This window comes from Carassius gibelio, chromosome A15 (genome assembly GCF_023724105.1).
Source record: "Carassius gibelio isolate Cgi1373 ecotype wild population from Czech Republic chromosome A15, carGib1.2-hapl.c, whole genome shotgun sequence".
NCBI classification, from domain to species: Eukaryota; Metazoa; Chordata; class Actinopteri; order Cypriniformes; family Cyprinidae; genus Carassius; species Carassius gibelio.
Window position 1 is genome coordinate 7683643 of NC_068385.1, and position 72089 is coordinate 7755731.

Genomic DNA, 72089 nt, shown 5'->3' on the forward strand with positions numbered 1-72089 from the left:
AGAATTGAAACTATTCTTACCCAAATTGTCGAATGCAATTCAATGCACAATTTACGTAAGAATGGATGCATGAACAATTCGCACACAAATTCATTCTGCTTGTGTGTGATGAATGAGGCTCATTGTGGAGGCTGTTGGCTATGAGCTCTGAAATGGGAAATACAATAACAGACATTATTCAGCAGCATCATATTAAACCAGTCAGCCAATAATAACGGATTAAGCTGAAGCAGATTCACATTTGGTAACTTATGCTGATCCATATAAAGTGGAATATCTCTGACTTTGGTCCATAAGATAGAAGATGATGTGTAAATAAACAAAACGGCAATGCACTGTAGGTGATTTACTATTTTACACATTCTTTGATTATCTTATAATATCGGAACGTTTCCTTATTGAGGTTTATTTGCCTTAATGTGACCGTTAACCAACATTATAGTAGCTCAAACAGTAGAGTCAGGGTCATGGGTTTGATTCCCATGGGAATGCATATTAATATATATGACTTGAATACACTGTAAGTAGCTTTGTTGTTTTGGATAAAAAGCATTTGCCAAATGTATAAATGTATATAACTGTGCACCATACATTCTTTCCCAGCTGTTTACCTTCACAGACATAACCAACTCTGTTTTTATAACTTATGAATATTTGACAATTTAAGTGCAATAAGACATGAAAGAGAACTTAATTTAGTACTTAATTTAGTGTGACAACTGCTTTCTGTGTGCTCAGAAAACCATATACATATACTGTATCTGTAATTTATACCATATATAAGTTTAAACGGATATTGATTTAAAAATGCATGATTTCAGCGCAATATATGTGATAATCAAAACCTTAAAAAAATACAAATGTTTTGTTTTGGAAGTGTATTTGAGGAAGGAGCTGTAAAGGCTCCACCCTATTCTGGAAAAGGGGGCGGGGAGCAGCAGCTAATTTGCATTTAAAGAGACAGACATGTTTCTGCTTCAACTCAAAATGGCCATTTTCTAAATTATATAATGAATTATTGTGGAGTATTTTGAGCTGAAACTTCACAAACACTTTCTGGGGACACCTGAGACTTATATTACATCTTGTAAAAAAAGGGGCATAGTATGTCCCCCTTAAAAAAAATTATGTCAACATGTGTGTGTGTGTGTGTGAGTGATTGAGTTGCCTCAACAAAGTAATTCATTCTCAAAGATGGGTGGATTTATTCCATGTTTTTAATAATGACTGAAAAGATTTCATACCACACCACAACGGTTTCCATGTCAAGAAAATGGAAAATGTTTTTATACAGCCGTAAGCATTTTCTCACATTTTTATTTTCCCCACAAAACTGCAAGAAACTGGAATATCAACAAATGTTAACAAAAGTCATCTGCAGTACCACGTCAATGATGATCAACATCCTACAGAATCTCTACATCAGAGAATCAGCAAACACAAGTCCCAATATATATAGCTATAGATATAGATATAACAAAAATAGAACCGATCACTTGAGAGTAAAGAATTATACACAAAGAGATGTTAGCACTTGAGATGGAGTCACAGAGTTGGTTTCGTCCTTCGGCTACAAACTTGTGTGAGACATTCAGAACAGATATGTTCTGTAGCCCAAATGCTCAATGATTGCATTTCACCACTAATAAAAGATCCCATGTACTCCAGCAAGCATGATAATGTAGCAAAATGTAAACATCAATGTGAGTCTACTATAGGCAGCAACATTGACATTCCACCCAGAGCTCCTACAAATGCACCAAATGTATCTGTCATGTTCATAAACCCACTTAATGAAGAGCCCGCAAACAGAAATAGAGAAAAAGGAGAGATCGCCTTCCAGGGGCAGATTTATTAATATTTCACAGGATCTTTCAAGCATCATGTTTTTGATCTCGCGAATGAAATTTAAGCCTTTCCTGACAAACCGCAGCTGTTTCCTAATGTACTGCAATAAATCTGAATAATCTCTCCGGCTGTTCCTGTGTACCTGTAGCAAAAACACTAAAGCTTATTACCAAATGACATGCATGTTATAGATCATCTGGAAATCACACAGATAAATGATTCAATATATGACCCTGATATATATTAGAAAAGTAAACAAAGAGAAAGGATGAATTACATTGACCACAGTATTTTCTCTGAGGAAATAGCCATTTAGCAAAACTGTGTGATGAGATTTTAAAAGCATATTCCTTCGATCATCTTGATGTTTGATACATAGAAAACACAATTGCACTTTCTATTACATTAGCAGTCCATTAATTAAACATTGTTCTAACCAGGCACAACGTGACAAGTTTCCTACGACAAACAGTTGTGGGCTCACACTGATCTGCTGCACAATCGCAGAAGGTATTTTTTCCTAGAATACTGAGTTTAGATCTCGCAATTCTGACTTTATTGTCAGAATACTGAGTTTAGATCTCACAATTCTGACTTTACTGTTGGAATACTGAGTTTAGATCTCACAATTCTGACTTTACTGTTGGAATACTGAGTTTAGATCTCACAATTCTGTCTTTACTGTTGGAATACTGAGTTTAGATCTTGCAATTCTGACTTTATTGGTTTACTGAGTTTAGATATCACAATTCTGACTTTACTGTTGGAATACTGAGTTTAGATCTCGCAATTCTGACTTTATTGGTGTACTGAGTTTAGATCTTGCAATTCTGACTTTACTGTTGGAATACTGAGTTTAGATCTCACAATTCTGACTTTATTGGTTTACTGAGTTTAGATATCACAATTCTGACTTTACTGTCGGAATACTGAGTTTAGATCTCACAATTCTGACTTTATTGGTGTACTGAGTTTAGATCTCGCAATTCTGACTTATGGTTGGAATACTGAGTTTAGATCTCACAATTCTGACTTTATTGGTGTACTGAGTTTAGATCTTGCAATTCTGACTTTACTGTTGGAATACTGAGTTTAGATCTCACAATTCTGACTTTATTGGTTTACTGAGTTTAGATATCACAATTCTGACTTTACTGTCGGAATACTGAGTTTAGATCTCACAATTCTGACTTTATTGGTGTACTGAGTTTAGATCTCGCAATTCTGACTTTACTGTTGGAATACTGAGTTTAGATCTCGCAATTCTGACTTAATTGGTGTACTGAGTTTAGATCTCGCAATTCTGACTTTATTGGTTTACTGAGTTTAGATATCACAATTCTGACTTTACTGTCGGAATACTGAGTTTAGATCTCGCAATTCTGACTTCATTGGTTTACTGAGTTTAGATCTCGCAATTCTGACTTTACTGTTGGAATACTGAGTTTACATCTCGCAATTCTGACTTTATTGTCGGAATTCTGAGTTTACATCTCGCAATTCTGACTTTATTGTAGGAATACAGAGTTTAGATCTCGCAATTCTGACTTTGTTGAAATAACAGAGTTTAGATCTCGCAATTCTGACTTTGTTTACTGAGTTTAGATCACACAATTCTGACTTTACTGTCAGAATACCGAGTTTACATCTCGCAATTCTGACTTTATTGTTGGAATTCTGAGTTTAAATCTCGCAATTCTGACTTTATTGTAGGAATACTGAATTTAGATCTCACAATTCTGACTTTATTGTCGGAATTCTGAGTTTAAATCTCGCAATTATGACTATTGTAGGAATACTGAGTTTAGATCTCGCAATTCTGACTTTATTGTCGGAATTCTGGGTTTACATCTCACAATTATGATTTTGTTTCTCAGACTTCTGAGTTTACATCTTGTAATTATGATCTTCTTGTTGAAATTCTGAGTTTATATCTCAGATTTCTGAGTTTTCATCTCAGAATTTAGTTTTTAGATCTCTTGTTTCCACCATAGAATTCTGTAATTTTTTTCTTAGAATTGTGAGTTTGTCTTTATCTGACAGTTCTGAGATTATACCAAACAATGATGAAAGTCTGAATAGTGAGCTATCAACAAAGAACTGTGAGAAAAAATATTTTATTGTGTTGTGCCTGGTTAGGAGGCTGTCTACACTGGAAGTGACCGACATGATTTATCATCATATACTACTTCTTATAATGATAGTATTGCTACAACAATAGTCAACTGGATTTTATGTAATTGTAGGTACTTATGTAAACAACAAACAAAATTCATAAAACAGTGTTAATTTTAAATGCACAATATTTTGAAACAGAATTTTATGTCAGGTTAATGGGGGTTATAAAGTGTGCAGATTTCAGTGTAGACCGATTTGATTTTAATGCCAGCAATCTAGTTTTGATGCTTTTCTGATCTAGAAGCAGCCTAAATTCCCGAAATAGGATGCAAGAGTAGTTCTCATTCACAGAAAGAAGTTTCAGAATGATTAAAAAACTTGATGTGGCACAAATATCGCCTAAAGCCGATGTGCTTTGTATATGCGTATGGTTTGTATTGCTTTGAGTCCCAAAGTCTGGTATATTTATAATATATATTTATAATATATAAAAAGAATACTCATCACCATAAAAACTATTCATATCATTATGTTACGAAAAACACACATTTCGTCCCATCACCCTCCCCTCCCCCCTTTGGCACTAAAAGCTCTATTAAGATAAATATTACTTGTAAATCTCACTTTTTTGTTTTTCATATAATTGCTTAACACTTGAATAGCCTCACATTCATCTAAGCACGTTCTGTACACAAGGGAATGATACAAAAAAGACATCTTTAGACTCGTAAAATCTTCTGGTATTCCATCCTTGTGTAATCCATGTAAGATTACTGCTATTGTTCAGGTTTGAGGATAAATCACTGTTAAAACTTTACTAGACTTGTTGCTCTGCGCATGCCCTTGATATTTACACAATCAATAGGAACGATAAATCAAAATGAATAGAATAGCTTCATGGTGAACTCATAACTCATATTCTTTATGATTGAAAACCTAATAGAGAGAACAATAGAACAACGAGAGAATGATAGAACCATAGAACGAAAGAGATAGATAGATAGATAGATAGATAGATAGATAGATAGATAGATAGATAGATAGATAGATAGATAGATAGATAGATAGATAGAGGTTCAGGAAAATAAACTTTTTTTCACATCTTTAAGATTACATAAAAAGCCCTATAATTTAATTAAGGACAACATGAAACGCCATGTGCAGCCAATTATACTTCTGTAATGGCATTATTTGTAGATCATTTCAGAGGTGGAGCAAGTTATTTCTCTTTGGAATAACATATTAATTGTTTAAAATAACACCAGGAATGTGTATTAAGAAAGTAAACAGTGCATTTTCGTTCCATGTTGACTGGACCAAAATGTTGTTCACTGAGTGATTTGATTCGATTCAGTTTAATGATGAACCACAGTGAACTAGTTTGTTAGGGGTGATGGGACTTCTTCCACTATCATGTAATTACTATGGTTTTCTTAGAGTGTCATGGTATTACCATCATCTGGTACCATCATTGTATCATGGTACCACAATGATTTGGGAAGGAGATTGGTAACAATAAAAATAAATAAATAAATAAATAACATTCAGATGAATCTCATGAAGTCATGTTCAGGTTACATTTCAAAACCCACATTTGCAAATAAATCTATAAAATCGACTATTTATTATAAATCAATAAACCTTCAAATAAAATAAAATATAGCATATTTTAATATAATTGTAGTTTTCATGTATTTTTTTTAATATTGACCCAATATAAAAATTAAAATAATATAATAATAATAAAGATAAAAAATTAATACAATAAAAAATAACAAATTGTCCTAAAATAATTTTTGTTTTTGCTATATGCATATATGCATATATTCATTTATTTATTTATGAATGAATGAATGAATGAATGAATGATATATAACCTTGACAGCTTCCATGAGATTCACCAATATATTAGTTCCTGAAAAAGGCAGGTAGAAAAATGGGAAGAAACTGGAAGAACAAGGTGAAAAGAGAGAATAAGGAGAAAATCATGGACAATGACTGATGTGTCTGACTATCGGTCTGTTTGCTCTCTCACGCTGTCCTGTAGTACATCAAACAAAGCACTTTGTTCAAAGATTGCGTTTAAATCTCAGAAAGCATCGGAGACTTCACCTCGCACTCTTCAATTATTACAGCGCACTAGCAGTCGCGTACGAGTGTATAAGCTAAAGATTACTCAACATGTAATTATACAGACTTTTCCCTTTGCTGCCGTGCCTTTTCCCAGCCCTTAATAATCTCATTGTTTGATGATGAACGTAGCAAAATAGCTTGTAATGTCCGTGTATGGGAATGTCCCAGGTTGGGTGTTCGTCCACCTCCGTCCTGTTGGGGGCACAACAACATACTGTAGTCATCATAAAAACAGCACTAATTAGATGAAAGCCATGTTTGTTTAAGGCCACTACCAAAATGGACCAACGGAACGCCACTAGATGAAACGATTAGACACCGTTTTGATTCAACTGCAGGTCTGATGCTGGAGATATTCCTCCACAGGGCCCTGTTTTGCATTGGTCCGAAGGTGAGAACATGTAAACACACACACTCAAGCCATCTCCGCCGGAGTGAATTACGTCATTCTTCCATCTGTCGTCCTCATAACGAAGACGAACTCTGGCTGTAGTGTCGGAGCACCAGGCACTCGTATTTTGGGATGGGTGGAAGAGCGGACATTTCGGTATCAGAAGAGGGAGAACTCGGCGAGCCGCTGCCCGACCCGATGGAGTCCCTGAAGGGGGAGGGCGGAGTCAACGCTAGCAGTTCCTCAAGTTCCTGCTGATTGGGCGGCGACTCCAGAGCTGAGGACACGCCCCCTTTTAGCTCCTTCCCACTTGTCGTGGGCGAGGTTTTGAGTCGTGATGAACCAGAAAGTGGGCAGGGAGGGGTGGGGCGACCCACGTTAGACTCCACCGGAGGGAGCGGCTGGATCTCAGCGTAGGTCGTCATGGTTGTCGGCATGGAAATCTCTCGGGACAGGCGGTAGGGCGGAGCGGAGCAGGGCTCCACAGATTGAGCATGTGCGGACGCGCTGGTGGACAAACCCACAGGGCTCCCTGGAGGAGAGTTGGAGAGCATCATGCTATTGAGCTCGCTGATGTTAGCAGTGAAGCGGTTCACCACGCAGCTAATCTGCTCCATCAAAGAGCCCTGTGACGCACTTCCACCATTGCTGCCCCGGTGTGGAGGCTGACACATGTACGTAGAGACGCTCATGACCTGGGAGTTGGTGGCGCCAGCGCTCTGTGATAAAGCGATGCTTGCTCTCTGGGTCACAGTGCTGATCGGTGAGGGTGTGTGGGGCCGGTAGCTAATGGGGTAGCGCTCCTCCACTTCGGTGACCTCGTAGAGCATCTTGTTGTTACTGTTGTCGGTGTTGATATCGCTGCCTCCGCAGTAGCGTCCCTCAGACGTTTTGGAGAAAGGTTTGATCACGGCCGTCTGGTTGCTTTCACGCTTCTTAATGTGGAAGGAGAGACGCTGCCACAGGTGGCCACCTTTGGAACTGCACTCATTCTGGGCCCACGTCACCGACTTCCCATTAGAGCTGAAACAGCATTTAAAATAATACATTCAGTTAAAATGATTGCAAAATTACTCCAGTGCAAATAACATCACTATTTCTGTTCATATCTAAATCCAGGTTTGCTGTGCTTGTTTGTAAAGCTTCACAAATTGTCCAAACATGTACATAATAATAATAATAATAATTAACACAAATATTACACAAAAATTTTACATTCACTGTAAAATAAAAAAGTATCTATCTATCTATCTATCAGGGCACAACATTTTTGGGGAAAAAAATCATAATTGTGATTTTTTTTTTTTTTTTATAAAAATTGCGATCATGGTTTAAAACACAGTTTTAAAAAAGCTCCAAGCATGCTGTGCTTCATTCACAAATAATAATAATAATAATAATAATAATAATAATAATAAAAATGATGTTAAAAAAGCATAAATAACAATAATAATAGTAATAGTAATAACTATTATCATTATAAAAATATGAACCAAAACAGGAACTATTCAAATATTTCCCTGCAAATTAAAAGAAAAAGTATTTAAGAAAGATTTTACAGTAATTTTTTTTATTAAGCATACAAATGTAAAATGACTAAACTAATACTTATGGTTCTATTTATCTATGCATTATGTAGCATATGTTAACACAGATATTTTGTGGCAGTGTGAGCAGAAACACTGAATACATTCATTCCTATAATCACAGGTCGTCTAAGGTAAACACTCTCTTTTTATGGATGTCAATAACTTAACAGGTCCATCATTACCACACAAAAAGATGTGCATTCAATGTTATGACAACAACAGAGCGACAGAACCGAAGCATAAAACCTGAAATTTTAACACTATGTATTTCGTGCTATGAATGCATGGAAGTTTCCTTAAAGAAATGCAAATCTAGACTCTCAGAAAAAAGGTACAAAAGCTGTCACTAGAGGCAGTATCCTTTCAAAAGATACACCTTTGTACCTTATTTACCCCTAAAGGATGTTTATTAGTAAAAGGTATCTTTTGAAAACTATTGGTGCACAATTCAACACACCTGAGTGTCTCTCCCGACGATCCTCGTCTCTTCCATAGATTGACCAGACTGCTGGACCGGCTGGCCGCGGATGATGATTTTCCATCTCCCACATGCATGCGCACCACTGTTGACGTAGTAAACGCACTGCGGACGTTCCTCTCTGGTTTAGCCAGGATAATGTAAACCTTCGGAACGAACATGCAGCCGAGAGCCACAGTGGCGCTCAGGCTGACGGAGAAGCACATGGTGATGGTCTTGTAGTTCGAGCCGAAGTAAATGGGCACGAAGGCCAGCCAGATGATGCAGGTGGTGTACATGGTAAAAGCGATGTACTTCGCTTCATTAAAATTGGCGGGAACGTTGCGCGTCTTGAAGGCGTAGAAGGTGCAGCTCATGATGAGGAGGCCGTTGTAGCCCAGTGGCGCCACTACGCCTAAGTTGGTGGTGTTGCAGATGAGGTTGACCTCGCGGATGGAGGGATAGTCGTGGATGACGTCAGGAGGCTCCATCATGAAGAGAGCCACGATGATGCCCAGCTGCAAGAGGATCAGCAGGAAGGCGATTACCAGCTGGGCGCAGGCGCTCATGAAGCGAGGCTTCTTGGTGCAGATTTTCTTCTTGCTGCCGGCCAGGATCCGAGCGATGCGATTGGTCTTGGTGACGAGGGCCGAGTAGCTCATAGCGGGCGATAACCCGATGCCCAGCCGCTGCAGGTAGCAGTAGATGACATGAGGTTTGGCGATAAGACAGAAGGTGCACAGGTAGCCCAGACAGATGCCTGCCAGAATGATGTAGCACAGCTCGCGACTGGACGACTTCACCACCGGAGTGTCACGGTAAATAATGAAGACAGAGGTGACGAAGAACGTGGCCATCAGGCCCAAGCAGGAGAAGACCACGGCTGCGATGGGCTCAGGGTCACCCCACCTCAAATACTTCACTGGGATGGGGTCACATCCTGAAACAATGGAAGAAAAAGGATTTAATATTTTTAAATATATAAATATACAGGCTGTGCAAAAGTCTTAGGCCACTAGAATTTTCACCAACCAAAAATGGTTTTAAGTCAGTTATTTCTATATTTTGCTGTAGTGTGTCAGTAGGAAATATGTTTAAAAAAATGTTTTAAAGTTTTTGTTATAATCAGTAAAATAAATGTGAAATTACTTACATTTTCTAAAATGTTAAGGATTTAAAAAAAAAAAAAATTAATAGAGACAGCACTTAAAATGAGCAATTTCTATTGGACAAAATATAAATTTTAGAAAGCATATTTTAAAAATGTTATTGTAAAAAAACAGACTTTACAAATAAACAGAAAATTGATATGCAATATAAATATTTTCTAAAATCGTATATATTATATAATACTGTATTTTATATATAGATATATATGTAACATTTAATAAGCATATTTTATACCTTTAAGAAATTGTTTTATAGAGACTTTTTATAAAACTTATAAAATTATTTCTAGTAAATAAAATATTTTATAAAACAAAAATATTTGCTTATTTTTATAGTACATAAACACTAAAAACGTAAATAGAATATTTATCTTGTGACATCGTAACAATCTATATAAATATTTACTATAAAAATTTTATACTCTTAAAAATTATGCCCTGGAAATGGAAAAAGTATTTATTAACTATTATCAGTTGAGTGTGGCGAAAAAATAGCAATATAATGGAAGAGGGTGTTGCAGTGTACAGTACTTGATAATATTGGCTGTATGATTCTTTCTTTCTATCTGATTGTATAAATATGCGTTAATAAAATGTGTGGGCTGATCACAGAGACAGATTTGATCATTTCAGCTCAGACGGTTCTGATGCTGTTAACCTTTTAACTCAATGAGTGTGTGTATTCGCTTTTCCCTGAAATGATTTATTGAAATGCATTTGCTTTCTTCAGCACACATCTCTCTCTTTATTTCCTTCTCTTTCTATTATTGGCAATTTAAGAGAGATGCAATCATGCACTTTGCAAATAACTTGTTTTGGTCGTGATTGGAGATCTGACACTCCATGAAATGTTAGATTTGTATTTGAGTATCGGTGTGTGGCCGGAGCTCCAGCACTTTACAGAATTAGATTTACTAAACTGGACATGAATAGAGACGGATAAAACATGGCAGTGAACGCAGGAGAATCGGGGTCAGATGCATCTGTGTCATCTTTCTGATCTTTACGCTGCAGTCTTTATCCGTCAGTGGGTTGATGTGTTTGTGGACTCACCAGTGAGGTCATCGGTGGGCCATGATCCAAGCTCACACGCGCGACACGTGTACTCATCAAAAACAAACTCGTTCTCCTTACAGGGAGTGCATGTCCAACAGCAGCTGACCTCTCCTTTACGGATCACCTGCGGATGAGATAATCACATCAGGATAGAAAACAGATTCTCAGCTGCAGGGTTGTGACACAGAAAGGTGGCAGTGAGGAAAAACACTAAATGTTAGTAAATTTATGTTTTTATGTCAGTTTATGCTTTGGAGTCAATAAAAACACTTACTGTAAAAAAACAACAACTAAAAATCTTTATAATGTAAAAAAATATATATAACTTATAATATTCTACTTATAATATTTTAGAAAAATAGTGTTTATTAACTAAAATGTTTTTTTTTTTCTAAAATATTATAAATATTATATAAATTATATTATATTGCATAATTTTAATTGAAATATTAAATATTTAAATAAATATATTAAATAAATATAAAGCAAATATAAACATTAGATTTTATTTATATCATGTTCTAACTTAATTTTATAAACGTATTTTTATTCGTTGGTTTCGCCTATGATTCACTAGATGATAACAGTACACTAACTGTAAATGTTTGCACAAAAAACCTTTCCTTATAATATTTTAAATATCTAACTAATAATATTCTACTTATACTATTTTAGAAAACTTTTAACTTTTGCAGTGTTTATTTACTCAAATGTGTTCTTTTCTAAAATATTATATAAATTATACTATATTGCATAATTTTAATTAAAAGATTAAATAATTCAGAAGAAAATACATTAAATAAATATAAAGCAAACATAAAATTGTATTATCATGTTCTGCCTATGATTCACAATTGTGATGCTCCAGGTAATGGTAAAGTGGATAAATTGTGTATATAAATATTATATTATATAATACTATAAAAATCAGAGGAAATTGTTTCATTATAATATAAAAAATATATAACTTATAATATTTTAGAAAATCAAAATATAATTTTTTTGTAGTATATACATGTGTAGTAAATATAAATATTACATTTACTTTTAGAATGTTTATTTACTTTTAAATTAGCTTTTTAATATTGTAAGTATATTGTAAATAATACTGCATTGTATAATATTGTAAATTACATTATATTGGATAAAATTAATGAAAATATTAATAATATTAAAAAAAACTATTTTATGTTTTATATTATTTTTAAACTTCTTTTGTTGTTGACATGAAACAAAAGCAACAAAAAGTGGTTCTTAACTAGTTTTACTCTGGACATCAATGGGTGCACTGAATTACACCAGTGTCAACATTTATGGGTTGTACAAAAGGCCCTAAAAAACAATGAATAAAACTGCACATGATAAAGAAAAGATTCCAGATCCAGATTACATGAAATAAAGGTCCAAGTGCAACAAACATGACTGGAAAAACTGGAATGCATGATGCATTAAACCATCAAAATTCATTTAGACATCAAAGAGCCATGCTTTTAATTTTACAGTCACCACTTGATGCCACTGTAAAATGTGCCCTGAAGCCAAACCAGTTGAATCTGTTGGATTTTACTTGTTACTCCAGTATATTTATCAACAAAAACACAATTATTAACCATTAACATTAATCACTACACAACACTATTGGGGTAAATAAGCAGCTGGCTGTCTCCTGACCTTGATTTGACCTTTATCGCAGGGTTCACTGCACACTGATTTAATAATGTCGTCTTTGTTGGGCCAGATCTCGTCGTCATTGATCTGCAGTCCGCTGTTGTCCCAGCTCCCCACGTTCGTGTAGTCGAAGTAATCTTTCCCCATCTTCTTAAAGTTCATGATCACGTAACTATGAACACAGTTAGTAGCATCGATTGAGTGCACTGAAATGAAGATGAATGGAAATGAAGGATGGATTCATCAGTCTAATGATGCATTGATCCATTCATTGACTAAGTGACTGTTTGATTGATTGGCAGATTGATTATCTTATTTATTGGATTAGATTGGATTGGTCTGGTACCTCCCAGGTGAATCTCCGTTCTCGTCAAAATAAATGTGTTCCCCGGACACTCCAGAGAAGTTGGTCTTCATGAGGAACTCCAGGAGCTTTGCACCATCGATGGGCCACATGGCATCACACAATCCCACCATACCGGGACACAGAGCTTTCTGCATGTTGTGGAGGCCGTAGGCCATGCTATAGATGGCATTAATCACGAACCCCATCTTGGTGTCCTGCGCGTACTGCTGACGCAGAGAATCCCGCTCTGAGAGAGAAGGAGGAGGAGGAAATTGGGGTTAATGATTGGGATGGATGATATTCACAGCGTTAACCTACTTGACACAAGCTGATTTGTTCATGTTGCTTACGCAGCCAATGAGCAGCTTGCTGCTTTAAATTTAGACGGCTTCCTGAAACCCTCCACTTTCCCCAGCTCCACCTGTATAGATCTGCTAAGGGTTATAATATGCTACTTGTGCACCGAATCGGCGAATGTATTGGCAGTAGCTACTTGATTTACAGCAACAGCAAAAAACTAACAGGGCTCGAAACTTTTGGTCGCATAATTTGCGTGACCCCCAGTGTTGGGAATGTTACTTTAAAAAAGTAATTAGTTATAGTTACTCACTACTTGTTCCAAAAAGTAACTTGAGTTAGTAACTGAATTACTCTATAATAAAATTAACTCGTTACCAGGGAAAGTAACTATTTGTGTTACTGTAAAAAAAAAAAAAAAAAAAAAAGTTGCTACATATCAGAGATTTTGTACTTTTTTTTTTTGCAGTTTTCACAAGTCAGTTAAAATGAGTAGAACAGACAGGTACATAACTTTCAATATTTATTGCAAGTATTATCTTTGTAAGAAAAGTGTTTTTGGCCACTAGCTTTGTAGATGCGTGTCACACATTACATGTACACATTACATGCACGTTCTTGCATTTGACCACAATGAATTTGAAGTAGTATTTATATCTTCACCTTGAAAATGCCAACTTTCATCGGATTGCTCCTGACTCGCCATCTCTGCTGCGAATCTCTGTGTAGCTGTTGCGTGTGTGTGTGTGTGTGTGTGTGTGTGTGTGTGTGTGTTTGGCGCCACTGGCATAGCCGCGTGTGCAGGCATGTGTGTTAAAACACTGGCTCTGATTGGCTACCATGAAACACATGACTCTGCCTTAGCCAATCACAACTGCTTATCTCGTCATTAACCCACCTCCACACTCACTGTGTGAGCCAGGGGTCCGTTCGGATTGCATAGTTTATTAAATCAATGCATAGTAACGCACCGCATTTAACGTTCAGTAACGTTACCGGCATTAGTTAGATTACCGCGTTACTGAAAAAATAACGTTGTTACCTAACGCCGTTCTTTTAAACCTCGTTATTCCAAACACTGGTGACCCCAAAATACATTTGGGAGCATTTGTGCGAGTTTGGTATATTAATAAAAAATAATATCCCCAAATTACAAATGCCATATATATATATATTCATTCAAATTGTTTCGCAACGTTATTATTTTATAACTTGGATAAGTGATTCATTCCATCAAATAGATTCGACTGTTCTTGAAAAGGCTAAATGTTTGTGTATTAGACTGTGTTTGTGATTATGAACTGCGCAGCAAATTTTATTTCATGTAGAAATGTCTGATCCTCTCGGCACGCACTGATTGAAATGTTCAGTTTTGAACCGACATTAAAGCAACATCTCTGTCCAAACTGTTGCTCTCTGTTTGTCTGCTCATGCGGGTTTATGAGCAAACAGTTCTGATTCCTGTTTCAGAGGTTGTTCTTTGTTCAGTTTTTTTTTTTTTTATAATGGTATCATTTGAAAAAGTTTCTTTGAACTCAAGCAGAAGCTCAGATGAATGGAGCCAATGAAAGACAGCGAGACTAATGGAAGGTGTGATATCTGAAGAAGAAGTCTGGATGAAAGAACGCAATCATGTTTCTGTCTGCGAGAGAGAGAGAGAGGATTTGCTTTTCTTTGACTACTGTTCTTCTTCTCAAATGGCTAAACGTCATCGAGGGAGCACATGAGGACACAAATGGAGACTTCAGACAGGTTAATTTGAATTGTTTTAGCGCTGTGGTCACTTACTCCCGCAGGTGCGGTTGTATTTGTTGTTCTCCTGCGGGTGTCCCTTCAGCCGGCAGTGGAAGCGGTGCTGCCAGAACTCAGGGAACCAGGGGTTTCTCAGGTTGTTTTCGGGACGTAGTTTCAGGTAATAATCATCAAACCATTTCACGTCTGGGGACTGCAGCTTTATGGTGATCCCACCGGCGGCCTCGCGCACGTAGCCATCTGTGACGTCGTAGCGGTCCGCCCAGCCGTCACTGAGAAGGAGAGAACCAGTCAGTGTGCAAAGTCATGACATCACATGCATCCTTTTTAGAGAACCACAGCATGCATTGCAACAAGATCAGTGGGAAAAATTTATCCAAGATGACAAATAAAATAAAAAATGTTAATCATTATACATTATATGAATGTGTATAACGACAAACAAAAAGTAAAACAAATATCAAATATAATAACTCCAAAGCTAACATATATATTTTTTAAATATACAAAATTAATTGTTAACGTTAATTTTGAAAATAAATCTAATATATATTATTATAATATACATAAGTGTATGATCCAAAACTATAAAAAATAATAATAATAATAATAATAATATAAAATAAATAAACAGCATAAAATACATCAATATTAATAATAATAATTTCATTAATGATAAAGACATAGAAATATATAGAATTAATTATGTTATTATTAATTTCTAATAATGCAACAATTTCAGTGGGAAACATCCGTTCAACATGACAGATAAAGAGAAAAATGTTGATTATCAATGCACTTAAAAATTATTCATTCAAACGAAACTAAAAAAGACATTTTCTTGTATATTTTCATATATATATATATAATTTATATGCTTATTAACAACTTGATAACAGCATTTCAAGTTAGTCACTTGTGAGATTACATAAAATTAAGGGTGTTGCCTTAGAAGGTGGTTCCCTATGTAGGCAGCAGACAGCAAGGCTATGTTTTGGAACTGAGCCTCTCTCTCTCTCTCTCTCTCTCTCTCTCTCTCTGTGTGTGTGTGTGTGTGTGTGTGTGTGTGTGTGTGTGTGTGTGATTTTGGCAGCATCAGGCTGAAACATTCGGTTCAGCAGCGTGAAGCCTTCCCGTAACGTACACGGATACATTTGGACAAATTAAATAGTTTTGATACAAAGTAGATACAAATTGCCAATTAAATGAACACCCGCACACAAATGACTCATTATTTTTCTCTGCCTGCACTGCCAGTTTCCCCAGTAACCATGACAACTAGAGGCATATTTTTAAAAGACTGATAATTGTTCATGTGAAAATCTCACATGCATCTGTATGTAAGTGTATGTGTGTGTGTGTGTGTGTGTGTGTGTGTGAAAGACTGAATCATACAGATCATACACCACTGAATCATTTCTATGATAACTATTCACTAAATTACACATTAAGACTAGAAGTGATTTATGAGTTTATATGTTATATACAATGTCAAAGTTGCACACATTTAATAATTAAGAGATTGTGAATGTATGATTTTGTAGCCAAATCCTAATGAACTTAAAACAAATATAATATATTTCAAAGTTAATTAAAAATAAAATAAAATGTATTTTATTTTTTCATAAAAATAATAATAAAAAAGTAAATAAACATTATTAACATTTTATAACATTAATAATAAACAATTAATCAAGAAAACAAAAACTGACATACATTATTTTGTTTAGAGTATGTCAAATTAATTTATTATTGATATAAAATGATAAAAAATAAACATTAAAAACACCATTTATTTTTTAAAATACAGACATATTATTTTGTTTAAAATATGAATGCATTATTTATTTTATAATAAATTGTATATATAGAAAATCCAAAACGAATTACATTAAAATAATTAAAAATCAAATAAATAAATAAACTAAATTGAATATTACATTATATAATAATATATCATATTAATATTATAATTATATATAATACACCATCATACGGCATTGGATTATTTATTTCACTAAACCACACAAGAAGACTGACACACGAGTGTTGATTTATGAGTTCATATGTTATATACAGTATAACATCAAAGTTGCACATTTGCAAGTTTGTGCATGTATGATTTTAAAGCTTAATCCTAATGGGCTTCAGAACTGCAATGTTCCTCATAGGCAGCATCTCAAGCACCAAGCAAATAGAGTAAGGCAGCTCACTAGGGTTTGTTACAGAGCTTGTGTGTGAATGTGTGTGTGTGTTTGCTAACTCAATTACATCCTTGCCGACAGGTCAGCTGGAGAAATCAACCCAGGGTTAAACTTAATACAAAACACAGACATCAAATCACGTTGCTTCACAACACACACTTCAGTCGGGACAGAGAAGGACAGTCACCTCGGTAATGAAACTAGTGCAAATGAGCACACACACACACACACACACACACACACACTCAGGGTGCAGATGGCATCATTGTGGGCAAACTCATCTGACACCCTGTGTGCTTGTGTGGAGGGACTGATGACCTCACAGCTGGCTGCGACGTGATTGGCTGAGACTGTAGCCATGGCGGCAGCATCGGAGTGGGTGCTTATGGGGGATTCCAAGGAAAATGATACACTGTGTGTTTGTGTGTTAAAGGATCACTGTAATGTTTCAGTATCAGCTTAATCTCTGATGTTTCTCCTAAATTAAATTAGATAAAATAAAATAAAAGAAATGCAAAAAATTCAATTGATGGAATAGCTTTTTTTTAAAATACTTTGGTCTCTGAGGAGAATTGTTCATACTGAGATTTCAGACTTTTGATCACGGACTTAAGTATAAACCTTGAAACCTTTGCAGCTCACCTACGTATATTTAACATGCAAGAGCAATAGAGAGCAATGACACTAGACTGTACTGAGAAATATAATACTGTTAAATTAGCAGCCCTAAAACACTAAAATGAAAACAAAAACTAAGTAAATTAAAACTAGAAAACGGCATACAACTAAACTAAATCTAAGACAAACTGAAAACAAAATAAATACCAAACACAAACTGAATTAAAAACTAAAATAAAAAAGAAATTATGAAAAAGAGATTTTGTTTTTGTTTATTTACAAAATAAAATACTAAAAGTGTAAAACTAAAATAAAAAAATATATAGTAAGAAAACTGTATAAAAATAAAAAACACAAATTAAAAATTAATTAAAAATTAAACTAATAAAAAAAAATACTGGAGTATTTAAAAAAAAAATCTTAAAAGCATGGGATTTGAACAGAAGTCAATTCTTTAAAAAAAAAACTGATCAACTCCCAACATATTACATAGGAAATCCATAAAACAATTAGAAACTGTTTCAGTCAACCAGAGTTTAAAACAGAAGTAAAAGCATTAACAGCCACAGATGCATGCAGATAACAATCTTCTTCAACAATGTGTACAGTGTTCTCCGTTCAGGTCCAACACTATCAACCAGACTTGGCGAGCTCTCAGAGTGTCAATTTGATCATTTCATTTGTCTCTGTGCAGAACTTTAACAAATAAAACAATTTGTACAGACACAAATGAATTAGCCTTTTCTAAATATACAATGCATTGTACTATCCTTAAAATCTAGGAGGATCCTAAGCGAAGGTAAAAGATCATTTTCATTGAGTTGAACAGAACCGTTACAATACAGATGCAGCAAAGTATGCTCAGTGTCTCTCCACTTATTGAGTAACAATGTGATTGCACGAGTGGAGTGTACCTTTAAATGAGAGGCAAAGAGATGAGATTGTTATCCATGTTTGTATCTGTAAACTATTACATGTCTTAAAGTCACTTAATTGGACAACCTAAATTTCTTTCAGTCCATTAAGTTCTGCTCAGTCCCAGTCCACCCAACTGATTCGAAATAATGCATGTCTGCGGTCTCCACACCAGAAACCTCTGTATGAACTGGAATCGAAAAGTTACTCTATTACTCCGGTGGATCAAACCTTGTCCTCCTTCACCCCTCGGCAAATACATTACACTCTGAGGTGTCCCAAAATAAATCAACAAAAAGCACCTGAACCGGTGGAGGATCGACACATGTCAGGCGATAAAGTGGATGAAATCAAATTATGTCCTCTCTAAGACAATCTTGGTGAAATCCACTTCCATTTCGCTATAGACTTTTTACCTTCTCAAGGACATTATCCTAGTTTTTAGTACACTTACACACACAAGTCTTCATTTTATTGATAAAACCAGGAGTAAAACCAAAAGAAACCAGTCTTTGCTATAACTGATCTGAGACGGAGTGAGACGGAGGGCAGCTGACGCCGCTGTCACATCCCAAGGTGAAGGATTAAACAAGCGCTGACCAACAACACAGTTCATCATCCAAACACACGCTCGCCTGGAACAAGTGCTGCATAGCAAAGATAACTGGACCGTGACCGTACACAAACACTAACAGAATGTGTCCGGCCGTCATCAGAGGGGCACAAATGCCATTTCAGTGCCAACTTCCTCTCTTCGCCAAAGCTTTTCTGTCCCCAGAGCCATTACAGCTTCCCACAATGCTCTCTGACAAACCAGAACTGTTATTCGCAGCGGATTATTGACTCCTGAGATGTGTGAACTAATGAATCGCGCACAATAACACCACGGGTGTGTTTAGAAGAATGTAAACAGGGTCGATTCTGAGCTCATGCCGAATGCAGAACGCATTCACTTTGAGCTCGGATCGTTAATCACATCTCCGTCAGGTTTTCCCGAAGGGAGCGAGCTTTAATCTCTTCCTCGTGCTTCTCCATTCAGCTCTGAATCTGAACTTTCCAGCAGCCGAAAACTGAAAATCTCTCAGTCTCTCGGCATCTTCCTGCAGACATCACTGTCTCATCGTCTCCAAGCCCGTCCCCGTGGAGACGAGGAGACAGATCGCCATGGCGATAGAACTATCACTGTTTGATAAATCTGACAGCAACTTTTGGAAGAGACAAGGTCAGTTTTACAGAGAGAAACATTTGCTATTTTTCGACTTCATCTCTCTTTCTCTTATGGAGCGCCTCATACAGGTCACACCTGCACTTTTCTGCATCTGAGAGACTGATTGTTTGTGTGTTTAAAGCTGAGCACAATGTCAGTCTTTATTAATGCATTGGGTGTGTTTGAGCAGGTGTTTAAAAATGAGACGAGCCTCATCAATCAAACTCCCATCACTGCAGAAACATTAATACACACACACACAAACACATATACAAATATTATATATTATATAGTGTTCTCACATTGATATCACCTGAAAATTTAGTAAAATGTAATCGATTTATTAAAATTGAAAGCAATTTACACACACACATACACACACACACACACACACACACACAGTCTATTGCATTGAAAAACAACAAAATCACAGCCAAAAAAAATAAATATCTATATATCTATATCTATATCTATATATCTATATATATACCTATATCTATATATATCTATATATCTATCTATATATATATCTATCTATATATATATATCTATATATCTATATCTATATATATCTATCTATATCTATCTATCTATCTATCTATCTATCTATCTATATATATATATATATATATATATATATATATATATATATATATATATATATATATATATATATATATATATATATATATATATATATATATATATATATATATATATATATATATATATATGTATATGATTAATATTCATATTTTCCATATTATTATACACTTTTAGCCAATGAGATTTCAATGTGGGCGGAGCTACTCTGTATGCCACAACAGAACTAGAAAGAAAGTGATTATGAAACTTTCCCTAATTACTACAGTTATTGCATGTGAAATTACAATAAATTAACCTGGCATCACCTTCCAAAAGTGTACAAATTTTGTTTGTTGGATCAATCATGTTACCAAAGTTTTTTTTGCACTATTAACAATAATTAATAACTAGTATTTTGACCGAAGAAATGCTTACCATGGTATTGGCATTTACATTACATTTACAAGCATTCATCTAGAAGATTATTTTATGCAAAGTGACAAATGAGGAACCTATCAAGCAATTAGTCACAAAAGGTTAAATTAAATTCCTTTAGAGGGGTCAGTTCAAAATCAAATGGTAATTAATAATTAAATGAAAGGTACAATAGAGAATATAATCACGGCTAATAGATGGGAAGAACAACAGCACAATGCTTACTGCTTACTTGCTGAAGAATTTCTTTCACAAAGACTAAACTCAAAATTGAAAGACACACACATACTTATGTAATTTTTGACTGAGTTGTAAGAATCTAGTGAAAGAGCTTACAGCATGTGTGTGTATGTGTGTGTGTTATGAAAGGCTCTTTACAACAGACCTCTCACACTTCATACAAGCGCCACACATGTGGGCGTCTGCTCTTCAACATGCAGACCTCAAAAAGCCTCTGTGTGAGTGGGTGTGTATAAAGAGCTTCCTGTTCGCCACGGTGGGATTAAATATCTTATATTTATTAATAAATGCAGATAAGCATCATCTACCTGTGAACATGATTGACTCATTTACCCCTGTGTTTGGATCGAGTCTGTATTTACTGGGTTTGTGTTCTGTTTATTTCCATTGGTGCCATCAGGAAAGGAAATGAACAGGCAGACGGATACGGTCTGGACTCATTTATTTGCGGAGGATCATATCTATCCTTGCTTTCACACAGCTGCGCCCCAAAAACCCATCCACTGCTCCATGACAAAGACCATTATAGAAAACACTCACTCTCTGCTTCGCTCTCAGTAGACAAAAACAACAACAACAAATGTGATCTTTTTAAATCTTGAGTGTTTATCGAATAGCAAGATCAAACGAAGAGCAAATTAAGATTTTACATAAGTCTCATGCATCTCAAATATTTCTCCGGAGAAAATTACCTGACTAATCTCACATGTGGCTCTGCTAGAGTTTCAAAAGAGGAACATTTAGTGGTTAACCAATATATAGCAAAGATATTTGATAATTTTTATTGTCATCGGCCGGTAAGTTTTTCTGTTCAACTACATCTCAAGTGTGGAACTTCTAGCATTTCAGAACAGAAACAATTAGTGGATGACCGATATATAGCCGATATATCGGCCGATATTTGGTGATTTTATCGGCACCAGCCGGTAAGTTTTTCTGTTTGGCTACACCTCATGTGAGGCTTCTCTAGAGTTTAAGAAAAGAAACAATTAGTGATTAACTGATATATAATCAAGGCCAATTTATCAGCCGATTTTTAACAATTTTTATTTATCGGCATTGGCCAATACATTTTTCAGTTTGACCACATTTCAAGTGTGGCTCCTCTAATGTTTCAGAAGAGACAAAAATCAGTGGTTGACTGATGTATAGCAAAAAAACTGGCTGACATTTGGAAATTTATATTTACTGGCAATGGCCAATATGTTGTGCCTGAATTGGGACTTTTATTTTGACAACACTGAAAATACAGGGCTTGAGCGCCTGCTCATCGTTTTCTATTTCTGTTTAATTTCAGCAATTAATATGACGTTTTATGAAATTATGAAATTAATATATATGTGTGTGTGTGTATGTGTGTGTATATTACATTCATTTAAGCTCAGAGGAATAAAGAAAGTCGTTCTGGTTAGGAACAAAATGATGACAGATCGATGGATTAACTATCGCTTTAAAGGTACAGTGCTCAATTTTTCAGTGTCAAAATACTGTCTCTGACCCCCAATGAATATGAAGAGAGAGCTGTAAATAAGTACGCCAGCATTACACATCTCAAATCAATAATATAATATAATATAATATAATATCATTTAATATAATATCAATATTTATATTTTTCAAAATACTTAAATGGAAAGCTGTAATTTCAAATTGCAATATTTCACAATATTACTGTATTTTCGATTAAATAAATTCAGTCTTGGTGAGCTTATATCACCTTAAAAATGTACTTACCCCAAACTTTTGAATGCCACAGTATATGAATATTAAAAAATCAAGATTGGAATCAAACCTGAGTGCTTCACTAATGTTGCTGCCATGACAACAAGAAAAACACGCCAAGGTTTTACAGCAAACATGTGCTGATCAGCATGAGGTGACGGAACTCAGAGGACGTTAAAGAAATCACACACACACACACACACACACACGGAGATGGGTCACAGGAGGACAGCGTCAGCATGTGCCAGCGTCTCTCCATCAGATCCGTCTCTCCGCTCTGACAGTTACGACCTCCAAATGAATTGTGTTGTGACTGTTCAGCCCCGATCAGACCAGATATGCTCTCATCTCCTCTCTGCTCTCCTGTCATGTGTAAAATGTTGTGATGGCTGTAGATGAAGTGACATCTTCAGATGGGCTGATAATTGGATGCCAAATGACAGAAACAGGCATAGAGAGAAAGCAAGAGGATAACCTCAACATGAAAACAAGACTCACAACTCGTTCTACTTCCCAATGCTAACGTTTCTTTTTTAAATGAATCATTATTCCCTATTTTTGCTGTGACAGTTGTTACATTAGGAGGAATTATTATAAGCAAGATTTTAGGTTAACTGAAAATATTTTTCCAAATTATAAATGACATTTCCCAGGTCAAAAATTATAATTTTTTTGTCCTTGTAGTAATATAGACCAATAAGACCAGAAACATCTATTAAGAAGTTAAATGTTTAGTTTAGCCAAAAATGAAAATTATGTCATTAATGACATCCAAACCCGTAAGACCTTCATTCACCTTCGGAACACAGTTTAAGATATTTTAGATTTAGTCCGAGAGCTCTCAGTCCCTCCATTGAAGCTGTGTGTACGAAAAACATCATCAAAGTAGTCCATGTGACATCAGAGGGTCAGTTAGAATATTTTTAAGCATCAAAAATACATTTTGGTCCAAAAATAACAAAAACTATGACTTTACTAAGCATTGTCTTCTCTTCCGGTCTGTTATGAGTGCGTTCACTGCAGTGTAGTGATATCCGGTTCGGGAACGAATCACTCGATGTAACCGGATCTTCTTAGTGAACCGGTTGAACCAGTTCACCAAATCGAACTGAATCGTTTTAAACCAGGGGTGCTCAACCCTGCTCCTGGCGATCGACTGTCCTACAAAGTTTAGCTCCAATCCTAATCAAACACACCTGAAGCAACTAATTAAGGTCTTCAGGCTCACTTAAAAATTAAAGGCAGGTGTGTTTGATTAGGGTTGGAGCCAAACTTTACAGGACAGTCGATCGCCAGGAACAGGGTTGGGCACCCCTGTTTTAAACGGTTCGCGTCTCCAATAAGCATTAATCCACAAAGGACTTAACTGAACTGATTCTTTTTGTGATTGATTCTGAACTGATTCTGTGCTAATGTTATGAGCGCAGGTAAACCGAAGGCTTGAATCAAGGACAATCATCGCCAATGACGCCATTATTTTGAGCGCAAAAGAACCGGTGAACCGTTTTTTTTTTCAACCGTTTTATTAAATCGAACTGTCCGAAAGAACTATTGGTGATCTGAAAACCAATGCAACCAGTTCTTGACTCATGAACGAGTCAATCTTTTGTTCGTTATCTGGCTCGGCTCTGTGTTCATCTTCAGTTCTCTCTTCACAGCAGTTCAGTCAGTGTACTGTTTGAGTCAATTAATTACTCCGGGATATTGGTTCGTTTGAGCTTAGAGGGAGTGTCAGCCACATTAAAAAAGTTAACAGCTTAAGCCATTTGTGGATTAATGCTTATTGGAGATGAGAGAAACCGTTTCAAACGATTCAGTTTGATTCGGTGAACTGGTTCAAGAAGATCCGGTTACATCGAATGGTTCGTTTGCGAACCGGATATCACAAACTTCAGTGTCTCTCACAACAGACACGGAAGAGAAGACAATGCTGAATAAAGTCATAGTTTTTGTTATTTTTGGATCCAAATGTATTTTCGATGCTTCAAGGAATTCTAACCGACCCTCTGATGTCACATGGAATACTTTGATGTTTTTCTTACCTTTCTGGACATGGACAGTATACCGTACACACAGCTTCAATGGAGGGACTGAGAGCTCTCGGACTAAATCTAAAATATCTTAAACTGTGTTCCAAAGATTAACGGAGGTCTTATGGGTTTGGAACGACATGAGGGTGAGTCATTAATGACATAATTTTCATTTTTGGGTGAACTATCCCTTTAAATTGGGTCTGCTTTAATCTCACGTTGGCTTTGAAGGACAGAGTAAGTGCAGCATGAAGGGTTTTGTGGTAAACAGGGTTTGTGAAGGTGTCAGAAGAGATGAAAAGTAAATAGTGAACTAGAGATTTCTGTGGACTTTCCATTCGTTTACGTCAGGCCATGGTGGGGGATCGTCAAGCATTCAGATAGAGAGAGCTGAAAATAGAGCGCAATTACTACAGCCAGTCAAAACACTGGCCACAGCTGTCCTTCACACAGCACACATGCTAAAACAACACTGAACGTACAGAGCGGGAGCTTAGATAACCTCACGATCATCACTAAACACAGGCTTTCAGTCAAATGATTTGAGTTTCTAATTCTTTAATTTTAGCAACCAAAAATAAAAATTTGGGTTTTAAATGTGATTGAAAAACAGGTTTACTGCTTGTCTGTAGGGCTGCACAATTTGGCACAAATTAAAGAGAAAAATGTAAAAAATAATAAAAATAAAAAAATAAAAAATATTGATAATGTATTATTTTAACGAAAAACTAAAAATTATATTTAAGAAAAATAATATAGTAATAATTATTTTATTTTACATTACAATTATAAGAATAGAATACTAACATTCTTAATTTCTTCATAAATTTTGGCAGAAAAACTGCAGGAAACGTTTATTGTTAATAAGTGGACTTCTTTTCCAGTGCTTTCTGAGGCATTTTTTTAGCTTGACAGCCCTAGTCCACACATTCATTGTATAAAGTCAAGCAGTGTGAGCATTCAGCTAAACATATCATATTCCACAGAGGAAAGAAAGAAAGTTTGGAATGACAATAAATGACAGAATTTCATTTTTGGTGAACTATCCCTTTAAATATGGGTTTAGTTTTGTAGCGTATGAGTTATACTCTCACTTAGTGTTCATCTTTTTATTTTTGGTTTTAAAAGACGTCAGGCTAAGTGGAATGTGTGTGTGGTTTAGGCTTGCTGCAGATCAGATCCATGAGGTCAAAACCTCATGCTGTGTCCATCTGCATACACACACACACACACACACAGACAGTGAAATCTGACAGGACAGAAAAACAGACCGATTCACATAAGATTGATGGATATACACACACATAGACATTGTTAAGTTTGTCAGACAGTTTACCAGAGGGTGCTGGCAATCATAGGACGGCTTTAAACACACACACACACACACACACACACACACACACGAGTGACCCACAGGGTTTCTCACATTGAAATGTTCCTGTCTTTTTGATTGGCAGGTCAGGAAACTTTTGAGACTGTGGAAACTCAAGCAATCACTCAACACTTACAGACGTTTTCTCTCTCTGTATCCATCCATCACAGCCTTAAACAAACACCTTAAACACCTTATTCAATGGTAAAACTGTACTCTCTCTCATTTAAAGCATTACAAAGTCTCATTTAAATGAATCAGCAAATGTTTCAGTTCAAAAACCGATTCTCAGGATTTTAGGTATCAGTGTTATTAAACCAAAACTAAAATTATCACAAACCTTTTTTTGTTAATTGTATCAAACACACGAAATCCTTGCACAAACATTTCAATTAAAAATGTAACTGAAATAAAATTTTGCACTAAAATGATTAAAATTAAACAAACGAAATACCTAAACTAAAAAAAAGATTTAAAAAACACTCAAATAAAAATCACAAAATTAATGACGTGAAAACTCAACAAAATAAAAAAAAAAAGCTATTCAAAATAATAATACGTTTAATACCATGTACATAACACAGATCTATCTATCTGTCTGTCTATACAGTATGTATATGTTGCATTTTTATTTCATAATTTTTAATGAAATATTATGAACAACACCCTAATTAAATTCATATATATATATATATATATATATATATATATATATATATATATATATATATATATATATATATATATCATTTATCATTATTATTTATCTCAATTATGGAATTTTATATAACGTAAAATATTTCATAATATTTTGTTCAAATATTTTCTGCTGTTAGGTTGTGTAGTTAATGTTAGATTAAGAGGAGCATGAGAAGCAGCTTCCCCAACACTGATTAAACACCATAAAACGTGTTTCTCTTTCTTCCCAGGTTTACTCTGAGCAGCTGGACCTGTGTCTGTGAGAGTGTGAGGTGCTTCATCAGTGAGAATCCTGGAGGCAGAACCAGATATTCATGGTAATTCCAGAGGCCTGACTTTAAACCCTCTCTCCGCCTGTTCACATCCCTCTCTGACTAAATCTGAGGCTGGCGGGAGGCGGTGGTGTTGGTACGGGTGACAATTCTGTTGCTATGGCAACAAGCCGTGGAAGGGTATTGGTTCTGATTTCGTTCCGTCTCCAGCTCAGAGTGCAGCACGGACGGGGAAACGGAAAATAATAGTTGTGTCAACCGCGCCAAACACACACACACTTGGAGCATCATTAATCAGTTGGCGCTTGGTCTGTGGGGTAAAAGCTGTGGGCAGGACAGGGCTAATGCATGTCATGATCACTGTTGTGAGAGTTCAGTGAGACGGGTCCATTGTTTCATCTCTGTAGACCCTACAAGACGCTTGCGGCGGGAACGAGGAGAGGGCAGATGTGCGAGCCGCTCGTGATGGGCTGGTGTGTGCTAGATCCTCCAGCAAGAGCGTAAGAGGATCTGGGATATTCCTACTTTCACATGTTTGTAATCCTACAAGCCCCATCCATGAAAACACATTGGTTGTGCCAAGCCTGTGTTGAATGCCACATGACATACTATGAGCAATTAAACCAATATAAAGAGTGCATTTTCTGTGCAGACAGCAGCGCCAAACAGAATAGTACAAATCACTATATTTTTTATTTTCTACAGTAAAGAAAAGGTGTCCTGAGTGGTTGCCAGGACATTGCTAAGGTATTTTGGGTGGTTGTTGGGGCATTGCTATGGTTGTGTGAATGTGTTAGTGTTCTAGGCCGTTCTGGGAGGTTTCTAGGGCATTGCTAAGTCAAGTCAAGTTTTTAACTATTTGACAATATACATTGATTCAAAGCTGCTTCATAGTAATAAACAAGATGGTATTCTAGTTAGTTGCAAGGGTCTTCTTGGTGGTCGCTAGGACATTGCTAATTCAAGTCAAATGACATCTGACTATATAGTGCTTTATACATTATAAACTGATTCGAAGCAGCTTTACAGTAATAAGAAGGTGCTCTGGTTAGTTGTTAGAATATTACTAATGCCGCGTTTCCACCGAAATAACCCGGGAACATTTGTACCAGGAACTTTTTTTCCCCAGGAACTATTTTCCCCCCAGACCTGTAGCTTTCTGTGTTTCCACCGCGGTCTAAAGTACTGGGAACCCTTATGAAACAAAAATATATTGCAGTATATTGGAAAATATCATGTAATATATTCGGCATATATTCTTATATATATTTATTTTTTCCAATATATTGCAATATATTGAAAGCGGCAATCATTTGTATATTTTGCAATATATTATATAATATATGTATCATCAATATATTATTAAATGTATTCAAATATATAAAATATTAGAAAATAAAAATGGATAATAATATATTACAATATATCACAATATATTTTAAGAAATATATTGGTAAATATATTTTCCTTTCGTAAGGGAAGGTTAGGCAAATAGTCTGGTGACGTAGGTTTGCGCGCGTTTCTCAATACAAAGTACGCAAATTTTTGGACGTGCATCCTCGGTAGTTCAGACTTTGCGCATTTGATTCGGGAGTGTGATGTCCGTAACGACGCAAAATACAGTGATTCTGCAAAGAGCAGCATACTTGATAACTTCAGTCAGCTCGACTTGGATACTGCAATTTTCCTCTCTGTATATTTACGATAAAACTAAATAGGATATCAAATACCACTGCCTCCTTTCGTTTTCATTTGAACATAATAATAGCCGCAGAAATGTACTTAGTTCAGAGATATGTGTATATACAGTCATAAACTAAATATTATATAAATTTGCCTTTTTTATTTTCATTTTAACATATAGATAAATTGAATACAGACCAAAGATTACCTGTTAGATTTACCCAAAACTAATGATATTTTATGTTCGACCGCTAAAGAGACATCAGAGCCAGCGGCACACATCAAATGGTCTCTAAGCTGATCGCGTAAAGCTTACGTCTCCGAAATCAGCGAAACACATTTATAAATAGGCGCTGTCTTTAGCAATAAACCACAGATTTGAGTTTTAAACAACTACATCTCACCGAAAATACTTATAAAACTACATTTCATGACACAATAATAGTAATATTTTGAAAATTAACTGGATAAGTGGTGGTTGAAATCACAATGCTGCGTGATCTCAGCCAATCAGGATGTTTAGTGCCCAAGTCCCGCCCCCGAAAGTTCCGGAACTTTGAAAAAGTACTACCTCGCCAGCAGGGACTTTCTGGGGGGCATTTTTTTACCTGGAACTTTATTTAGATCCTGGTTCCTGCGGTGGAGACACACCAAGTAACGGCCCAAAGTCCCTGGGTAAAGTTCCAGCGTTGGAAACACGGCTTAAGTGGCTACTAAGGTTTTAAAGTATTCTGGTTAATTGCTAGGGTGTTACTCAAGTCTGTGATTTTCTGATGACTGAATTTACTAAGACATTCTTGGTGGATGCTAGGGTGTTCGTTTTCTTTTCTCTGGCGGATTTGAACAAACACATTAGCGCAAACACATCTCCGCTGCCTGTTCTGTCATTCCCTTGCTTTGGCCCAGAATTCTTTGCTTTCCTTCTCTCTCATCTGTTAAATATTCCTCTCACACTCTCGGCTCTGCCGGGAGGAAGAGGAGGATGACGAAGACTTGACAGCTCCTCCGCACGGAACACAGACCAGTGCAAAAAACACTGAGAGGGAGGCAGACAGGAAACGCATCATAAACACTCTCAGGGCGTTTAATGATCATGAAGTTCGCTCCATTTGCGTGCGGTTTCTGGATTGTCACGTGCCTGACCTGAAAGCTGGACGGCCGTGTTCTGCACACAAACACGGCCACAGCTTCTCCAGCGACAAACTGTAATCTGATTGTCTGTCTTCACGCAATTTCCGGGAGTCGGGAAGCACCGATTTCTATCAGTCTTCCAGGAAACAAAGTCATGTTTATGAGTTCCCAATGTCATAATGAACACTTCTGTGGAAGACCTGGGATTTAACGAGGTGCAACAAATCTGAGAAGGACACTGCCTGTAATAAAAGAAACAGGCATATATATGGCTTTTACTTGTATTACAGTCAGTATCTTTTATAGCTTTTTGACAGGTGGTTGCTAAGGTGTCCTGGCTGGTTGCTAGGGTATTACCAATGCATTCTGTCTTGATGCTAGGGCAGCCTTAAGCTGTTCTGTGTAGTTGCTAGAGCATTACAAAGTTTAGGTGTTCTTGGTGATTGCTAGAGTGTTGCTAAGGTGTTCATGGTTGTTGCTAAGGTGTTGTAGGTGGTTGCTAAGGTGTTGTGGCTGGATGCAAGTGTGGTGGTATGATCCTCTGTGTGGTTACTAGGGTGTTAATAAGGTGTTCTGGGTAGTTGTCATTGCGTTTCTATTCTGGCTAGTTGCTAGGGTGTTACGAATTTGTTCTGTTTGGTTGCAAGGGTGTTGCTAAGGTGTTCTGGGTTGTTGCCAGGGTGTTGTAGGAGGATGCTACTAAGGTATTTTGGCTGGTTGCAAGGTCGTGCTAATGTATTCAGTGTGGTTGCTGCACATTAATAAGGCATTTTGGGTTGCAGCAGGTGTTGCTAAGATATTCTGGCTGGTTGCTAGGGTGTTACTAAGGTGTTCTAGGTGGTTGCTATGGAAATACCATACTAGGGAGTTGCTAGGGAGATACTATGGTGTTCCGGCTAGTTTCAAGGGCATTACTAAGGTGTTCTGGCAGGTTTCTAGAGCAGTCCCGGGGTGTTCTGGTTGATGTGGTGTTGCTAGGAGTAACTAGGGTATTATCAATGTTTTCTGGGTGGTTGCTAGGGCGTTATGAAATGAAAACAAAGTTATGAGATCCACATACTTTCAATAGTGGCTGAACCATTGAAAATAGGTCTATTAAATTGGACCTGGCGCAAGTCTTTTTAAGGGATAGTTAATCTGAAAATGAAATGATTTGATATGTTACACACACACTCACATGAGATGCACACACACACAAGAGATGCACGCTTCATGACTTAAATTTCAGTCTGTTCCTCACAGAGAGTGCGTGCACAAGCTTTAAGAGCCACTTTAATTTCTGTCTACACATGCTTGCGCTACACATGAGTTGTTTTGCGGTCAACCTTTGGCTCTTGTTGTAATTCCACTTCAGACAGAAGGAAGCACTCCATCTGACCGGAGACTGAAGCAGTAAATACGGCACTAACGGTGCCTGAGAGGATCTTACAGAGGCCATCAGAGACATTCAGACTCCATGAGAGGAGACGTGTGTCTGTGTCTAAGTGAACTCTTAAAAATAAAAGTACTTTATTGGCATTGATCTTTCCATGAAGTACCTTTAACATCCATAGAATCTTTCCAGTCCACAAAAGGTCCTTTATAGTAAAAAAAATGTATCTTTATATTTTATTAAATGTTCCTAAGAATTGATCTCTGCAAGGTTCCTCGAGGAACCAAAAATGGTTCTTCTATGCCCTTTTGTAGCCTTTATTTTAAAGATGCATAAAACCCTAAATTATGAAACATACCTGCAATGATGATGATGATGAAGATAATGTAATGATGATGATGATGATGATGGCTACAATGAGGATGATGATAACTTCCTGTTGGATCTCATCCTTACTGAGCAGCTGATGATGAAAAATTCACGCAGATTTCATAACAGAAGTCCACCCCAGGGATATTAGAGGTAAAATCATAACAAAAATCTTACATAATTTTTTTTTTTACTGAAATAAAAAAATAAATAAATAATAATAATAAATAGACCAAGGCAACATTATTTAATGTTTTAATGTAATGTATTAATTTTTAACATTATTTTTCATTTTGTATTAAAAATACATGTATGTATTAAAAGAAATAAAAAAGGAATAAAAATGAATTAAAAGGACACATTTAATACATTTATTTACAAACAATAAATGTATTAAAACTTTTTTTTAATATGTCTATATATTTTTTATTCAAACTTATTCACATTTTAGTTATTTTAGCACATCAAATTAAACTAAATAAAAATGAGAAATGTTGCCTTGTTTATTAGCTGAAAATAAAATAGGTTATATTTTATATTAGTTAAGATTTATTTTATATCAAGTAGCAAACATGATTTTATAGTTGTAGTGTTATTTAACTATAATAACCCTGTTTCTCACACACTTCTCATTTTTAAGTTGACGGGATGGTTTTAAAAATTAAATCTCCAGTCGAAGGCCAGGTAAAATCGCGTTCAGTTTCTCCGTGTTTTTCCCCGTTCTTTCCTCCACTGACCTGCCGATCAACAGGAACTCTCCGACGAGGTTTTGTCGTCTCATGGCCATCAGGATGTTTCGTACGGTCATGCCCTCGCAGAAACACGCCACCACGCGAGCTTTGGGCAGATACTTGCGCAGTTTGACCAGCAGACGGTCGAAGCTCTGCTCGCCGGCGTTACTCCAGATTTTATCCGAGTGAGCGATACAGATCCCTTCCTTTCCCGCCATCTCTTTAAACGCCTCCATCCCACTCTCACCATAGTTCCCTTGGGAAGAAACAAACAGACATGAATATTCGATTAACTAAAGAAACCAGTCATGAGTCATAGTATTACATTCAGAATGTTTGACACACTTTTACATTTATGTGTGTGTGTGTGTGTGTGTTCTTGTTTTTGTGTCATATCAGGACACAACTCTGTATAATGACATGGGTATGACACAGGTATTACAAGGAGAGGGTGACTTATGAGGACATAACCCATGTCCCCATTTTTCAAAACACTTATAAATCATACAGAATGAGTTTTTTTGAGAAAGTAAAAATGCACAAAGTTTCCTGTGAGGGTTAGGGTTAGGTGTAGGGTTGGTGAAGGGACATAGAATATACAGTTTGTACAGAATAAAAACCATTACACCTATGGGATGAACACACTTTACACAAAAACAAACGTGTGTGTCTGGATATGTGAATGTGTATATATATATATATATAAGAAATTGCTAAGGAATACACTGTAAAATATTGGAATAGAAACAATTTTAACTTAGAAATTGCACAAATAATTAATCCTAACCAACCCACACATTCAGGGGGAATTTTTTAATTCATAAAAATATTATGTTGTTTGCAAACAAAAATATATATTTTGACAGTAAACACAGTTACTTTTTAACTTCTTTTAATAGAGAAAAATTCATTTCAAGATGATTTTCAATACTTTTGTGTGAACACTGAAATAAAAAGGCTTTGAAACTATTTTAATTTAAAAAATTGCTAGCAACTTTTACTAAATAATGGCAAGTAACATTAAATCAAACACAACAATCTGAAAGACTGTGTTTCTACACCATTTTTTGTTGTAGTTACTAAAATGAAAACAGACTACTTTAGTTTTATATAATGCTAAATATAATAATACACTCTAAAACAATTTTTTCAAAGTTGATACTGAAGCACTTTTACACGGAATTCATTCTACTTCAAATTTCACATTTAATTCAATGTGTTACTTGACATTTCTTTGTAAAATACACTAGCAATTAAAAAAAAAGTGTTTCAGTGTGACTCCTACATCCTTTTTTCAGTGTACAGGCCAACTCAAACAAAATGTAGAAAAATATATTTAACTTTTTTTTTTTTTACACTTCTAGAGCAGATTTCATCTGTTTGCGCAGAACATTTTGGAGAACTTGAGGACGGAGATGTGTAAACCAGGCAATTAATCTCACACACAAAAAATACACAGTGATCAACCACACACACTCATATCGACACATAAATGAAGCTGTGAAGGTGTCAGATGTGTGTGAGAGAGATTTGAGGTTCCTCAGAAAGGTTTCATCAGGTTCTGGTCCTGGTTGTTGTGGGTACATGTAAAGTCCTGTAATTAGTCTCACAGTGAGAGTAGCAGACACGAACAGATGGCACACACACACACACACACACTGTTGACATATACACGCAATCAGTCTCCGTTCATAAAGAGAACATCAGCCTTCACTTCCTGTCAAAGATCATTGAACAGAGATCATTTTCAAAGCAGGAAATGACTGTCCTTCAGGACCATCAAAGGGAACTCAAAATAAAATAAAATACAATAAAATAAAATAAAATAAAATAAAATAAAAATGTACATTTAAAACATCACAGGGAGCACAAAATAAAATAAAATAAAATAAAATAAAAATGTAAATGTACATTTAAAACATCACAGGGAGCACAAAATAAAATAAAATAAAATAAAATAAAATAAAATAAAATTGTAAATGTACATTTAAAACATCACAGGGAGCACAAAATAAAATAAAATAAAATAAAATAAAATAAAAATGTAAATGTACATTTAAAACATCACAGGGAGCACAAAATAAAATAAAATAAAATAAAATAAAATTGTAAATGTACATTTAAAATATCACAGGGAGCACAAAATAAAATAAAATAAAATAAAATAAAAATGTAAATGTACATTTAAAACATCACAGGGAGCACAAAATAAAATAAAATAAAAATGTAAATGTACATTTAAAACATCACAGGGAGCTCAAAATAAAATAAAATAAAATTTAAATTAATTTTATTTTTGAGCTCCCTGTGATGGTTTAAATTTAAATCAAAATTTAAAGTAATAATAATTATTATAATGTAGTAAAATATTTTATAATATAATACAATTATTTTTTATAAGTACATGAATTAATTTTATCCTTAATAGTGAAAAATTACATTAAATATCTTAAATATATTATACTTAAATATCTACCAATGCAATACATTAACTTTCATTTACTTTCAAACTATTGTAAAAACTGTAAACACTAATATTGCCTGAAATGTTCCACCAATGATTTATTCTAAAAAGGCACAAATTAAAGTGCAAAATTTGAACCTGAGAAATTAATGATTTTTTGTTCACTTGATTTTGAGAGAATAAGTATTTGAAGTCATATATAAAGAGAATATTCCGGTATCTTGACAAATCCAAGCAGTTTGAGGTTTCCCCAGACAAATATGAGTCTTTTTCTTCAAAAAACCAGAGGAGTAGAATAATAGTCCAATAATAGTGTCCATTTAATCTCACTGCTGTCTAGGAGAAACGATAGAGATCTCATTAGTGATTTCCTAAAGGGAACGGATGGCTAAACAAACACCTTCTAATTTATAAACTACACACACACACACACACATATCTCCTCCTCAAAGTGCTGCACTCGCTCGGCTGGAATGTGGATAAATATTACAGCAGAAAATCGAACATCTGAACGTCAAACGCTGAGCTGCCCTTTATAACCCGAGCAGGAATACGTCAGTGTGTTAGTGGAAGAGCGAGGTAACAGTCGTGTAACCTGAGAGAGTGTTGACATGGATGTGTTGTAGTGTGTTTCTCTGTAATTACAGCAGACACACTGGAGCTGAAGAGAGATGCTATCAGTCTCTCTCTCTCTCTCTCTCTCTCTCTCTCTATCTCTGGACTGAACTGTTGCAAAAGGTGAAGGAATGTGTAGGTCTTCATTCATTCATTCCTCTGGATTTAAAGGGACAGTTCACCTAAAAATTACAATTCAATACAAGTTGTTCGCAAACTCATAGGACTAACTTTTGTTGAGTACAAAATGAGATGTTTTGAAGAATGTTCAAGCTGCTCTTGTCAATACAAAAAAATTGTGAATGGGTGGCGATCAACCTGAAAGAAGTAAAGCAAGCACCAAAAAGAAGTAACTATGACTATATGCATCTGTTTAATGTCATATGAAGGCCGTCGATGAGAAACCGACCAAAATTTTATCTATACATTTATAAAAACATAGTCGTAAGCATTAAAGCATTAAATATCTCCTTTTGTGTTCCAGAGTTTGTTTGTTTATTTTTGTCTTATAATGACTGATATGTTGAATGCTGTTGAAATATGTATAATAGTATTATACTAGTTTGTTAGTACTAGTATATTGACTCATTTTTATAACATTGATTTGTGACTGTTTTTGAAATATGGCACCAAATTAAATTAAATTAAACAAGAACAAAAAAATGGACAGAAAAAAATGCTACCCTAAATAATAAATAAATATTAATTGGTTGTTAAGTGACTTTTTATATGCAATGAAAATGATATCTATAATTAGTGTAAAATATTTTTTTTGACTGTTTGTAATATATTTATTACTTTATATTTAACTATAAAAAATTACAACAAAAACATAATAATATTTCCTCTCATAATTAGCTTTTCCATGACTAATTTATTCATAACATTTCTTTAAATTCTGCAGATTATTCGGAAACTGTTATTGAAAAATGGCACCACCAAAATAAATTAAATTAAATTAAATTAAATTAAATTAAATTAAATTAAATTAAATTAAATTAAACAAAACAAAACAAAACAAAATAAAACAATACAAAATTAAATTAAATTAAATTAAATTAAATTAAACTAAATTTAACAGATAAGGAATGTAAAAATGCTACCGTAAAAGAAACGTATATAGGTTACCTTTAAGATTACTTACCACATTTAATGCTAATTATAATTTAAATGTACAATGGTGGAAAAACCCCTCAGAAATTGCTCGTATGGCTAGTAATTTCCCCTCTGCTCATGTATAAGAGACAGATGCTGTTATCTGCGAAAGCTCTTTCTCAGCCTGTTACATTATGTGAAGCATTTGCACTAAATCAAATGGAGTATCCACCAGCATCAAATAATAAAAAACGTCATCTGAAATATGTCCCGTGGTGATATCATCGGAAATCCATCTCTTAAAACGCATTTCCCCCTCAGCTTTACGCTCCCACTATCATTTCCATGATTTAACCGCGTACTACATCAATATCCTACGAGCATTTTTGGTTTGAGAGGAATGTTGTGCTGATACCTCGATACACACACACACACACACACACGTGAGCAGATGGCACATACATGAACGTCTCCATAATGATGGAGAACCTCTCCTCTACTGTACATGTCCTAATCTGTGATTATGCAAATGAGACTCAAACTGGAGAATTGTGCTGGATTACATCACAATCGCATAACCCCTCCTCTGCTGTTTTACTATTGGCTGGCTTGAGTGATTGACAGGTAGAAGACACTCAATGGGTTGCACACATGTCATTTACCGGCACTGTGTGGGTTCTCCCATTATGTTTTTCATAGGGATTTCAAAGAAGTCAAAGTCTTCAACCAAACCAAGCAGCTCAGATTTAATCACACTATTACAAAATGTGATCAAGCAAGCAAACAAAAGCATTAAAATACTCACACAAGGATTACAATCAGAAATCAGATGTGAAGTTGGACACGGTCGTGTCTAAACAGCTTAATAAACCTATAAAATAATGTGAGAGTTATTAAGTAAAACACTTAAAAAAACACTACATCTTTCGGAGAAAGCTTTCACAGTTAGTACGTTTGGCTACTAAATTAAAGAATTAAAGCAAGGTTTTTTTAAATTGATAAAAAGTGACAGTGAAGACATTTATAATGTTACAAATAAATACTGTTCCTTTGAACTTTCTATTCATCAAAGAATCCTGAATTAAAATGTATCACATTCCATCAACAGCACAACACTGATAATAATCAGAATTATTTCTGGAGATCATGTGACACTGAAGACTGGAGGAATGATGCTGAAAATTCAGCTTTGAACCACATAAATAAATTATATTTTAATATACATTACAATAGAAAAGGCTTATTTGAAATTGTAATAATATTTCAGAATATTACAGATTTTACTGTATTTTTGATCTAATAAATGCAGCCTTGGTGAGCAGAAGAGACTCTTTCAAAAACCTTTAAAAAGTCTTAATGACTCCAAACTTTTTGAACTTCTAGAAGACTCTGTGAGAAGCCCTATTATTGTCTTCTAGCTGCCTGGATGTCAGTGTCTAGACTCAGAGGAGCGTCCCGTTGTGGTCATGACAGATGGCAGCCTGTGGACCTGTAGATGTCCAGCTGTTTCCATCAGTACAGATGTGTGTGGAGCCCTCGGCTGCCTCGTCTAGTCACATTTCATTCTACAGCACTTTATATTGTAAAGTAGCTTCATATCAACAAACAGCAAAATACCAGGATACATGGTGCAAAATTCTTCATTTATGAAACACGTTTAATTTCAGCTGGAGATGTCGGTTCAGTGTTGAATCAATAACAGTGTCGATGATGCAGAGTTCATCCATTACAAAACAAACCGTCTAGTCTCGTGTATCCTAAAGGTTTGCCTATCGACTAAAAATCTGGCACACATTGCAGCTTATTCTGGCCAAGAATCGCCTACTTAGACAGCAAGAGACCGACTTACTGACTTCGACTGACCATAGTTAAAACTCAAATAAATCTCAAACCACATGTTCTGTCATTATTTAATCACCATAATGTAATTCCAAAGCTATTCAACTTTCTTTTTACTGTACAACACAAAAGATGGCATTTTGGAAAATGTCTCAAAAACTTTCCTTATTTAAATTAAGTTTAATTACAACTTTGAAGTATAATCACCTTTTTTATCACGTCTTACCGATATAAAATATAACTGAAATTGGTTAAAATATTTTGATGAGTTAACAGTAATACGAAAAATATATTATGCCATGACTTATTGATTACTGTATATAATTTTTCTATAATCATCCGATGCCATAAACTTGCTACATGTTCCTCAAAAGAGCTCAATTAAAACTAGTTACTAATTAATTTCCAAAAAGGACTTCATCAAGGACACGTATGCAAATGAAGACAAGAATGCAACTACAATGCAATTAAAACAAAAATGCAGTGGCATCTTAGAAAAAGACAAGAATTATGATCCTGCACTGAAACAAACTGATGCAGGATTTATAAAAAAAATAATAAAATCATAAATCGCTAATGAAATTAACAAAGAAACAGCAAATAACACACTGAGCTAAACAAGAAGTTTAAATATTCAAATACTATTTTCTTGTAAATCATGCTTCAGTAATCTGTTTTATTCACAGCTTCACCCCCCTAAAAAATGAACTAAAATGAAAAATGAACTGGCTATTTTTTTGCATGTTTAGGACTGTACAGCGAGACAAAAGGAGCATGACAAGCATCTGAAGGAGACATGGCAGATGGTGAAGAACGCTAAATTAATGAGAAATATAAATGCAGAATAAAATCAGGATACACCCACACACACACAAACACAAACACACACTATCGCTCTCATCTGTTCTTCTCTTGAAATAAAAAAAAGCTTTTCTTTCATCAGAGCAGAAAAGTGACTCTCTCTCTCCACTTTGATTAATTTCCGCTGCATTTCCATACAAAAGTGACCTCGTTCATTTCATCTGACCACTGAACAGCAGTTAAAAGGCATAAAAGAGAGAGATGGAGAGCGAGACTGGGCAGATTTCCAGTTCAATCTGAACGGGTGTAACTCAGGTCAGTGCTACCGGAGACGGCTGAATGTTCAGTAAAACCAAGAGATTTCCTCAAAGCCTAATAGAATCAGTGCAGACTTAAAAACAAGCGTCCTGCAATCCTGACAGTTTGATCTGCGCATGTTATTTTGATTTGGTGTGATATTTAGACATCGTGGTTAATTACCGCGGCGAATACACAGAGATGTGTCTCTATGTGTGTGTGTGAATCCATTAGACGACTTTTAAAGCAAAAGTTTATTCTGTCATCATTTACTCACCGTCATGTTTCTCCACAAGTGTGACCTTCTTTCTCTGGTGGAGAGATTTCACACCGTTCTTTCTCATGCAATTAAAATGAATGGGGGCAGACCAAAAAAGCATGATAAAATATCATAAAATTACTACTTATGACTTCTGCATTGTATTGCAAACCAAATCTTCTTTAAAACTTCTCTGTATACGCAAGACAAAAGATATACCATACTTCCTCAGCTGATTGATAACATGAAGATTCACAAACTTGTTTTGCATTACAAGATTTGAAATGTTATGTTTAAATGTCCAAATGAAGTGTTATCTAATGAAAGATGCACTTATGCATGCATTTCTAGAACAAATATCTATCTACAGGTATCTATCTGTCTACAATTTTGAAGTATAAAATGTTGCAAAAATGGCTAGGAATAACACTGTAAAGTTTGTTATATGTAAGTGCTGCTGAAGGAGCTTTTTGGCTCAGTGCACGAAAATAAATCTCATTCTGAGAAAATGGTGTTTAAAGATATTGAATTTAAGGTCTTGCTATGAATATGGATTGTAATTGAAATCTACAGACGCAAATAGATAAAGTGCTATAACTAAGTGCTATACTCTGAATGGTTTCTTTCTACTATTCTGAATTTTTTTTATGAAACGCCAAAAAGCACAAAATCTCAAAACTGACAGATCCATGAAAAAACAAACGGCCTGTGTAATAGCTCATCTCTTTGCATGACCTACAACAGAGGTATGAGACCCAAAAATGAGTTGAATTTTAGCACCTCCGGTTCCTTTGTCCTGAAGTCTATTGGGATTTTTGAATAGGTTTTTGGTTAAATGCCTAAAATATTGTCTCTCACTGTAATGCATTCAAAATCTGGCTATCTCCTCTAAAAACGTTTGTTTTGAATGATTTTCTGTCCTTCTACGTTCCTGAATAACTGCTGACGACAACAGTCGAGTGCAAAGCCTCTATCCTGTCCAATTCAAACCTAAGATTGCACTCAAACCATGACATTTCAATCTAATGTTAATATAACTTCAGGTGAAGCTTCACAGGAACTCGTGGATAATCCTTAAATGCTTTGCTTTCATTTATTTTATTGAAAGAGAAATTATAAATGTCTTCAGAGAAAACAAAACAATCCGATGAAAATGACATGCATTAAAAACAAAAATTGAAATATGTGCCTGAAAATCAACATAAACTCTAAATTGACCCTGTTTACTTTTAAACTTATATGTTTCTGGTTCTCAGTGCACATTATTATCACTTTTATATAAAAAGCAAAATATAAATAAAGACAATGTTAAAAAGAAGTTATCGGAGTAAAATTGTTTCTGCTACTTAATCTACGTCAGCGGATTGGTCAATGGTTGTGATGTCACAAATATGATTGACAGCTGTATAGTCCAATGGTCATTAACCTGAGAGTTGTTTAAAGAGACAGTGGCAAAACAAAAGCACAGGGGAGAAAGAGAGAGAAAAACGAAACAATATACACAAAATACACAAAACACACGTGGGACATAACAGTCTACTTCAAATTTTCATATTTATTTCAGTGTGTTCCAATGAATAAAAAAAAAAGGCAATTGTGAATTTTTATCTCACAATTCTGCTTTTTTTCACTCAGAACTGTGTAATATAAATGTGCAATTCTGGCTTTTTTTCTTGCAGTTGCAAGTTTATAAAAAGTCAGAATTGTGAGATAAAATTACCCTTTGTTTTTTGGTTGAGAAATTTAGCAATTACTTTGATTTAAAGTGATAAAATGTTATAGTAAAGACTACTTTGATATTTTGAAATCGAATATATAAATATGTGTATATTTATACTGTATATTTGCACTACTGAAAGGCCGTGCAGGCTAATCAAAAGTCAAAATTGCTATTGTTTTCTTAAATATACATTTCCACTTTAAAATAAAATGTATTGTGAAGTCAAACGGTATGCAAACGTTGTTTCATGTTAGCTTTACAGAGACGATTTTGCAAAGTCATCATCATGCTGCATGTTTAATCTTTTCTTAGAGCAAGTTTTCAGCATTTAAACCCATCTTTTTCTTTTAAAATTCTTTAAAAATCTCTAAAATCATGCGTAGCCACCCGCAACCATTTAACACCGGCCTCAAAAAAATCAAATGAGAGAAATTAGTCATGGCTGAAATTAGAGCTGGCTTGAGAGCGGATGAGTCTGGGATCATGAAGTCACCGGACGGCCGGAGAGATCAGAATAGATGTTTGTGGAAATGTCAAAAAGCATCAGCAGCGTTGGGATGACAGTAATTCACAAACACATTTTCTCAATCCCATGAGGCTTTGAGATGATCAGCGATTCCTTTTGCCATTTCTATAGGAATAAACTGCAACTAAAAGGGTTTGTGCAAGGAGCCCAACGACGTGAAATCAAAACTGACCCAATTTTCTCACTTAATAAATGTCCCTGCACATATTGTGAGTGATTCATCAGTGCACATTATTCCAAATAAAAAAAAATTGCTTTAATGAAAATGTAATAACTTTCTCAGCCTTCGAAACTAATTTTCTGTTTTGCGGGTGTAATCAAGACCACATGGGTGGGACGGATAATATTAAGCAAACTTGATTTTACTGTGAAAAATTTGCAGCCGTGACACTGGTCACCAGGGCATTGTTATACAGTTGCTTTGTGTTTTGCGTGGTTGCCAGGGCATTGCTAATTGGTTGCTCCAAGTCTCTATTATGTCAAAATAAATATATTTAAACATGCATATATTTCCTAACAAGATGAAATGCAAGAAATTGTATTCTATGTTATGCATTAGCTAAAAATGTTCAGATTGCAGCCAGATGCAACCCAAATCATCGTGCAAAACACCACAGACTGAAGACTCCAGCTGTCACCTGTCTGTTTGTAAAACAGGAAGTGTATGCTGCACGGAAAACAAAGCCACATTTACATTAGAAAGGCTGAAATACTTCAAAAATTCCAACCCCGTTTGCAGAAATGGAAACTAACGGTGAAAAAAACATGCTCCATGACCCCCTGGAGATGCATTTCAGATTCTGCACTGCTTCATATAAAACACACGCTAAGAAACATACAACTTCTGATATAAAGACTACAGATTCACAAACCTCCGGAAAGGTGAGGAGTGCAATTCCTGGGCCACATGCATCACCAGGCTGTTTGCTAAAACAACTGTTTTTAAACAGGTTTCCTATACTGCCATTGGGCAGATAAACAGATAGTCCCGCCCCTAACTCTTGCTATTGGTCCATCGGTTGAGTCAAAAAAGCTTTTTTTGCCTGGCAGCGATGAATCTAGAAATATATTAAGGTTTTAGATAATTGTGGCTGCGTATTAAACTGATGAAACACTTAACCTTAAAATATCTATTCCTACATTAATACATACAGACAAAATCATGTAGTTGATCCCATCAGAAAAAGTTTAAGTCATTTTTTTTTACCCTAAAGTATATATTATGTATACAATAATATGCATGTATGTATGTATGTATATATATTTAGAGAGAGAGAGAAACAATATTGATAATCGTAAAATATAAATAAAATATTATAAAATAAATACAATTATATATATATAGTTATACTATTATATATACATTTTATTTGTCACAGTAAATTTATTTCTGAATGATTATATAATATAGTATTATACATGTAGATAATTTATTATTATAAATTATTATTATCAGGTTTTATAATTCTCATTACTGTAAATCTACATTTTGCATTATAATAAGACATCAGAGAGAAATTTTAATAAAATAAAATAAAAACATGAATAGTCTTAAAAATAGGCTTAATTTTCTTAATTGCCATTTCTCTTTAAGATATCAGTTCTTATTTGATTTCTTTCGATTTTGGGCTGAAATATGACCCAGACATGTTTTGGCCAGATTCACCCTCTAAGAGACAGTCTGAATTGAATCCGATTGGCATCACAGATAGAAAAAACACAAAAACAAAATTAGCCAGTAGAACCAAACGAGGCAGGACTGTATGTTCTTAAGTGGCACCGTGTCCTTTTGCGCTTTGGCCGGAGTCTGTTATGCAGCACTGCGTGTGGCGCTGAGAAAGGGTTTGAGACTGTGCTCCTCGTAAAGGTTCCTGTGGCTTGTTAAGGGCACATTCTGTGCCTCGTTAAGCCAGCTGTGTTCCTGCGCTCATCAGCGCTAGTGGCTGATAGAAACGATGCAAACGCAGCTCGCATCAAAACCCCGTCTCTCTCTCTCTCTCTCTCGCTCACTCCATCCACCCACGCAGCTCAGAGTTTACAATTCAAATGAAAAGGACAGAGAGTGAAAGAAGGTAGAGAGGTTGCCATGGAGAATATGCCGGTTTGTCATTAATAATCATTCAAAATATTCTCATTCACACTGAAGTCTGAGAAACAAAGAGACGCATCTCTCCTACAGGACCAGCGCATAAACAAGTGCTTGCAGGTGTGTATCACTGTGTGTGTGTGTGTGAATGCAGCCAAGCAGGTAAAGGGATCAAAAGAAAAGAAACAGATCGAAACAAGACGAGAGAGCAGCCCAGTGTCACGATGAAACCCTCGCTGGAGCGCTTACTCTTCAAAACCAGAACCAAAACACCTCAATGTGACAGCTTTACTAACCTCACGTTCTATATTCCATAACACCTCGCTTATCTTCTGATGTTACTCGCTCACTAGTGGATGCTCTGCAGTGAATGGGTGCCGTCAGAATGAGAGTCCAAACAGCTGATAAAAACATCACAGTAATCCACACCACTCCAGTCCATCAGTGAACATCTTGACAAGCCAAAAGCTGTGTTTGTAAAAACAAATCTATGAGTCCATAACCCATAATAACGTTCATCCACTGTTGTCCTCTCACATCATAATTTACTTGTAAACGCTGCTTGATCTGTGAAGCTTCCTTCCCTGATTCAGACGAGATTGCTTTTTCGAAAGCAGTACTATGGATAGAGGACTCATATTTTAGCTGGAAGCAATGGTGTAAAGTTAAAACGCCTTGATTGATTAGTTTCTTACAAACATGCAGCTTTTGGCTTCACAAGACATTCACTGATGGACTGGAGTGTTGTGGATTATTGGGCCATATTTTAACGATCTAAGCCTATGGTGTGAAGTTCACGGCACAAGTGCACTTAGGATGTGTCTGAATCCATTTTTGCTAGTTTAACCATGTGAACAATGGTCGGTGCACCGGGCACATGGTCAAAAAGGGTTGGAGCTATTCTCTTAGTAAGTCATGGGTGTGTCTTGGGCGTAACGTGCAATAAACCAATCAGAGTCTCATCTACCATCCCTTTAAAACCAGTTGCGTTCATCATGATGAACAAAATGTGTAAGAATCAACCTTTGTTAGTCACAATTTAAGCTAATTCTCGGCAATAATCCAAAAGCCAATGGAAAAATAGAGGTTTTTGTCGAGGGGTCCAGATTGTTGATCATTTATGGGCTGGCCGACAAAAATATCACCACTTCAGCGCTCTATGATGTCATGGTTCTAAATGGAACCTTTGTTTTTAAAGTGATAATTCACCCAAAAAAGAATATTCTATCATCATTTACTCATTCCAAACCTGTATGACTGACTTTCTTCTGTAGGACAGAAACAAAACAACAAAATTACAGCCCATTTTGTGATCCACGGTAGAAAGGAATGACATGAGGGTCAGAATGACAACAGAATTTTGGCGAACCATCCCTTTAAAAAAAAACAGAGTTCCGTTTAGAACCATGACATCACTGAAGAACCTTTCAAAATTCCACTAAGAACATTTCTAGGTACACTATCATTTTAAGACTAAGCATGTATGATGAGCTCCTCAGATGTCCTCACACTGAATTATTTCTATTTCACTTTCTGCTCTTCTCTAATATTCTTCTCCTAATCGTGCTATTTGGCTTTCTCTCCGTTACGGCCGTCTCTCACTCCTCCGCCCCTCTCCATCTCCGACTCTTTTCCAGCGCTCGTCTCATGCCACTCTTTTTCTGCTTTTAAATTCCACCCAATTTAGTTAAACTAATCTCTCTTCCATCCTTCAATTGCTCTCTCCACAGCTGCTTATTCCTGAGAGGAGACGGTATGAGACGCGCAGACAGAGAGACGGATGCGAGCGTGGGAAGAGAGCTGAAGTCCTTGAGGTCTTAAGTGAAGGTTACACTCCACCAGATTCTGACACAAACACACACACACACACACACACACTATGTTCTAAATGATGATTAGGAACACAATGGCTTCATTTACCATGACTACTGTGTGTGCTCTCCCAGCATGCTTTGCAGAAGAGATGGCCATAACCATGTCTGATGTTATTGATGCCGAAAATCATTGGCATCCCTTAACAGATCAAATCTGTCAAAATTTTAATGTTTATATTCAAATGACAAAAATGAGATTTGAAAGCTATCAGCTATTGAAAGCTTTTCAGTCTGTTTAATACACTAAAATACTTTATGACTTCAGGCAACTTGGAATATAGTGCGCTGTTCATATGGACCAATTTTTGGTGTTTTTTAATTTGGTGTAATTTTTAGAGAATCTTTTGTTGCATTTTTTTTGTCCGTTCATTAACAGGTATGTCTGGGTGTCTTTTTGCCCATTTATCTGTGTGTGTGTGTGTGTGTGTGTGTGTGTTTACCAGTTCAGTTTTACACTGTCTGCGATCTTAATTAAGTCTGGGACACATTCCAGGTCCTCAGCTTTTGGGACCAGTCAGTAAAAGTGCTTACAACTCTGAACCACATGCACACACACACACACACACACACACACACACAGTCTCTTGAGTCTCAGAGATCAGACGTGGAGTGGGGTGGGGGGGGGTGTTTCTGGATCCATCTAATACAGTGGGATGAAAGGAGAGCAAGTGGAGTCGGGGGATAGAAGTACATCATGTGTGTGTGTGTGTGTGTGTGAGAGAGAGAAAGAGAGACCTCAGAGGAAAAGAAACATGTTAAGGTGTAAGAACAGAGTCGTAAGCCTGGAGCATCTGAAGAGCAGAGCTATGACTACAACTAAAACTAAAATGGAAACCATTGCTTTAAAAAAAATATATAAAATATAAAAAATGCAAAGTAAACAAAAAACTAACACTATATGAAACAAAAGCCATTGGAAATTAAATACATGAAGACAATCGTCTAAACTGAAAACTATCCCAATCATCTCAGTGGTAGTTGCTCGACTAGTGCAGCATTTTCTCAGAAGCCGATCACTTGAGCTCTAAATGTCATGTGATAAACTTTTAGTCACACTTGTTTAGTCACACAAGAGTTTCTTTTTGTTTTACTCTTTATAGATGTCCACACACACACTTCACAAACATCTTAACGCACAATTCCCATCTGACACTAAAAGAGTCCACAAAGACAGAACACATGTGACACTTCTGTAACAGACACCATGCACATCGCGCCTCATCGCTGTTGTGTGTGTGTGTGTGTGTGTGGGCATACAAGTCATATTTTAGCTATGAGTTTGCAGTTTAAATTAAATTTTAACATCACTACTGTGATAAAATACACAAACAATAGACCAGCATGGCTAAAACATGGAAAACGAACAGCTTGACCAGTGTAGTCCAATTTATAAACAAATAACTCTTTGAGAAGTTCATAACAAAAATCAAATAATTAAAGACTGAAAAGTTGAATCAGACTAATGAATTTCTTAATGAATCCACTTCACAAAAAATTACTCTTATTATCTGTTTCCTGTAATGAATTGGTTAAAAAGAATCACACGTTAATTCAGTATAATGAATTACTTGCTGAATCCAATTCACAATTGAATTATTTTTATGACCCGTATTCTGTAATGAATTGGTCAGGGAGGCACTAGTTTAATCAGTCAAACAAATGACAAATCCTGTAATAAATTGGTAAATAAAGTCTCAAATATTGAAACAGTTTAAAGAATTGGTCACTGAATCCAATTCACAAACCAAAGACTGATTTTTGCAATGAAACATTCAAAAAGTTATTGAAAGCAATTCACAAACAACTCAACGACTCTTTTGATCAAAATCCAGTAATGAACTGGTGAAAAAAAGACTCTTATCATTGCAATAAAATGTCAAGAAGGCTGACATGTAGAATCAGTCTAATGAATTAGTCACTGAATCCAATTCATAAACAAAAGACTCTTATTATGTAATTATTGTAATGAATTGGTCAAAATGACTCACAGACTTCAGCTGAATGAGTCTGAATCCGCTTACTGACTCACATCTGGATGTTGACCATGTAAATGAATCACTCACCCTCAGTGTGGATGGCAGATACGTAGGTCCAGTTGTATCTCTTCACTATGTGCACCATGGCTCTGGCCTGCTGGATGTCTGATGGCACGACCCTCATGAAGTATTTGTAGAGTGATTTGTCGCTCAGGTCCATACTGGTGGCGGAGTATGCGATCTGCGGGATATTAAACAGCTGCAGTAAATTCTGCACTTGAATGGCCACTGAACTTGAACCCGGACCGATCAGCCCCACGATTGGCTTCTTGCCTTTCATGGCCGTGGCTCCCGAATCCGCGCACCTAGTCCCGCCCCCAGCCTCCTCGCCTTCATCAGCAGCAACCAGCGAGTCCCGTATGAATTCAATGCTTTGCTCCAGAGCAACGGAGGAATGCCAGCAGGAGTCTCGGATCTCGCAACCCAGCGTGACGTTGGGGAGGATTTTGGGGTCGGCATTGATTCGGTCCAGCGTGTGCATCATAGCCTCCACACGCTGGATGCCATACTGCTCCCGAACCGCCCCGCATTTGCGCTCGTGCACTTTGTCGGCCGGGGGCTGGTGGTGGACGGAGAATAGGGCGCCGATGATGATGTCACCGGGAATGTGGGCGACGACGCGTCGCTCGTTGGACTGGGCCACCGCCGCCAGGGACACCAGTCGCCAAAGCAAAACCGTAAAGAGATACAATCTGACCATATCGGAGTAAATTCTGTTCCTGTTCAGGTCAAAGACGCGCTCACAGCGAACAAGTTCAGTCCTGTTGCTTCACTCCTTCTCTGAACTTGCTATTTCTGACTGCACAAGAACGGGATTCTGGAATCATGCGGCTTTTATGAACTGTGCTGTCATTTGTCCGAAAGCTTCTGTGACGACCCTGAGAAGGATGCTGGGTCGTTGCCGTGGCAACCTGGAGCTGGGGACGGCATGAGATGAGGGGCCTCATAACCTTGAATGAGAGGAGATGGACACAGCAATGTTATTATTTGCACACAAACAGACATGGGAAATGCACAATGAAAAATGATTTCTCAAAGTTGTAAATCAGATTAAGATTATAAGAGCATTTTACAATAAAATACGATCGCTTTTTCACACTTAATTCAATATATTTGCAGTTTTTTTAAATAGAAAATGTTATCAAATTAATGTTTTTTTTTTTTTTTTTTAAATGTACTAGTTATTTCTGAGTGAAAACGGTTTCTAAAGTATTGTTTAATGACATCGTTCTACAGGAAATCTGTTTTTAAAACATAAAAGTGTCATACAGTTGGTGTAGGATTTACTTTTACTCTGAAATTGCTAGTAAATATCACAAATTAAAAATTTTGTACTAGAAAGACAACACTTTATGGTAAAACATACTTTTTTTTTTTAATTTATATTGACAACTCAGTTTACACATTTATGACATTTGTGAAAATTGTTTCTACACCAGTTTTTTTGTGTATATGATTGCAAGTTCATCTCTGATGTAGAGGTTTCAGTGTATCACGATGTATTGTATGAGTCTGAAAGTGCAATGAAAAAGCCAGCATTGCTGCATAGCTGAGAAAGCTTTCATACCCTCGACATTAATAAAAAAAACACTTATTTTGGCTGTCAGAACCATTCATTCCAACTGCAGACCACATAGAGACCAAAAATGAGTTGACAATTTTTCAGAATAAAACCAGGAGAGCATTTACAGATTGAATGGACTTGTACTGCGTGGTTTTCACAAGCAACTCATTTTAGTCTCACAGCAATTGCATCTGTATAAATAAACACCAGCATAAATTAATTTGCTCATTCAGCTGCATTCAAGGGCCAGTTTCAAACCGCAGATTGGACCCTCGGTCCTTGTTAAAATGTGGGGTCCATTAGAGAGACGATGAAAAAGCTGCCTCGCTTTCGAATAAAAGATTATGGCAAGAGCTGAATGGAAGGGAGAATAACTAATGCATCACACTGAACCCTCCTTCTGCCTCCGGCATAAAAGAAACAATAGGAGGGGAAACAAACTGCAATCCCACAAAAAAACTCGCCAATATCAGGCATTCGCATTGAAATCGTGCTGGCATTTATTGCACACTTCATTTAAATTAAAGCAAATGCCAGGATGATAAGGCAGAGAGCTCCACTCAAAGACCGAACGGGACGGATGAGAGTGAACGACCTTGCCGTTGATCACCGAGAGAACGGGAGCTTTGCGCTGTCCGCGGTGCTGAAACGCATCACACTGCAGTGGCCACAGAACTCCATGTGCTCAAATGCATCTCATAAACAACCTCCATTATCTCCTCAGTCTTGTTAAGACATATTTAACATCGCAAATATAACATTCGTACTAAGCCATACATGCAATGCACATGAAATTGCACATGATACATTCCCAGTAAGTCACACTGGTACCCATGCAACCGACATGCTCGCGGTCGGTCGATAATCTGCAGAGAGCCAAACACAGAAAGAGAGCGCGCGTTCCTCATTCCAGAACATCATCGCTTCCACAGATCCAAACTCGCGCGCAGAGCGTGCGTCCGAGCGCATCTGCGTATCTGTGGTGATGTTCTGGTGACGGTTCTTCTTACCTGCCCAGCGCCACAATCCACTAAAGTCACGGATGGCGCGTACTTCCCACAGGTGTATTGTCGGAGATTTGGGGTCGGTAGCCCGGTAAACGGCGGGGCACCGGAGAGCCACAGCTGTTGTGTCGTCTCGTCTTCTTGGCACGCACTAACACTGCCGAAGCGTGATCAGGCACACACATCCCAGTCCGCGACTCAACCCCTCCCACCCGTGAACCCCGAGACTGGCTGTATCCAACCGACCACGGCACCTGCAAGCCTGCGCTTCTCCTCTCCTCCTCAAGTCTAGTGCTGATTATTCACAGTGATTATTTTATCACTAAATGTTTAAACGTGAGACAAACGACCATGGCATGGCGCGAAACACGCGTTTCTGCTGTTGTGCATGAATGGGGCTCTAACGCATGTAATGGGGTGCCTGCTTACGAGTGACAAAATGTTTAATTATTTTTTTTGTTTCGGAGCCTCATCGAGGAGCAAGATCCCATATGTTTTTAAAATATGGGGGGGCCTCACACCAATCCCTGCGGTACCCCACCTCAAAAAGGCACAAACCAGCAGAAGACCACCACCTTGTGGTACTTCACTATTCGGGACTGATATATAAATTGGCTCTTTTCAAAGTCTAAGGGACGATGTTTATTTAATTCGGTGGATTTAAGATCAGGTGCGGGCTAAATTAACACCAGTTTGAATATATAAGGAGGTCGCGTGAATGTTAATGATTGAACTTGCTGCGAAATGAAAGCATAAGCTAGTTATGAAGATCGTTCCAAACCTGTATGACTTTCTTTCTTCTGTGGAACATAAAATAGTATATTTTTAAAGAACGTTAGGGGTCAACCAAAGTTTAAAAATATCTTCTTTATAGAACCGAACTGTTATTTTTTTACACGTTTGGAACTATATAAAGGAGAGTAAATCATGATAGAATTTTAATTTTAGTGTAAACTAGCCCTTTCAAAAAGGTAAATTAGATTTTCTCATGAGCTAAGAAAATAGAGTGAAAGAAGACTGCTGTAATGTACCAGTTGAAATACAGAATATATAATATTATTATAATTTTTAAAACTTTAATTAAAGAAACTTTAAATAGTAAATATTTAGCAAACAAAAATGAAAAAGTCGATTTATTTATTTATTTTAATATTAATTCAATTTTAATTATTTCTGAAAGCAACTTAAGAAAATATGCTATGATGACAACAGTTTAAGTTACTCACCAGGAAACTTTATTTTCTGGAGTCTGTTTCAAGCCAGCATGATGTTGCTAAAGCTACTACTCGATCTGGAAGAGCGCGTCACTTCTACTAATCCACTTTTCACCATGGCAACCGCTGAATCTTAGTCGCGCGGCGTCGCCCACAACCGCGGATTTATTTTCCCGCTCGTTTTCACACCTGAGTTTAAAACACAAAACGGCGCGGTTAGTCAGTCGATATCTCGTGTGTAACTCCTCTCGTAGCCCAGTGCGTCATTATATGTGCGGGCACGAGTGGATAAAGCGGTGGCTGCTTTACCGAATGGGGCTTTTTAGCCAAAGTGGCTTTGAGCTTTGCGCGGGATTAATGTGCCCGCCAACTGCGCGCGGGATTAACGACCGTTAAAAGGGCAAAACCACTCCAGAAGCTTCCTGTGATGTTTACCACAATATCATTCCTCATAAATCTCTCTACATTTCTCATACTCACTCAAAGTCGTAATTTATATCCTCTCGATTTCACCCCTTTACCTTACTGAGAAAAGCATGAGTTAGTCTAGACTGTTTTTTTTTTTCAACAGGACACAAAAAACAGGTAACCTTCCTAATCAGTTTCTCCAAGTATTTCTCTTAAATGTCTGACTGAGGTGGCGTTCAGTGAGCTCACCACAAGATGGATTACAGCGGAAAATCTGCTTCCATATTCACATGTAAACATAAAAAAAAAGAATTAACAATATGCTGAACACTAAGCCCACGCTAAACCCAACCATATTTCAAAACTTACCCAACAAAAGCAATCACATACGGCAAACTATAAGATGCTGTGAGGGCTGATATAACACATGTATTTCTACATATATATTTGATTGTTTTCATATATATTATACATGTGTATTGTGGAGCTGTCAGAAGGACTATGGCTCACTGACAAGGTCAAAAGTTTTATTGCAAATATCGGTCTATCTATCTATCTACCCATCCATCCATCCATCCATCCATCTATCTATCTATCCAAACAAAAATCCCAATATAGCTTTAAGGTAAACAAATTAACACAATAAAACCACTCTGGAATACAAAGGTTTACTAATGATTTTTCCAGAAAGGTCAAACTGTGTTCTCAGGACAAGAGTTGCCTACTTTTCATAATTGTCAAGTTGGGGCAGGTTGTCACATGCAATTTTAGAATACACACAATTATTAATTGCATGTAGTCCAGAATGATGGTTCGATATCATTGCATGAATCATTTTATGTTATATAATTACAGGTAAATTTCACCAAAACGGCCATTAAACAGGCTATTATATTATATTTAAAGGAAAAGTTTACCCCAAAAAATGAAAATTTGCTAAACATTTACTCACCCTCAGGTCATCCAAGATGTAGATGAGTTTGTTTCTTCATCAGATTTGGAGAAATGTAGCATTGCATCAGTGTCTCATCATTGGATGCTCTGCAGTGAATGGGTGCCGTCAGCTGATAAAATCATCACAATAATCCACAGCACTCAGGTCCATCAATTAAAGTCTTGTGAATCCAAAAGTTGTGTTTGTAAGAAACAAATCCATCAAGACATTTTTAACTTCAAACCACCAGCTAAAATAGGAGTCCATCACTTGTTGTCTATCACATCAAAATCCACCCACATATAGTTTAGAGCTGTTTTTGCTTGTAATAGCAGCTTGATCTGTGCAGATTTCTCTCCTAAAAGCATATCCTATATCTCATTGTCACAACATACCCCGCTATTAGAACAAGTTATCATAAAAGATCAGAAAATGTAAATAACATTCAATACTTTTTTTTAAATATAATTTTCTTTAGCAAAGACTATTTAAAATCATTTACTCAGAATATTATACATTTATTCAAAGCAACTTACAGTGCATTCAGGCTATACATTTTTTTTAATCAGTAGTGTTGCCTGGGAATTGAACCCACAACCTTTTGCGCTGCAATTGCAATGCTCTACCATTAATGCATTACCATTAGTTTTAGAATGGTAGACTATACACAATATTTTAAAACAATTAATACAACTGGCCGGTATCATTAGAATCAATACTAATGCAAAACCTCCTCCCGCTGAAATCATGTGACCCATCTAATCCCTGTTCACTTGACCGCTGGTTGATCATCCAAATGCTCAGAGACGCATCAACCCGCGCTGGAACGCTGCTAATAGCATTATGCTTGTTAATTATAGAATTAGCATGATTGAGACTGCAGAGTGTAGGCTTGTAATAAATTACACTCAGATGCTGGAAAGCTTCCTAAACGCTTCTTAGAAAGTACAAGAGTAATTGTTCAATGGCATCTGGGGTCAGGTTACTATGGAAACCCCTCCTATCCGCTCTTAAAGGCGTAATGACGAGTAATCAGAGGCTCAAGTGTGTAATTGAGTCCTCATGCACATGCAAGAATACACACAAACACAAACACATTAAGTCAAGCAAACTCCAAGACAGTCCGACATTCAAAGTTCAAACGAGACCGAACCCACACACACACACACACACACACACACACACACACACACACACACACACACACACACACACTTGTAATTTAAACAGAAATCATTCATGAAGTACATGTCAGCTTCCTGAATTACTCTTAAACACACACAAACACACACTCAGAAGCTGGATGCGTGCGTGGGAAGAGCCGCTCAAACTGGTGTGAGAGTGACTCACGGTCTGCTGTTCAGCTTCATGGAGTCACATTAAAGGCTGTTCTCACATCACACACTGGCTGTGAATCACTGAGGCTTTAGGGAGGGTCTGAAACCTGTAATCAAGGCTTTATGCCCATTAAAAATACATATTATTTATTTAAAAGACAACATTCTTTTTACGTTTCAATGGCAAAGTTTCAGTAATGACAAAGCACAAACTTGCCACTAAATATAGTTGCATTCTGAAGTAACCATGACGACAGTCGCTTTATTCAGGAGGAGCCAAAAGTAACAATTTAGGAATGAACCAATGAAAAATGTTTGAATATAAATGAGAATTCTAATATTGATGGTACACTGACAGAGCATGACAAGTATTGTTATCACTTTATTTTTATATAACACACATATTATAATCAGGATTGTTAGTGTCAACTAAAACTATGAAACACCATTAAATGTTATTTTTTCATTGAAATAAAGCTGAAACAAAATAATAAAGAAAACCTAGATAAAGTAAATACTAAGATAAAATTACTAAAACGAATCAACCAATGAAAAACATGTTGTTGGGAAGTTATGAGATGGTACACTGACAAAACATGACAATTTTATGATTTCTTTACATATGTCGCAAATATATCATAATTAGAATTGTTAACGGTTAATAAAACTAACAATATTGAAAAGCAAAATAAAACTAAAATGAAGATAAATTAAAGTTAAATAGAATTAATACAAAAAGCAAGTTATAAAATATTAAATTTATATATTATATAAAATAGAAAATTATTATTGTTACTGTTCATAAAACTATCAATATTCAAAATTGTTTCTGAAATATAAAATGAGAAATGTTGCCTTGGCAAATAACTAAAATAAAATAAGTTACAAATAATTTACTAGATTTACTAAAACTTAAATAAAAATGCTAAATTAAAAAAATTGTTTAAAAAAGCAAAACCTAATAAAAATGAACAACAAACAACTGAACAATATAAGTATACTAAAACATACATTATAGTCAGTATAGTTATTATTAATTAAAGTAACACTATTAAAACATTTTTGTTATGTAAATATCTAAAATACTTAAACAAATATTAAACAAAAAACCTTAAGTTAAGCACAAATTTAAAACAAAATGTTTAATAACTTTTACCACTAGTACCAAATTAGCACTAAAACTATTAAAATTGAAAGTAAAATACAATTTAAAATAACACATAATAAAAAAGCACATTACAAATGACTTACAACTAAAATGAAAATCAATACAAAGACACAAATGAGTGCAAAAATTTTTCAGATCCCTTTTATTCTCCAGTAACTTCATTCTGCTACTGATTTTCACAATTGAATCAGTTCTCTGCATCTGTTTGTGTTGTCTTTCCTGTTGCACTTGTATTCCCCAGTATGTGAGACTGCAGAAGTAGGAACAGACTGAAGCTCAGTGTGCTTGTGAACTGAAGGCCAGCGGTGATGTGATGTTGTGAGTGGGCGGCGTGTGCCGAGAGAGATTATCTTTCTACCAATATGACAAAACCCATAGAAATGACAGTAAATCAATTACTCAATGGCGTCTCAAAATGACATTGACATAATCTCTGTTGCCATAGAAACACAGATGATATATATAAAGATTCCTGCGACTGAAAAGCTGCTAGCAATAAGTGACGATTACAGGGACATGAGAGGAAGCGTATCTCCATCTGCAGCCACATGCAGTGCTGTCCAAAGTCTCAGTCAATCACACTGATTTCGTTTATATTATTATGTTTTACAGCTTTCAGGACAGTAGCTGTATGGCTTTAAATCAATCCTTTGATTTAGCTTTCTTGTTCATTTAACCAGCTGATTAAGGTCTACACAGAAATAAACCTTTAATAGGAAAATACACTACTGTTAAAAAGTTTCAGTGTAGCTTTTTAGGCATTTGTTATAAACGGTTTCAACTGAAATATTGTGTTATTTTAGTATCATAGTGTCATACTTTACTTTTTCATGACCAAGCCTCATGATCACCAAAGAAGCAAATTCACTGTAAAAACTGTATTTGTGTAATTCTGTATATCGTGAAATATTATTAGATTATTATTTGATTTAAAATAGCTGTTTTCCAAGTGAATATATTTTTAAATGTAATTTTTTTCCTGTGGTTCAATGCTGATTTTTTTAAGCAGGCTTCAGTGTCACATGATCCTTTAGAAATCATTCTAATACAGTGATTTGCTTTTATTTATTTATTTTTACTTCTGATTATTATCAATGTTGAAAAACAGTTGCTCTGGGTCATATTTTCATGGAAACTGATATATTTTATTTTTCAGTATTATTTGATAAATCTGAAGTTCAAAAGAAAAGCATTTATTTCAAAAATAATATTTTGCTATCTTTGCATTTAAATGTCTTTATTGTCACTTTAATGCATCCTACCTAATTAAAAGTATTCATTTCTTAAAAAACAAAACAAACAAAAAAAAGGTAGTGTATAAGCATTAAAAACTGACATCTGGCCCCTTTAGTTAAAGCTTTCCTTTCATAACCTGTGATTTCCACCATGTAGAGTTAGAGCCACCCGTGTTGCATTTAACCAGCTGAAGTGGTCTCCTCCAGTCAGACTAAATCACCATACAGAGGTCAATCACAGGAACTCCTACAGATGGCTCTGATGAGGAAATGACTGAAGCAAGCAGAGTTTCTCTCCATTCAGTGAGTGTCTTGGCTTCTATCCAGTGACTGGCACAAGTTCACGTCACACTGCCTCCTGTAGACCACTCGAGGTATTAAAGTCAAATTCACTGCTTCTGGAGTGTTTGCAGTCGGGCAGCAGGCCAGTGTCTCTGACATGAAGAACTATCTTATATTTACACTACAAGTCAGTCAAATATCATTTATCATGCTGACATAAACCATAGCTTTCCAAAAAAAAAAAAAAAAACGACTTTCAGTGAATCTGAAACCAGTACTCATGAATATTAAGCATTTGGCGTTAGCCAGGGGTGGTTCTAGGGTGAGTGGAGATCTGGGTCTTAGCCCAGAAAAATCAATTTATGTGACTTTTTTATTTTAATAAATCAGAAAGATTTACCTTGTTTAAAATATACAAAAACAATAAAAACAAAAACAAATTTAAAACATTTTATTTAAAGTATTGAGGAAAATACATTTACTTTTTGCAAACAAAAATTAAGAATTGCAAAACAAATGAAACAGCGCGAAAGCAATGATTTTGCAATACATATTTTCCATTGTCATATCTATTAATTTATTTGCAACGCTGCTTTAAATTTGCGTGTCAGGTTGAGCTTGCGATGACATTTTCTCTTTGTGGCTCTGTTTTCACGCGGGGGCGGAGTCAATGGACGGGGGCATGTACAACATGCCTCCATGGAAGTGACGTCATCGGCCCTAGACGCAGCTCAGGTCCTGTCATGATGATCAGAGACTTTCGAGTGGATCGTTTATTTTTATTCAGTAGCATTAAAACATTCATGTTTTCATTTTATTTACTTTATTAACAAATGTATATATATTAGCAGCGTTTGCTCAAGTTAAAGAAGTTGTTAACATGAACATCTGCTGTTTATTTCTCTCAATGTGCAGTTCGGGAGTTCGTAGCGGGTTCGCGAATCATTTGAGTCATTTCGGGAGTTCGTAGCGGGTTCGCGAATCATTTGAGTCAGTTCGGGAGTTCGGAGCGGGATCGCGAATCATTTGAGTCAATTTGGGGATCGCGAATCATTTGAGTCAGTTCGGGAGTTCGTAGCGGGATCGCGAATCATTTGAGTCAGTTCGGGAGTTCGGAGCGGGATCGCGAATCATTTGAGTCAATTTGGGGATCGCGAATCATTTGAGTCAGTTCGGGAGTTCGGAGCGGGATCGCGAATCATTTGAGTCAATTTGGGAGTTCGTAGCGGGATCGCGAATCATTTGAATCATCTGACTTCAATTCGGGAGTTCGTAGCGGGTTCGCGAATCATTTGAGTCAGTCTGGGGATCACAAATCATTTGAATCAGTTCGGGAGTTCGGAGCATTGTGTGTGTGTGTGTGTGTGTGTCGTCGGGTGTAAATGATAACGCGTAACTTACTTGGGTAAATTTACAGACACTGTGGACGTGAGAGTCGAGAGATATTTATTTATTTATTTAAATTCTAATATAAATTACTTTATTGGGCATGAAAACTCATTGATACTGAACTTTACTGAAAACATTCGGGGGTCCATCCCCCTTAGCCCACCCCTAACGCCGCCCCTGGCGTTCGCAATAGAAATGTCAACTTCTAATAAAAAAACGTAAATATTGCCAGTGATATTTTAGTATCATTTATATACTGTTATAGTTTTATTAATATTTTGATTCTGTTTTTATTTTTATACATTCAATTTTAATTTCTTTAATTTATTTATTTATTTATTATTTAATTTTTTTTTTGTTATTTTATTCTTTTTTTAAATGTATGTCTATACAGATTTTATCAGTTTTTATTTAGTTTTAGTTATTTTAGTGGGCCAGTATATCTAATTCAAACGAATAACCTTTTTATATTTAGACTTCACTTAATCTGAAATCATTACTTTTCTTTTATTTTTAGTAATTTATATATATATATATGTGTATGTATATATGTGTGTGTGTGCAGATTTTATCTATTTTTTATTTCATTTTTGTTATTTTAGTACATCAAGTTTCATTTTTTAATTTCATATTTATTTAAAGTAATGAAAATATAGGTTCCGTTTTAGTTAAATATAAAAATCCTGTTGCCAATGTAAAAAAATATTTCTGTAAATGTCATTAACAGAATGATTATGATGCACCATGAAGCAAAAACAGTGGCCTTAAAAGTATTAAAAGTACTTTTTCAATTTCTGAATATCATTAAATGAAAATAAAAATATCAGAAGTAACTTTTTCTGGGCCATTTTTAAATCACATGTACTTCTAACATTTCACTAGAAAAGTATCACAATAAAATAATTTTATTAAACCTAAAAACATTAAATATTTTCTCAAAATGTGCTTTCATGATAACTTTCTTTCAAATGCAGGGCAATAAGGATGTATTCTCATCAGATGCAGTTGCATTCAGACATTCCTAAGCAGCTAAATTCTTTTATGGGCCACTCTTTGCATCATGAATGAAATGCACAAACCGTTTGATTGTGTAGATGGACCCTGACTGTGGAGAGAGAGAAACCCCACGGCCGTAGTAATCCTGTGACGCGGGATTATCTGCACCTCGTGCTCACTACACTAACATGTGACAAGCTTATGATCTGAGAAAGCTAAGAGCACTATACCTTCAGCTCCACCAAACGGCACATGATAAAACATATGACACACATATAGAGCTAAATACACTTCATCAACAAGAGCATCAGAAGTACAACAATTGTCTAGAAAATATACCATGATGACACCATAGTTTGGACATGTAGCATGGCATTCTTCAGTAGTTTGAGGTTCAGTGCAAATAAATGATTATTAAGTATTTTTTATTCTCTATAAAAAAAAAACGCTTATGGAAAATTTTCAGAAGTGCATTATGAATTGAATTGAAGTTGCTCATGAAAGGGTCTAACCGAATCCAAAAATATAAATTATCATCAAATACATGTGCTTTAGCATAAATATGGATGTGATTTGACAAATTTGCAGGACTATAGAACTGAAAAAAATAGAATAATAAAAAGTTGCCAATAATATATTACTGTTCAGAAGTTTAGGGTCAGTTGAAAAAAATGTATACTTTTATTTATCAGGGATGCATCAAATCAAAAGTGATTAAATACATTTATAATGTTACAAAAGATTTCTAAAATTCAGCTTTGAACCACAGAAATAAATTACATTTTATTATATATTACAATAGAAAACATTTATTTGGAATTGTAATATTATTTCACAATTTTATAGTTTTTACTGTATTTTTGATCAAATAAATGCAGCCTTGTTGAGCACAAGAGCCTTCTCTTAGAAACATTCAGATAATCTTTCTGGCCCCAAACAGTTGATCAGTTGCGCATATGCAATACACGAGAAGAGAAATCAAATATGCATTTAAGCTTGCATGCATTTAATGCGTAAAACAAGCTAAACTGTCAAATTTGACCACCAATATTGTCTCTACCATACACCAGCAGGCTGCAAAACAATGTTTCACCTGTACATCATCATTAACTGTGTTGACTTTGCTGGTTATTGGGTTAAAATGCCTGTTTTCAGATGAAAGGATTTCCTTCCCAAACTGTAAATGAAATGATCTCACGCTGGACTCGCGCACAAGCATTCCTCAGAGTCCCGAGACTGAACACAAGCAGGGGTCACTGATTTCATCCCTAGCATGTGATAGGAGTGTGTGTGTGTGTGTGTGTGGAAAAGGAGGAACACAAAGCAGTGTAAAGAGAAGCTGAAGTGTTCCTAACTCTTCCGTGTCTAATGCGTCCGGCTCTCATCATGTCTCTTCCTCTGTTTCTGTTCTTCATTCAGTTCTGGAGTCCGTCTCTCCAGCAGTTTCCTCGGCCGTGCACTACGCCGGACGTCCTGCGGAGCAAGCGCTGCTGTCCGGTTTGGCCGGGCGACGGTTCGGTGTGCGGCTCCCTGTCGGGTCGAGGCTTCTGCCAGGACGTCACGGTCTCCGATCTTCCCAACGGGCCGCAGTACCCACATTCAGGCCTGGACGACCGCGAGCAATGGCCTCTGGTGTTTTACAACCAAACCTGCCAGTGTGCCGGCAACTACATGGGCTTCGACTGCGGCGAGTGCAAGTTCGGTTACTTCGGCGCAAACTGCGGGGAACGACGGGAATCTGTGCGCAGAAGCATCTTCCAATTATCCGTGTCTGAAAGGCAGAGGTTCATCTCGTACCTCAATCTGGCCAAAACGACAGTCAGCCCTGATTATATGATCGTGACGGGTGTGTACTCACAGATGAACAACGGCTCGACGCCCATGTTCACCAACATCAGCGTGTACGATCTGTTCGTCTGGATGCACTATTACGTGTCTCGTGATGCGCTGCTCGGGGGTCCCGGGAACGTTTGGGCCGACATTGACTTTGCACATGAATCGGCTGCGTTTCTGCCCTGGCATCGCGTTTACCTGCTGTTCTGGGAGCACGAGATCCGGAAGCTGACCGGTGACTTTAACTTCACCATCCCGTACTGGGACTGGCGTGATGCGCAGGACTGTCAGGTGTGTACGGATGAGCTGATGGGGGCGCGCAGTCCTCTCAACCCCAACCTCATCAGCCCGTCCTCGGTGTTCTCCTCCTGGAAGGTAAACATGAACACATTACAAATTCATTTTACATGCCCTTTACATACAGCATGGTTTAGTCATTCATCCCTCAAGTAATGTTTGTTCTATTTATTTCAAATTGCATTTCAGGAAATGCAATTTTACAACTTTAACTCAAAAGTGCAATTTAATGCATGTTTTCTTTTGTAGACACATAAAGCAGAACTAAAATCCCAATATTATTATATTTTGTAATAGCTCTTGGGGAAGATAATAGCCTATAATATATTTTTTTAAATAGTAATTATTATTATTATTATTATTATTATTATTAATAAAAAGAATAACACATTCATAGTTTTAATGTCATTTTAGAATTTAAGTGGGGGGAAAATATTTTTTTGTTGTTGTTGTTTATTTAGTTTTCTTTATGTTACTTAACTAAACAATTTGAAATATTTCCTTTTGAAACTAGTTGAAAAGAAATTTTATTTTCAGTTAACATTAATTAGCAATTAAAAATTAAAATGCAGATAAACAATTACAACACAGATATAAATAGCAATAAACCTGAAAGAATCATTGACACGTTGTTGCTTCAGAAAGTCAATATTTATTCATAACAAACTATTTTCAGGCATACAGATTTATGTTTTCATTTTAAATGAGTTTTCAAGAATAAAGTATGTTTTTGTTCAACTTATCCTTCTAGTAATTAAAATTAAACTAAAAGTGTACAATAGGAAATATAGTTGCTGTGTGGAAGAAAGGATGGACAGTTTTTAAGAAGAAATAAATAACTATAACTAATTAATTATTTAATTCTAAATGAAAAATTATGATTGTAGTGTATGTGTCCGTTTTTAAATAAAAGAAAAAATACATTTAAAATAATTGAATCTTTTGCATATAGGAAATTAAACATATTTCTTTCATTTATTTGAGCTACATACTGTATAAACCTGTTTTCAGTGCAGGTCTATGGGAAGTAAACACACTGAACTCATTAGTCGTAGTCACGTGACTGAGATTTGGTGCTATATCTTGTCAAATGTCAGTTTAATTGATCCATGTAGCGCGGTGGTTATGTCACAGATTCCTCTGAGAGCACAGCGTCTGATGAAGCCGTCCGTGTGACCCTGTGTGTATAAAGCTGTGATTGTGTGACTACAGTGAAGTTGGGCTGTAGTGGGTCACGAGTGTGTCTGGCCCCTAAAACCCCCGTTAACTTCAGCACTGACCCTCTACAGGAGCCACAGGGGAATTAACCAAAGCAGCTCCACTGAGCAACACACACACACTTTGAATCAGTGTTGCTTTAGTAGTGTGAGAGAGCATTTATTACTAGCTGGAAGTATCTATTTTTTTTCTATTTTCATGACATTTTTTGTTAACGTTTTAGTAATTCTATCATATGTGGGTTTATATATATATATATATATATATTCACACATAGCAATTATTTCTGTTACATTTTTTGTTATTGTAGTACATGAAGACCAACTAAATGGAAATAATAAAATGTTTCCCTGGCAAATAGCTGAAATATAATAAGTTTAAGTTTTTTATATTTAAATTGATTTCAATTCACATTTATTTTATTTCAGATTTGGGGTCTTTTTCACTTTTTTTTTTTTTTATTTGATTAAAAAACTGTAAAAACGGGAATATTGTAAATATTATTATTTTTCATTTTTTTTACATTTTCTAATCTAAATATTTTCCATTTTCATTCGATTTTTTGTTAAAGTTTTTGTAACTTGTTTTTTTTTTTTTGTCATTTTTATTAGGTTTTGCTTTTTTAAACTTCAATATAATTTTAATTTTTTTATTTCAGTTAGCATTTATCTTATTTCAAGTTTGGGGTCTGTATGCCTTTTATGCTCACCAACGCTGCATTAATTTGACTATATATATATATATATATATATATATATATATATATATATATATATATATATATATATATATATATATATATATATATATATTATATATATATATATATGAAGAGTTCAGATGCAAAAACCTCTAAATGCCATCTGAAATTTTCATCTAAAATTAGGATTTTTATCAAGGTCCTATGCTTAGGTTGAGTCATTTTACTTTAATTGTGATGTGCAGGTCCTTTTCCAGGCTAATAAAGTGAAATAACTGAATATAAATATAGGAGCCTGATAAAAATCCTAATTTTAGATGAAAATTTCAGATGGCATTTAGAGGTTTTTGCATCTGAACTCTTCATATATATATATATATATATATATATATATATATATATATATATATATGCACTTTATTTTACAGTACGTGTACTTACATGTACTTATAGTGTACTTAAAGTGTATTTATCTAAGAAAGTTCTGGTAACACAAGCTAACCACATGGGGTAGGGTTAGGTTCAGGGTTAGTACCTAGTTATTACATAGTTATTGTAATTACTATAATAAGTACATAGTATGTGCATGGGGAACAGGACTGTAAAATAAAGTGCTACCAAAATTTTTGTGATTTTTATGTTTTAGTTGCAGATAACTATAATAACCCTGCTCTGTAAGAAATACAAAGCTGTTGTGGTGTGAGATGTACACAAGCACTAAAACATGTAAAACTTCTATCCTTAAGTATTAAAGTTTGAAATCACCTGATAGACTTTAAACGGAGGGATTGAAGTCATATCTACAGACTTTTGACTTTATCTGGTGAGTAAAGAACACCTGCATAGTAACGTGCTGCTGAGTTTATACAGGCACAAGCCACTCCGATTTTCCTCAGAAAGGCTCAAATTGAGTTTTGATTTGTCATTTTCTTTTGCTTCATCTTTCTCTCTCTTTCTCTCTTTCATCATCTGCTGCTGGCGTAGGTGTTCTTACATCTCTTAAGACCAGCAGGGAGGTGAAATAGCATCCAATTAACATTCGAGAAATGAGCTGTATTAGTCATTACAGAGAGATAAGCTTCATCCACGAGAAAGACTTTCAAAACACGTTTATAACACCATGCTTTTAGTGTGAGGGTTACTTATTTTTTAAATGGTGGTCTGATCTAAATTTTCATAATTTCACAATGAAAAAAAGAGTTTTATTTACTCGTTGTAATATTTAGTTTTATTATGTATTATTAAAATGTTTTAATAATAATGAAATTAAATAAATACACTAATATTCAAAAGTTTGGGGTTGGTAAGATGTTGTTTTCTGCTCATCAAGGCGGCATTCAACTTGATTAAAATTACAATAAAAACTGTAATATTACTACATTTTAAAATAACCATTTTTTATATAAATATATATTAAAAGGTCATTTATTCCAGTGATCGTTTCAGCATCATTCCTCCAGACTTCAGTGTCACATAATCTTCAGAAATCATTTTAATATACTGATTTACTGCTCAAGATACATTTCTGATTATGATCAATGTTGAACACAGTTGTGCTGCTTCATATGTTTGTAGAAACTGATACATTTTATTCTTATCTTTGAAGTCTTTGATGTCACTTTTGATAAATGTAATGCATCCTAGTTGAATAAAAGTAGTAAATTATTCCACAAAAAAAAAAAAAAAAAGTATTGTTTTTAGTTTATTTCCTCTAAGTTTAGGGTGAAATATGGCCCCAAAGTGCTCTTGACTCTTATTGGCTGGATCTGTTTAGTTTTATGTTGCACTGTCTTCTGGTGTTTTAATACGTGTTTGTATACCTGTGCAGGTGATCTGTTCACAACCAGAAGACTACAACCAGCGTGAGGTTTTGTGTGACGGGTCTCCAGAGGGACCGTTACTGCGTAATCCAGGGAACCACGACCGAAACCGTGTCCCGCGGCTGCCCACCTCCGCAGACGTGGAGTCAGTGCTGAGCCTGACAGACTACGAGACGGACCTGATGGACAGACGCGCCAACATGAGCTTCAGGAACGCTCTGGAAGGTGGGAGCAATACGAATGCACACCTCCTTAACACATCAGGCTCTAAACACTGAACGTGTCTCACCTTCTCCTCAGGTTTTGCGAGTCCTGAGACGGGGCTGGCAGTAACGGGTCAGAGCTTGATGCACAACTCCTTACACGTCTTCATGAACGGATCCATGTCTTCAGTGCAGGGGTCCGCCAACGACCCCATCTTCCTTCTACATCATGCTTTTATCGACAGGTGCATGCAGGAACTCGTAACAAACATTATAATGAACATGCAAACCACTAACCTTGATTATTTCAATGCATAATTCACTCGTAAAAATGTGCAATAATCATGAATGACACAATCAAATCGTGCAATATTATATGCATTTATACAGTGATTCTGAAACTTTTCAGTTGAACATTTATGTGACCTTGGAGCACAAAAGCAGTCTTAAGTCTTTGGGGTTTATTTGTAGCAATAGTCAAAAATACATGGAATGGGCCAAAATTATAAATTTTTCTTTTATAACAAAAATCATTAGGATATTAAGTAAAGATCATGTTCAATGAAGAAATTTCATACTGTAAATATATTAAAACGTAATTTTTGATTAGTAATATGCATTGCTAAGAATTCATTTGGACAATTTTAAAGACGATTTTCTCAATATTTAGATTTTTTTGCACCCTCAGATTCTAGATTTTCAGATAGTTGTATCTCGGACAAATATTGTCAGATCTATTCAACTTTCAGATGATACATAAATCTCAATTTCAGAAAAATTGACACTTAAGACTGGTTTTGTGTTCTGGGGTCACATTTGAACTAAAATGTATACTTGAAGTGCCCCTAAGATTTTAATTTACATATTTTGCATGGTTCACTGCAATTGACATGCAATCTTTATATTTAGTCTTTTTGTTAGTAAGTAATTAATTTATTTTTTATTAATTATTACTTTTTCATCAACTGATACATTTGCAGGGATTTGTAAAATCCTAGTTTAGGAAACCCTGCATTATTATTGTAAATAAATTAATTAATATTTAAGATTATTTATTTATTTTAATCTAACATTTGTAAAATGTAATTAATTATTAGTTTTTCATTAAACTCATATTTAGCAGGGATTTGCAAAACCCTATGTTAATAAAGATATAAATTTATTTTTTCACATATACAGTACATTTTGTTTTATTTTTATTATTTAAATTTTTTATGATTTCATTTATTATTAACTTTTCATCAACTCACAAATCAGCAGGGATTTATTAATCCTATTTTAGAAAACCATGCATTAATAGTAAAGTTATATACAGTTGTCATATATCATATTTTTGTGTTTTATTTTGATTATTTTATTTTAAGATAAGTCATTTTAATTGTACATTTTAAAGATTAAATTTTTTGCTTTTCATCTAATACAGTGTTTGGGAAACCCTGCATTAATAAACAATATGTATTGATATAAAGAGTTAACTCATTTTAGATGTTAGCTTCTGAACTTCAGCTCAGGTTGAAGTTAACTTGAAGTGTGTTTTTGCTTAAGGCATATTTAAACTGTCTCACAAAAATGCAAACAATAATTGCAAGTGCAAAATCTTATGGACAATTTAGGGGTTGCTTTTCTGACTTGAGCCAGTAAGAAACCAACCAGCACACAAAAAATGAAAAAGCATATTTAATGATTGCCAAAAAGGTTTCACGAAACATTAGTCCAAACATGTTTGACCTCATTTCCCGTGGTCTTTCACATTGCAACTCTGTGTTTCAGCATCTTTGAGCAATGGCTGAGGAGACACCAGCCCCCCCGCACACACTACCCGACCACCAACGCCCCGATCGGACACAACGACGGCTATTACATGGTCCCCTTCATCCCTCTCTACAGAAACGGAGATTATTTCCTCTCGACTAAAGCTCTGGGATATGAATATGCATATTTACAGGACCCGAGTGAGTCATTAGCATGCATGCAGTGAATTTCCAACCCTTTCATTCTCTCTCTCTCTCTCTGTGTACTCAATCACTTTTATCTCTGTCAGGTCAGCGGTTTGTGCAGGAGTTTCTGACGCCGTATCTAGAGCAAGCTCAGCAGATCTGGCACTGGCTGCTGGCCGCAGGGCTCCTCGGGGCGGCCGTGGCAGGAGTTATTGCAACTATTATCACCGTGGCGTGTCGCAGACGCCAGAAGAGGCGAAAGTCATCGGTGTACGGGGAGAGACAGCCGCTGCTGAACAGCAGTGAAGAGGAGGGATCCACTTCATATCAGACTACACTGTGAATCAGAGCACGTGTCAGCGAGGACAGATACGCCAAACTGACGGAAAAAAGACACATTAGTCAGGTCATGTGACAAATCTCGCCTCTAAACTGGAGTCATGCAACAAGGGCTGTGCTCAGAATCTTACTATAATGTGCTCTTCATACAGCACTGTTCAAAAGTTTGGGGTCAGTAAGATTTTATTCAGGCATTAAATTGATCAAAAGTGACAGTAAAGACATTTGCAATATCTTTCTTTTTCAAATAAATTCCGCTCATTTGAACTTTCTATGCATCAAAGAATCTTTCGAATAAAATGCATCACCATTTCCACAAAATATTGTGCGGCACAAGTGCTTTCAACATTGATAATGATCAGAGATGTTTCTTGAGCAGCAAATCAGCATTTTAGACTGATTTCTGAAGATCATGTGACACTGAAGACTGGAGGAATGATGCTGAAAATTCAGCTGCGCATCATAGAAAAAAAATGATTTTTAAAATATATCACAATAGAAAAGAGTTAGTTTAAATAGTAAAAATATTTCACAATTTTACTGATTTTAATGTATTTTTTTTAAATCAAATAAATGCAGCTTTGGTGAGCAAAAGAGACATATTTCAAAACATTTAAAAAAAAATCTTACTGAACTCAAAATGTAGACAGTGTACATACTACACATTAGTCAAAAAGTGCAGTTTACAATAAAAATATAAAGATTAAAATATTGCATCACATAATGCAATGTGCTTGACTTGACTTTCAATTTCCAGTCTGATGAATTAACCCCATGTTTAAACATCTCCTTATGTAATCTGAGTGAAGTTAGGTGTTTTTTTGTTTTTTTGCTTTTACAGTTACTTAGTTTCAAATGCAAAATAAAAATTTTCATTTCCAAGACAAATATAAATGTAACATAGTGAGGTCATATGACATTGTTGCATACTATTGCTTTAAATGCTAATTGTTGCATAATGCATTCTGTTTTGCATGATAATGAATAAATAGTACACAGTTTTCTGAACACAACTAAGGTCTCTAGTCCACCAGTGATATTTATGATGCTTGTATCATCACTGTGGCACTTACGTATTGTTTGTTTATATATAATACGAATACAAAGCTATATTAAAAATGAAAAAGTGATTAAATAAAATCTTAGGCAGTGGTGATACAATAACAGTGCAGTTCATTTAGGACAATGACATGAGTATTTTCTGTCCTAATAAAATATGAACAGTAATGCAACATGCTGTACAGAACACAAAAGAAATAAGAAATAAATATTTTAAAACAAACAAAAAGATATACTTTAAAGGTTTGCATGAAAGCTTGTAGAAAAGGTATAAAATAAACCAAAACAACTATTAATAGCCAAGACGACATGTTAAATGATGAGGAAATTATGTCAGAATATTCATTTTTTGGGTGATCTAGTGCTTTTATATAGTTTATAGGAGTAATGAAATGAATAAAAAGGAAAATTCCTAAAAATATCCTCACCCTCAGGTAATCCAAGATTAGCATGAGTTTGTTTCTTCATCAGATTTGGAGAAATGTAGCATTGCATCAGTGTCTCATCAGTGGATGCTCTGCAGTGAATGGGTGCCGTCAGAATGAGAGTCTGATAAAAACATCACAATAATCCACAAGTAATCCAGTCCATCAGTTCACATCTGGAGAAGACAAAAGCTGAAACAAACCCATCATTAAGGCGTTCTAACTTCAAACCGTTGCTTCCAACTAAAATTGGAAAAAATGTAGACATAAGAGACAACAGAGGATGAACTTTTTCATTCAAGGAAATGTTATTAAGGATTTTTTTCAGCTTTTGTTTTCGCAAGTCATTAACTGATGGACCGGAGTGCTGTGGATTATTGTGATGTTTTTATCAGACTCTCATTCTGACGGCACCCATTCACTGCAGAGCATCCATTGATGAGACACTGATGCAATGCTACATTTCTTCAAATCTGATGAAGAAACAAACTCATCCTGATCTTGGATGACCTGAGGGTGAGGATGTTTTCAGCAAATGTTCGTTTCTGAGTGAACTGTTCCCATAAGGGTTTATCAAGGGTTGTGCAGGTTCACATAGACTAACTCTACATGCAGAATCACAAATATTATCTGAATAAGAACATAACTGTGCAAGTTTTCCAACTCATTACACTCTTTACCAGTTTTCCGTCCATTCGTCTGAGGATGCTGTGCATGAATTGCAGACATCTCCATTATTCCTGTCATCTTCATTCCTCAGAAACAGACTCTAAAGGCTTTTTATTTGGTGTTAAACGATAGGTTTGTTCGCGTCCCTCAACTGAAGGACTCTTTGTTGTACTCAAATGCAGTTCCTGTGTGTGGGTTTGAATTGCAGAGAGTGTGTAACGTTTTCGACATCCCTTTGGGTCCACAGCAGAAAACCCCCACTCTTTTCCTGCAGAACAAACACACATCGTCATTTTTGATTACTGCAATCATTAAAGTGGCCCGCATAACTACATTATTTCAGCCAGTAATGAGTGAATTCATCATACTCACAGCTGATTGGCTCTCCCTATTTCCTGGAAAAGTTGTTTCCATTTTGGTCGACCAATCCGAAGCCTGGAGCTCAAGAAACGGTAGCGTTCCTCAACGATGCTCTTCAAAACACACAGTGAAAGAAATGACATCATATGATATATATGCATATTAATCCACTAGATGTTTGCATTTTCTGAAAGCAAAAGAGCACAGCTTGCATCTACAAAACTCAAGTTATAAATTAATCTTAAAGAAGTAGTAATAAAATGAGAATAAAGTGCACACCTGTAATCCCTGAGTGTTACTGAGGTAGAGTCGAACATTAAGAAAATCTGGACGATTGTCCCGCCACAGCTACAGAGAGAGGACAACAACTGTTAGAAAAAGATTTTTCACATTAGACATTAACACATGCATAACAACACATCCCAGTAGGTGGCGCTATAGCCTTTTGAAACGTTCATGCATAAAGTGTCTGTATTTTGTATAAAGTATTTTTAATGCATTTTAACCCTATTAAATCTACTGTATCTTGATACATTAAAGGCCTCTGAATAATCAAATTATCAGTTACTACCCAGCTAGTGAATGTGTGTGTGTGTGTGTGTGTTTTACCCTCTCATGAAGGCCACACAATAGATCAGCAAACCAATAAAAAGACTGAAGGTCCCTGCAGACCCAAACGAAATACAGCCTTCTCAACTTATACTGACGCCAGTCATCACTGCAACACACACACAATACCTTTTCTATACAGTATGCATGTTAAAACAATGCTAATGTTAATAACATTGGAGAGATTTACACAAATATATTAGTAATAGCTTACTTTTTCTGTTTTTAGGACACTGTATGTATAAAGTGCATAGTCTTTTCAGTACACATTGATCATGGGGTGATCTATTACCCATAATCACCAGCTGAACAAGAGGAATGCAGTATACTGTGTGTACTGTGGTGTTTTCAGTACACTAGTGTTCCATTTAGAACTCAGCCGAGGTGTTTAAGAATGATTTAATGTTACAGATCGTCTCACTCACGAGAGCGCCTGTAGAACACAAGCGAACGGCGTGACTCCGATCCCTCCGGCCACACACAGGCTGACCTCATAATTAAACACCTCCTCTGATGGGCTGCCAAACGGACCGTCCACATGCACTCTGGGGTGGGACAAGAGAGCAGAACAACCAGTGAGATTAGAGATGTCGCATGTGGGCAGAAAAACGCACCTCCTTACTACTCATGCTATTTCAGCAGACTGTGCATGGTATGTTACTGCAATATACCGCTAGAATTGAAGAAGATGCGTTCTGTGTGAATGTTTGTAAAACGTTCTCAGGGGTCATTATGAAAACATTAAGCTATGAAAATGTTGTTTTAAGAACATTAAAATGTCCAGTTTAAAAAAAGAATCTTGATTATTCAAACATTCCATTTTGTCCTTTTGTAAACATTATGGGAACGTTACTTTTGAATTTCCTCTGAACATTCTGAAACAAGTAGAAACATTTTTAAAACATTAGAATGTTACAATGTTAGATGAGCATTTTTACAGACCAAATAACTTTAAAAATATATATATTTTTCTGGAAGAACTTAAGAGAACCTTGCCAGAACATTCCGAGAATGTTCCCAGATAGCTGGGTATATACTTTTTTTTTTTTTAAGTACGTAAAATGATAT

General features: G+C 35.8%; 3 protein-coding genes across 3 annotated transcripts in view; 1 reads left to right on the forward strand and 2 right to left on the reverse strand.

The window, feature by feature from the left end:
• Positions 1-5761: 5761 nt before the first annotated feature.
• On the reverse strand, positions 5762-50727 carry grm5b (glutamate receptor, metabotropic 5b). The gene is made up of 9 exons (XM_052616537.1): positions 50596-50727; positions 48049-48971; positions 32416-32665; positions 14861-15096; positions 12776-13022; positions 12433-12601; positions 10759-10885; positions 8537-9476; positions 5762-7513 (listed from the first exon to the last, which is right to left on the reverse strand). Exons 2-9 carry the CDS (start codon positions 48719-48721, stop codon positions 6565-6567), a joined length of 3591 nt encoding a protein of 1196 aa, XP_052472497.1. The 5' UTR covers positions 48722-48971; positions 50596-50727; the 3' UTR covers positions 5762-6564.
• A 10171-nt stretch (positions 50728-60898) lies between these two features.
• tyr (tyrosinase) lies at positions 60899-68166 on the forward strand. The gene is made up of 5 exons (XM_052616543.1): positions 60899-61760; positions 65429-65645; positions 65721-65868; positions 67394-67575; positions 67665-68166. Exons 1-5 carry the CDS (start codon positions 60921-60923, stop codon positions 67901-67903), a joined length of 1626 nt encoding a protein of 541 aa, XP_052472503.1. The 5' UTR covers positions 60899-60920; the 3' UTR covers positions 67904-68166.
• Positions 68167-68517: 351 nt separating this feature from the next.
• LOC128029068 (NADPH oxidase 4) overlaps positions 68518-72089 on the reverse strand; it is a 12455-nt gene continuing 8883 nt past the window's right edge. Inside the window, exons 14-18 of the mRNA XM_052616542.1 lie at positions 71447-71566; positions 71022-71130; positions 70692-70760; positions 70425-70525; positions 68518-70320 (exon numbers count right to left, since the gene is read on the reverse strand). Coding sequence (XP_052472502.1) covers positions 70200-70320; positions 70425-70525; positions 70692-70760; positions 71022-71130; positions 71447-71566 — 520 coding nt within the window. The 3' untranslated portion in view covers positions 68518-70199. The remainder of the gene's footprint in view (positions 70321-70424; positions 70526-70691; positions 70761-71021; positions 71131-71446; positions 71567-72089) is intronic.

What these genes read in the sequence shown, in the direction of transcription:
- tyr (XM_052616543.1), top strand. Translation starts at nt 60,921, where the DNA reads ATGCGTCCGGCTCTCATCATGTCTCTTCCTCTGTTTCTGTTCTTCATT. An exon ending in CTTCAGGAACGCTCTGGAAG is followed by an intron (nt 65,646 to 65,720) that starts GTGGGAGCAATA and finishes CCTTCTCCTCAG; the next exon opens with GTTTTGCGAGTCCTGAGACG. An exon ending in TGCATATTTACAGGACCCGA is followed by an intron (nt 67,576 to 67,664) that starts GTGAGTCATTAG and finishes TATCTCTGTCAG; the next exon opens with GTCAGCGGTTTGTGCAGGAG.
- grm5b (XM_052616537.1), bottom strand. Translation starts at nt 48,721, where the DNA reads ATGGTCAGATTGTATCTCTTTACGGTTTTGCTTTGGCGACTGGTGTCC. An exon ending in ATCTGCCATCCACACTGAGG is followed by an intron (nt 32,666 to 48,048) that starts GTGAGTGATTCA and finishes TTTCTTCCCAAG; the next exon opens with GGAACTATGGTGAGAGTGGG. An exon ending in ATACAACCGCACCTGCGGGA is followed by an intron (nt 13,023 to 14,860) that starts GTAAGTGACCAC and finishes CTTCTCTCTCAG; the next exon opens with AGCGGGATTCTCTGCGTCAG.